The sequence below is a fragment of the Poecilia reticulata genome, chromosome 18, assembly GCF_904066995.2.
Source record: "Poecilia reticulata chromosome 18, P_reticulata-male-v2, whole genome shotgun sequence".
NCBI lineage: Eukaryota > Metazoa > Chordata > Actinopteri > Cyprinodontiformes > Poeciliidae > Poecilia > Poecilia reticulata.
This window is the reverse complement of record NC_088847.1, coordinates 22910973-22971920: the sequence shown is the minus strand read 5'-3', so window position 1 is coordinate 22971920 and position 60948 is coordinate 22910973. Positions and strand designations below refer to the sequence as shown.

At 36.9% G+C, this 60948-nt stretch overlaps 5 protein-coding genes and 1 long non-coding RNA gene across 8 annotated transcripts in view; all 6 read right to left on the bottom strand.

The window, feature by feature from the left end:
* Nucleotides 1-3249: 3249 nt before the first annotated feature.
* On the bottom strand, nt 3250-12523 carry LOC103480643 (integrin beta-like protein C). Of its 3 annotated transcripts, none has more exons than XM_081599922.1 (12): nt 11527-12523; nt 8845-9038; nt 8595-8755; nt 8286-8429; nt 7665-7806; nt 6204-6381; nt 5820-5961; nt 5443-5580; nt 4616-4674; nt 4500-4538; nt 4348-4424; nt 3250-4178 (listed from the first exon to the last, which is right to left on the bottom strand). In XM_081599922.1, exons 2-12 carry the CDS (start codon nt 8956-8958, stop codon nt 4080-4082), a joined length of 1293 nt encoding a protein of 430 aa, XP_081456048.1. In that variant the 5' UTR covers nt 8959-9038; nt 11527-12523; the 3' UTR covers nt 3250-4079. The 3 variants fall into 3 exon arrangements, with proteins under 3 accessions (XP_081456048.1, XP_081456050.1, XP_081456051.1); XM_081599924.1 differs by having other exon boundaries at nt 8845-8977; XM_081599925.1 differs by lacking the exon at nt 11527-12523 and having other exon boundaries at nt 8859-8974.
* Nucleotides 12524-20842: 8319 nt separating this feature from the next.
* Nucleotides 20843-25002, bottom strand: LOC145548866 (uncharacterized). Its single transcript, XM_081599931.1, has 6 exons — nt 24727-25002; nt 24296-24437; nt 23908-24051; nt 21418-21596; nt 21266-21342; nt 20843-21096 (listed from the first exon to the last, which is right to left on the bottom strand). Exons 1-4 carry the CDS (start codon nt 24839-24841, stop codon nt 21530-21532), a joined length of 468 nt encoding a protein of 155 aa, XP_081456057.1. The 5' UTR covers nt 24842-25002; the 3' UTR covers nt 20843-21096; nt 21266-21342; nt 21418-21529.
* Nucleotides 25003-37521: 12519 nt separating this feature from the next.
* Nucleotides 37522-44837, bottom strand: LOC145548863 (uncharacterized). The gene is made up of 9 exons (XM_081599927.1): nt 44576-44837; nt 44097-44238; nt 43300-43477; nt 42865-43006; nt 40515-40658; nt 38802-38860; nt 38677-38715; nt 38525-38601; nt 37522-38304 (listed from the first exon to the last, which is right to left on the bottom strand). The coding sequence occupies exons 1-9, from the start codon at nt 44641-44643 to the stop codon at nt 38206-38208; spliced, it is 948 nt and encodes a 315-aa protein (XP_081456053.1). The 5' UTR covers nt 44644-44837; the 3' UTR covers nt 37522-38205.
* A 2587-nt stretch (nt 44838-47424) lies between these two features.
* On the bottom strand, nt 47425-49067 carry LOC145548867 (uncharacterized). The gene is made up of 3 exons (XR_014084845.1): nt 49001-49067; nt 48852-48925; nt 47425-48757 (listed from the first exon to the last, which is right to left on the bottom strand). It is a non-coding gene; the product is annotated as an uncharacterized LOC145548867 (long non-coding RNA).
* Nucleotides 49068-49117: 50 nt separating this feature from the next.
* On the bottom strand, nt 49118-54057 carry LOC103480630 (uncharacterized). Its single transcript, XM_081599992.1, has 6 exons — nt 54053-54057; nt 53727-53868; nt 53319-53496; nt 52839-52980; nt 52547-52687; nt 49118-49184 (listed from the first exon to the last, which is right to left on the bottom strand). Exons 1-6 carry the CDS (start codon nt 54055-54057, stop codon nt 49118-49120), a joined length of 675 nt encoding a protein of 224 aa, XP_081456118.1.
* Nucleotides 54058-57050: 2993 nt separating this feature from the next.
* The window catches only part of LOC145548864 (uncharacterized), a 6090-nt gene continuing 2192 nt past the window's right edge, over nt 57051-60948 (bottom strand). The window contains exons 6-8 of the mRNA XM_081599928.1: nt 58566-58751; nt 58417-58490; nt 57051-58322 (exon numbers count right to left, since the gene is read on the bottom strand). Coding sequence (XP_081456054.1) covers nt 58685-58751 — 67 coding nt within the window. The 3' untranslated portion in view covers nt 57051-58322; nt 58417-58490; nt 58566-58684. The remainder of the gene's footprint in view (nt 58323-58416; nt 58491-58565; nt 58752-60948) is intronic.

Genomic DNA, 60948 nt, shown 5'->3' with positions numbered 1-60948 from the left:
GAGGTCTGAAAGCACTGCATCTTTTTCATTATTTTGACTATTGTAATATTTTGGTAATCCTATCTGGCTTTAAAAAGAAAATGTATTTGCTGACTTGCTGTCAGCTCATCTGTCCTCTGAAACTGTGGATCTAAACATCAGGTTTCCAGTGAAACCTTTTTTTAAAACGTGGGTCTAACAAACAGCTGTAGTGTGAACCATAATTTGTTTGGCTGCTATTTTAAATGTATTTTGCCTGTTCAGATGATTTGCTTCTGCTCTGATGGTGATTAAAATAGCCTGATTGATGCAGGTAGAACTGAGCTCTGTTGTTTAGTGTTGGAGGCAGGAATAGGAGGAGCTCTGTGCATGATCATCAGATAAGATCTACTGGAAAAACAGAAAAAGTGTTAAAATCATTTGATCAATTAAGTTTAATTGTAAAGCACATTTCAGGAACATCAAAATATTGGTCAGTTTATCATTATGTTTCAAAAGTCACTCTAAAATTTTGGGTTTTAGTCTAGATTTAAAGAAAGTCGGTGTTTTGGCTTTTTTGCAGTTTTCAGGAAGTTTGTTCCAGATTTGTGGTGCATAGAAGCTGAATGCTGCTTCTCCGTGTTTAGTTCCCCAGAAAGCACAGAATGATTGAAACAAAATTGAATCAATGTCAGCCAGAAACATTGAATCAACGTTGAACGCTGACATTGAAACAACATTGAAAGTGGTCGGTGACTTGAATGTTGAATCAACATTAGGGTTTCAACCATAACTGACATTATATCAATGTTGATTCAACCATCATCTGTATGTCAATTTACATGCATATTTGTGTTGATTCTACATTGAATCAGTCAGGAATCAACGTTGATTCAATAATCATCTGAACGTGCATCTGGACACATATTTCTGTTGATTTTACATTGAATCAGTTACGAGTCAATGTTGATTCAACCTTCATCTGAACAAGGATCTGCACACATTTCTGTTTATACTACATTGAATTAGTCAGGAATCAATGTTGATTTAACCATCATTTGTATGTCAATTGTCATGCATATTTCTGTTTTTACATTGAATCAGTTAGGAATCAACATTGATTCAACCTTCATCTGAATGTTGATCTACATGCAGATTTGGGTTGATTTCATATTGAATGAAAGATAAGGATTTATGTACATTTTTAGGTCAGATAGGTCTACATAACATACCACTAAAAGTTTCTTCACTGGTAAACACTATTATTGGCAGATCATGGGTAAACTGTGTACAAAAGTTTAAAAATGACAACATAGGTTTGATATAACATTTTATTTAAGAAAAGAGCGACAGATCTTTAAACATATTTGACTCCTTTTTGACTGACAGAATAACAGTCTATTGTCCACAGAAGAACAGAGTCCATGAGGTTAAGCTTTGTACTGTATGAACCAGGGAAACAGTACAAGTTGTGGTAACCCCAGTTAGACTCTGGTTGGCATCACTTTGATTCATTGTGATGTCTTCCTCTCATTCTGGTGTGTAATGAAGTCACTTCTTGACAGTTTTACTGCGGTCCTCAAGAGTCAGCTTTCGGTCAAACTGCAGAGCAATGGCTGAAAAACACAAAAATAAAAGTGAGGAAGGTGCCGATTAGAAATATGATAAACATTTGAAAAGTTCTGAAAGACATTGAAAGATTAAACAGTGTACTGATTACAGGTCTGAGAACAAATACAAACCATATAGTTCCCCATGTACACTCACTGTTAACATTTGTCTTAATTGTTCATTAAAATGTATCTTAATGTTTACGTATACAACTACATTTACCTATGAAGCTGCAGTCTAGTGTAGGATTTATGATGCTGCACTCATGTTAAAATGAGGGAATCAATATTTAAAATAAAGGCTGTTTATCAGAAAACCTAAAGATAAAACTCAGGGAGGATCAGGGTTTATTTAACACACCAAAGAGATAAAGAGCAAAAGGTGATTTATACTGTAGTTGGAAAAATTTATAATTTATACAGAATAAACTTCCATCAAATAGCTGGTTTAATCTTCAATCAACTACAAATATTTCCAAATAAGTTAATTCATTACAAAATGTCCACGTGCTGATAAAGATCCCACACCAGTAATAATAGACCAGTTCAGTTTAACAGGTTACCAATCCAGACACAACAGACAGAATCAGCCATTTGCAGGTTTAGTTCAGTGTTTCACCTGCCTTACATGTTTTAAGTGTTTCCTTTCTGCCTCACCTGGATTTAATCTGTGGATGATTAACAACCTTCTGCACTTTTTGATGGCTGCAGACGGTCATGCAATCATCTAACTCAGCTGTTCTGGAACAGAGACACATCTAAGCACGTCCCTAAGCACATCATAATAAAAAGTTAAAAACTAGTGATTATCATCACAACAATTTAAAGCCCACCTGGAGCAGCCAGCCTTACACTTCCTTGTCCACCACATGCTCTCCCAGACCAAACAATAGGCCCCGCCCTACATTTTAAAAACTCAAATCTCACAAAATCTCGCAGGATTTCATACTTAGGCCAGGAGCAGTGGGCAGGATGAAAATAATACAAAATGAGACATGACCTCAATTATTAAAAATATCCGTTTTGCCCCAAAATAACCAGGATTACTATGGGCACAAAACAATGCCCTTATTTTTCAATAAACACATTTAAGATCAAATAATATTGAAAAACTTACCATAAAACTGCTCAGAGGAAAATTCAATTCAGAAGCTGGTTGCAAACAAACCAGCAGCAAAATGGCTGTTTGGTTGGGACAAACCACTAGTGCAAAAAGGGGGAGTCGGACTGTACAACTCCTACTAGAGACTTGTAGATGTTTTTGTGTCAACACATTATGCACAGTCAGTAATAATATTTACAAACAAGGTTTTGGGATGACCTGTGAAGACACGGTTGCAGTGATCAATGCGACTAAAGATAAACACATGGATGAGTTTCTCAAAATCTTGCTTCCTCTAGCCTCTAATCCTGGAAATGTTTTTCATGTGATAGAAGGCCGACTTTGTAACCATTTTTACTGTGAATGTTTAGGTCAGAGTTATCCTTATGAAAGTATTTGTATTATATAAAGTTTTTCACACAGATATAAAAATCCACTGCACTATTTTAGTTTATTGCCATAACTAAGTTTAGTCTAACTACTATTGAGACGAGATATTTCTACCTGTTGCTCGTTGTCACTTCTTGTCTCTCCAGGTCTGTAGATGCCAAAAGTAAAAGTGAAACTCAGACAACCATCATAGATCAACCAATATTTTATTCAATCAATCAAATGCATGAAATCACACCAACATCCCAACATGATCATTGATCACCACAAACAAAAGGAAACATTAACCACCTTGATAAAGATACGTCTTCAGAGATCACCGTGTCTCACCCAGTGATTTGACTGACTGTTGTAGCTCACATACATTTATACCTCACTGTGTCCAGGTGGATTTTCTACCTGGGCCGTCATGCAGTGGCAGTCAGGAGATGGACGCTCTCCTTCATGATGATTTTCTACTCAGAGATAATCCAGGTGTTATTTTGAACAAAGTATTCTTCTCGAGAAAGTGAGTTTATCAGTACACTGGTACTGTCCACTAAGTTGTCTTCCCTATCATCCGAATCAGCCTCAGACTGGTTTCTGAGACCAAACAGCGCTCTCCTTGACCTCTCCTTGACCCCTTGATCACCCCACATGTGACAGAGTTAAACAGAAGTTTGATTACAAAGAATTAATGCACATTCTATATAATGTTTATAAAGAAATTTGAATAGCAATCAGTTTAAGATCAATACACATTTAAAAATTAAATATATAAGGTAATCCATATATCCTGCACACCTCTAAGAATTTAGTCTAATTCACAAAATCCTACTGATTTAATTACATCTTATTAACCCATAAATGAAAGACATTACTGTGTAATATTACTTAAAAATCACTCAAATCAAACTTGTATTTCCACACTACCTAAAACAACCATAAGTCCCCAGATTTATTAAAAAGCACAAGAAGTAAAAACAGATAAACCCAGTAATATTTACTGCAAGGATCAGATTCATTCTCATGTTTAGCCACTAGGGGGCAGCCTTTTCTTTAACCTGCACTGAACCGTCGCTCAGCAGGCGGACCTTTATGTCTGCAGGCAGCCCTCGTCTGATCAGCTCATCTTTAATCTGCAGAAGAAAACATGAGATGAATGTGAGAAACAGTCAGTGGTGAATTATAAAATATACTGAACAGAATCTGATCAACATTAAAAACAGAATTTGACATTTGAGTGAAATGTGTTTGGTTTAAACTCAGGCTGTGATGGTTTGTGTTAAAGTCCAGGACTTCACTGACCGCTTTCTCGATTTCATCCTTGTTGTCTTTCAGTGACAGCGTAGTCGAGATCTTCAGCTTCAGAACCGTAAGACGAGCTGGAAGAACAAGAGATCAACATGGTATAAAGAACTACTTCCTGTTACTTTCACTCCTGTTTTCATCCGACTTACATGTTTTAGGAGGAGGACTTGGAGGTGCTGTGGCGGGAACTGGGATAACAACAGCAGAAACATCATGAGTTTGGAAAATAATGAATAAAAATAAATTAAAGAAAGAATTGACTCACTTTTTCCAACCCTCACAATGACACATCGAAGTTCAGACTGGTAGACAGAACTGAAGGCACTGTGGAGATAATTTAACACCAAAACTTTAAGGTTAAACATTTTTAGAAATGGCCATTAAATAATGTTCAAAATAACCATAAAGGAGACATTTCATGCAAGATCCAGTTTTTTAGTCCTTAAATAATTTTGGGGAGTACTTTGAGTGTCTAATTTGCCAAAAAATAAATAAAATTGATTCTCTCCTGGTACTGCAAAGATATCTTTATATTTGTTATGGGTTTTATTTTTCAGTCTGTTCATTTTTCTCTATTCATTATAACATGATCTAAGTTATGACGTCACCACATTTTCTGTTGAACTGATAAATGAGGTCATGACTTCCTGCTAATCAGTTTTGTGAATCCACCATTTTTTCCCTCACAAGATTTTGTAGTTCAAGTTCAGTTTTGTCTAAGTTTCAAGTAAACAAGTCAAAATCTTTGGTTAGGGTGTATTAATGCAGAGAATTTCTTACATCGCCTCTCAGCATCAGATCCTCTTTGAAGGATCTGGTCAAATTAAAGTCTGTTTTTGGAGCCCTAACGGTTCACTGCTTCAGCAACCTGTGTCAGAATCAGGAGGGATTTTCCAACAGACATTTTGTATCACTGAAGGTGAAAATTATTATTTTACTTTTGTACTTAAGTACATTTCAGAACCTGTACCTTATACTTTTACTAAAGTAAACTAGTTATGTTTATCAGTCTTTATCAGACAAGTATCTGTATTTCTATTTATGTAGAGGATATGTGAATATTTGAATCTTCTGATCAGATCAGATACTGACTTTGCCTGGACAACAAAACAGATGGGATGGCTTTCTTCATCATCAATGGCAGACGGCGTCCATGTCAGGGTGAAATTTCCTGAACCAGATGAACTCTTGACCATGTTGACCGGTCCGCTGAACAGGAGCTCAGTGATCCTTTAACACACAGGAAACACATCAGTCTGGTTGGTTATATGTGCAAAATGCCCTGAAAACATATTTTTATGATGTAATTATCAAAATGCTCTGACAGATAAAAATATGTGTTTTATGTGTTTAGGATCAGTTGGAGTCACTGTGCTATTTTAACACAATAAAGATCAAATTTAAAATTTTTACCTTGAATTATGTCAAAACTTACCTCTGCTTATAAACAACATTTATTTTCTACTCACACAGACTGAGTCGCCTCTGCTCTGATGTTGATTTCTATCATCTCATTAACGTCTAAGAAGAACTGAGCTCCATGTTCAGGAGTTGGAGGCAGAAACCTGGGCAGATATTCACCTGCTGTGCAGGACGGAGCTGCAGGATCCACTGGAGCAACGCAGGGAAAAATTATTCTGATTAAATCATGAAACAGCAGAATTAAACTAACAACTGCTGTCAGTTTAAAGATAAATTCACTAAATTTACACAGTTGTCCATCTGAGTTGTTCTAATAATGTGGAATTTTCGTGTGTTACATTCTTTATGATCAACTTTCAACAGATAATTATTGAATACTAAATTTGTTTCTCTTTGCAGTGAAGCAACATAATTGAAACATGAAATCAAACCTTTGAAAGCAAACTGGACGGGGATTCTGCTCATAGAGCTGCTGGAGTTTGTCGTCGTTGTTCCACTAGTGTAATGAGTCATATTGATGGTCTGTGTGGGAAAATCCTCCATCACCAGCTGAACTGCATATAAACCCTCAACGCTGCTGTTGGTTGGACTGAATGATAGAGAACAAGACTGGAAGAGGACAGAGAGAGAAATCAAAGATTATGAATCAAGTTTAATAACATTTTATTTACTGGATTTCATTTGTGTTTGTCACAAATAAAACAAACACAAATAATATTAAATTAATATTTTAATAACTTAAAATATTAAGTTACTAAACTTAATATTCCTATTAACTTTAATGGAAATATTAATTTCTTTTTAACTTAATTTGCAGATTTATGGCTATTATCACATCAACTGAGAATTCATGCTGAGAAAACAACGCAGCTAATTTTCAATTTTATTATTTTGTTGAACCACAAATATAAAGAGTTGGACTTTTTCAAACCCCTGGGGTCGAGGACAAATATAAAAATAAAATCTGAGTATGAAATAAAATATGTTTATAGATTTTTGGCAGTGAGAAGAAGGTTGCTGAATGATTTTTAGCTTATAAATATAATAGTGTTATATGAATGTATCTACAGTGAAATGCAGTGAACTAATTTCAGATTAGTTTTTGAAACTATTTAAAGCTTCTTCCAAATATCCTGAGTCACAAGATGCTAAAAACTGTTTTTGCCAAATAAATTATATCACCAATAATTTACATTGAAATACTAGTAACTTCTTTTTGTAAATTGTTTGTGTTTTTGCACAAACTATTTTTTTATGAACTATTTACAAAATCAGAGACTCCAACAAACTACAAATCTCTGTATTTGTGTCTCTCCACCTTCAGACCGGATGGTTCTCACCTGTCAGGTTCTGTCCTGAAGCCTCCAGTGTTTGCTTTACCATTTTGTCCACCAGGGGGCAGTGTTCACACACCTGAGTTTCAATCAACCTTTTGCTAGTCTGTAGCTACAGTGTAGCTCATAATGTGTTTCATGCAGGGGTGAAAGTAACTTTGAATAACTAAAAACCATCACTGCCTCATTGTTCTCTGTCTCTCTGTTTGTATGTTTTACAAAATAAAGTTCAAACTCAAACAAAGATGTATCAATGTTTTACTTTACTGCACGCTGCACATTTCTGCTATTTCTAATTTCATTAATTTCAATAATGAAATTAGAAGACCTTGATGATATGAAAAAAAAAATTAATTGCTAAGGTAGGCAGCAGGCATTTATGAATCAGTGATATTAGCTTGCTGCAGTTAAATCATTATTTAAAAGTTAGCAAATGTTTTATTTTTATATGGTCACATAATATGTTGTTCTGAATACCCTGGAAATCCCCCTTAACCTGCCATGTGCACACACACACACGCACACACACGCAGACACACACACACACAGCATACTTACCGATGAGAGACTGAGGACAGACGGAGGTGTGCAGGTGTAGCACTCATATTTATCGGTACTGGATCCATGTCTGCATTGAACATTGTCTCCATCAGGGTCAAAGGTCAACAACCTGATATTTCTCTGACAGTTTGAGGGAACTCTGAGAGAACCAGAAAACAAACGTCACATTATATTCGAACCCCTGAGATCAAATAATCTGTTAAAATTATTTGATTTACATCGAGAAGCTTCGGGATATTGACTGATTTGTGCTTCAATACTTTTCTTCCATCATTTTTTAGGTACTTAAACTCTTGTTTGAAAATTGTTTCTTTGAGAAATTACAGAATGGTTCCTATGTTCAGTATGTCTAATTTGATCTGCATTTCACAGATTTGAAATTTTAACAGTAAATCTTATTTGTAAGTAATTCTTAATGAATTACAAAATCTGGTTTTGTTTCTATGTAACTCTTTGGTCTCTGTTACAGATAAAATTGATTTACAGGGTTTGGATCTCATTTTTCTTTACAAGAAAAAAGAAAAAAAAAACTTCAGAATCAAAATGCAGCTTATGCTCAATCAAAAATATCAAAGGTTTCAGGTATTTATTATTAACAACATATGAAAACTGTATTACCTCACAAGAGGAAGGATGCCGGTCAGTGGTGATGAATTAGGTCTGTTGATGTCGGATCGGTTTCTCTCTTCAATATACATCTGAGCGAAGCCAGATGAAACGCTGTTTCTGTTGTTTATCCAGGGTATTATTTTAATGTCCCATCTTCAATAGAAGATATTGGGAAGATTTCTGATGTTACTAAGTTTCTAAAACACAGAAAATCTTACAGAGCAGCAGACCAGAAAACTGACTAGAGGAATTTTGGACTTCTTGGAAAAAACAGAAAATTATTAGATACAATTTTGCATGATGTTGTGATTCAGTCACCCAGTGTAGTAATTGTTCAAATTCCTTCCGATCCAAAAGTTGTACTCTCTCAGACACCATTCACCGCTGCTTTCATCAATCTTCTTAGTACAGCCGATACCACACTGCCATGACTCTAGCTCTCCGCATGAGCTGTAGCTAAACTTATAGCGATGCACAGCCTGTAGATTTAAAGTGAAGAGGTGTTAGATACAAGATGATATTTTTTCAAAAGGGAAAATAAAAGAAACTTCAGAAAACCTGAACTTACTGTAAAACTGTCACCTTGTATATCTTTAGTGGTGTGAGAAAACACAGCACCAGTATAACCAGCTTTTGTCCAGCTGACCATCATCATCATCATCATCAGCGCAGAGAGCAACATGATGAACGAATTGGTTCTACTAAACAAAGATCATCAGAGACAGTCGGCTTTATACAGTCTCTCCTTATTCTCTCTGTTTACTGTTGGAAACATGGAAAACATTTTGTATGGACTGTATTTACATATTGAACCAGGAAATGTCGACACCTGATTCATAATAAGAAAAACATTTCCTAGGAGGTAAAATTTGCTCTTCAAACTGAAAAATATTAAATCTATTTCTGCTTCATCTCAATGTTTCCAAGTCCTGCAGCTCCACCAGGTTCATTATTTATCTCTCCTGGTCATTTTTTGTATCTCAGTGAATATTTAAGATGTTCACAGATCAGAGCTGATCACTACCAGTTCACCACTGGTTTCACCAGATACAAACTTTAATGGCTGCAGACCAGCAGTTTATCTCTGCAGGAACATGGATTATATCCAACATATAATCCATTTTTATGGTTTTTGATTGTTTTTATATTACATTTTTCCAGATGATTTTTAAACTGCTACTTGGTTTGGTGGAAATCCTTGTGCAGTCAGTGTTTAACTAGGAATCCGTAAATGATCAATATTATTTAAATATATTTATGTATTTAATTTGCTCTTCTGTCTGCTGAATATATAACAGTAATTTTAGTCCTTTTTTCTTTTTTGTCCAGAAAATTCTATGAACATGGTGTTTTTTACACTTCTACAAAAGATGGAAAGGTAGAACAACATCATGCAAAATGTTATTTTGCATTATGCTCATCAATATACACTTCATTGTTTGTTTACATGTTTTTGCAGGTGTGTGGAAATCACCTAACAGATGACCTTTACTTTCCTTTCTATGTCCTCAGTTGAACTTCTCCTTTTGCCCAACATTCACTATGTTCTAGTTTAAAATGTTATTTAGGTTAAAAGAGTTCAAATGTCTTTCATTCATCATCTCTGTAATATGAGAAAATCATTTTGTCTACCTGTTATGACTGGTTCAATGCAGTGGTTAAGGTGTAGAAAATGAGTATTTATTAAAAACTACAATGACTGTGATGTCAGTGGCGTAAAGCAAATGGTTGGATGTGTTGAGGTGCAAAAACAAAGACAAACTCAAATGTGCAAATATACTCAGAAAATCCAGACTTATTCCACAAAATAGAATTGAAAAGTTCCTTTGTTAGTAATTCCATCACCAAGTGAAAGACATTATAAATATTAATTAGATCTAATTAATATTTATATTTCGTAGTATGTTTAATACTTGCTGAAAGGTTATTTTCAAAAGGTACTGTTAATCTGACAAGCCTGATCAGGACATATGTCCTAATTTATTGAATAAAGCTGTCTGGCCTTCACATGCAAGTTTTGGCTTTATTCTTAGCACTAAAAAAGAAAAGATCTTCCAGTAACTGTGGGTACACCAGCGCCGTCCTCATTACTCGTTATTCCCCAGCCTCCCTGCCGACTTGCAACACAAAGTCACACTATTGTTTTAACCAAAACAACAGATATGATCACTTTCCAGGCACATTCAAATTTTTTTTTTTTTTTTTTAAACTGGTCCCACAAGGAAACGGACAGTACACTGGGGTTTTTTTTTTTGTTTTGTTTTGTTTTCTTCTGCTGATGTCACAAAACAGGGAGAGGTCAAGCCAATGTAAATATGGCATGAAAAATTTATTTCTGTAGGTTTAAAAGAAAGTAAAAAATGTGAGAATATTCTGAGAAGCAAATTCAAATGCACAAGGAAGAAAACAAATGAACCAAGAAACTAAACTAAAAGGAATTAACTATATGGCAACACCTTAGTAACAATAATGAAAACAAAGAAGTTAAGTAAACCTGGCAAGATATGGCAAAGAAAATCAAAACCCAAGCAGCAATAAATCATGACAGCTGTTGTTTCTGCATCTCAAACTAATGATGAAATGACATGTTTACATTTTATATACCATCTTAGGAAAAGTTCCGCCTGAAATCGTAGTCTTGAGTATCTATGTCCAACACATCAGGCTGCTTTTAGGAGACATCATCTTTCACCATAGCACAATAAATCTTACAACAGAACATAGATATTTTTTTAAATCTTGAGGCCCAGACAGTGTCTAGTTTTTGATGACTAAAACAGAAGTAGAAGACGAGTCCATTTCCGGGGAAATATTCATAATTCTTTAGAGATTCTTTCTAGATTTGACAGAGATTTCTGAATTTTGTCTGCAAATTTCTGTTAAATGGGCTCGTTTGAAATAAAATTATCCTTTGCTCGGATTAGTCAACATCAAAACTCCATGGAGCTTTGTGATGGCAGGATTTTAAAAGTGATAGAATCCAAATATGCAAAACATTTGCTTGGAAGAAAAAAATGTAAAACATAAATACATGTTCTTTGAACTTTGATGCATTAACGCATAACAGAAAAGTTCAACTTGTTAATTTTACATAAATTAACAAGTTGATTTATGTAACAAGTTGATTGTTAGATAAATTAACAAGTTTTAATTCATCTAACAATCAACTTGTTAGATTGTTACATAAATTACTTTTTTAAGCTTGAGCTCGCCATCTAGTGGAGCAAAAGAGTAATATAAATCACATTACCATATTTTGTCAAGAAAGGCGAAGAGGACTCAAATACAGAGAGGCAGAGGCGGGGAGTAGATTTGTTGTTTTAATTTTTAAGAAACCGATGAACAAAAACCGCATGAAAACCACAAGGAACACAGGAAGCCAGTTATAACGGGATTAAACGAGAGGAACCAGCCAGGAACAATGAGGAAGAGGTGATTAAATGCTGAACCAGTAGACACACTGATTGACTAACAGGTTGCAGCTGTGATGGGAAAAGGAAACTGCGAGAGAGAGAGAGAGAGAGAGAGAGAGAGAGAGAGAGAGAGAGAGAGAGAGAGAGGAAATGGCACAGGGAGCGAGGGAGAGTACTCAACTGGGAAAATTAATCTAACATTAAAAAAATAAGTGCCTGTACTGTATTTTATTAGTTGGTCTTTTGTGCTTCTCTGAAAGAATAATTCACTGTTGCAGTTATTAGGTACATGCTAGCCTGATTTTAATCAAAACATCTATCACAATGTTGATTTTAAGTGAAATTTGCTGCTCAGCACAACAGTCTCACTCTGGTTGTTGAACGCAGCACAAATACTGTGCAACGTGTTGCTGTGAACTGGCTGTCAGTGGGAGGAAAGGGTTTAGGTGAATATTGTTGTGTCCTGGGTTGTTTGAGTTGCTTTTGAGTTGGTTTATTCTATATCCTTAGTTCCATTTTATCAGATCAGTTTTGTTTCTATTTTACTTTAGTTCAGTCCTTCAATAATTCTAGTTTATTATGTTCCTTATTATATATTCTTTGTCACTGTAGTTTTTTTTCCTCTTTTTCTAACAACTAAAATAAAGTTTATTTTATTTAATATATGATGCCAAGTTGTTTTTTAACATATAGTATTTTTCTGAAATATACATCAAAATGAGGTAAGGATAGATGGAAAAAATATATATAATTAACCACTAGGTGTCAGTGTTATAATATTTGGTGATCAATTTTTTCTGATGTTCATTTGTCAAGATGTAATTCCTTGTCTAATGAGTTTATCTAATTTCTGCGCGAGTAAAACCAAAACAGTTTAAAGATAAATTCAAGGCTAAATTATATTTTTTAAACTAATCTGTGTCTGCATGATGGAAATCAGAGTTGCTCTGTCAAAGAATAGATGTTCATAGATGAACATAAACATTCAGGTAATAAAATCACAGTATATGCTACATTAAAGCTCTTCTGTGGGGCTTGATTGATCAGAATTATCTCAATAACAACTTTGATCAGTCAATATGTAGAAATTAAGTGACAGAAACATTTCTTTACACCTATTTTTATTCTGTATGTGAACTTTCTACTCAAACATCTTTAAGCATGTATATTCATACTGGATTGGTGATATTACCAGATAATTCTGTGGGAGTTTAATGTTTAATTTGTTACATATTTCTGGTGTTGCTGTGGGGTCAATACACCTTTCAATGGAAGCACATCTGAAATAGTTCAAACTAATTAACACAGACAAATCCCATATGAAATAAAAATGTTTTTTCCATGTTTAAAGATAATAATTAACATTCAACTATTTGGTTATTATTTTCCTGATAATCAGGTGGTGACCTGACTTAGTAATTTTGACCTAAATTACTAGTTCTATAAATAAATTGAATGGCACATTCAATAAAGTAAAATAAAGTAAAAAAAAAAAAAAAGTAAAAAATAACAGTTATTGGTAGCTGAGCATTTTATGCTCTAAGCTGTTTGAGATTTTACTGATTTCACTAAATCAAGAAATGTCAATACTTTACATAATTTTTTTATGAAATGTGAAATATTGCTTTAGCTGCACAATATAAAGCACACAAAGTACTTGGCTTTAGTAATGCTTTATTAATATTTTTATCTTAGTTTACTGTGAAACTAAGTTCGTCATTTTTAATTACTCCAAAATTATTTTTCCTGTTCAGTGTCAGTCCATTTAGTTAATCTTTTCCCGTAATTTTAGTTTTTTATTTGCAAATTCAATAATTTTGATGTCACTTTTTAGCCTTAATTGGCTTGTTTAATAAAAACAAACCAATTATTCAATTTATTCATGAGCAGAGCAAAAAACATAGTACAAATTCAACATTTGTAACTTAATTCATCCTTCATGTATAAAATAAATAATTTGGGTCTCAACACTCGACCTTGAGGGATTCCAGAAGTGATGCCAAATTATTATAAGCAGCTGTCATTCAGGTAAACACTTAACTCTTAATTATATAGCTCTCAACTAATGCATAACATTCCTTTTTTTAATCAACACATAATGATTTTTTATATCAAATTCTGATAAAATAATGCCAGAGATATGCTTGACCTGAAACCTAAACTTTTCTAGTTGGTTGACAGTTTATTACATTTGTCCTTTTCAGCTTCAGCTCGCCCTCTAGTGGAGCAGAAGTGTAACTGTTACCATTGATGCTTCACAGAAAGTTTTCTACTTCATAATCTCAGCTAGTAAATTTTTTGTTGGAGGATTTTGTATCAATATCTTTCTTTTCCAAAACATATTTCCTATGCAAACTAATCTAACATGCAATAACATCTGTTTATTCTGGAAAAAAAATACTAAAGAAATTTGGAAATACAAAAACAGAGAAAAAGAAATGACTTGAAACTTCAGAGAACGGTATATCGTTGTATTAGATATATATTTGGCCTTAGCTACTTGTTTTCACGGCCCTGAGGAGACGAACAATCATTGTTGGTGGCAGTCCTCGTCTGACCAGTTCATCTTTAATCTGCAGAGGAACACACAAGGCTTCGTTTAGAGGAAATCAGTGGCACGTTATGAATTGTTCTGGAATTGTTCTGAATTTGTGTTTGTCATTCTGACATAACTAAATTGTCTTTTTTTAATAAGTGAGATTTGACTTTGATTTGCTTCTGCTCTCAGATTTAAGGCAAGACATTCTTAGCGAGAGACAAAACAGGCATAAGGAAAGAAAAATATCAGAAACTGACAGAATCAACTTAACCAGGCAAATGACAGAAAATAGATTATGATCAGTATTAGAGTTCATTTGGTTACTGACCTGTTTCACAATTGTTTCATAATCCTCTTCCAGTGATACATTTGTAGAGATCTTACCATTCAGAGCCACGACATAATCTAGAAGGAAATAAATATTTTTATTCAGAAAATAAAAACATCATTTCTACTTTCAGCATGATGGTCGAGTAAACATCAACTGTAGTCAGACTTACACGGCCCTGAAGCAGGTGTTGAATTTGTAGGTAAGGATGTGGCTGTAATCATAGTTCAGAGGTGGGTAGTTGGCTTGTTGTAGTTGGGAATTAGGTTGTAGTAGTTGGGGGTTGGGTTGTAGTAGTTGGGGGTTGGGTTGTAGTAGTTGGGGGTTGGGTTGTAGTAGTTGGGTTGTTGTAGTTGGGGGTTGGGTTGTTGTAGTTGGGGGTTGGGTTGTAGTAGTTGGGTTGTTGTAGTTGGGGGTTGGGTTGTAGTAGTTGGGGGTTGGGTTGTAGTAGTTTGGGGTTGGGTTGTAGTTGGGGAACGGCTTGTAGTCGTTGGTGATTGGGTTGTGGCCTTTGGGGATTGGGTTGTGGTCTTTGGGGATTGGGTTGTTGTCATTGGGGATTGGGTTTTTGTAGTTGGGGATTGGGTTGTTGTAGTTTGGAATTTGATTGTTGTAGTTGGGGATTTGGTAGTTGGGGATTGGGTAGTTGCAGTTGGGGATTTGGTTGTAGTAGGTATAACTGCAATTGTTGGCTTACCTAAGAAAAGTGCATTAGTAAAAAATATCAAGTAATGAAAATAACTTGTTCAATTACACAATAAGGAAAAATTCAAGAATTATTCAACTCACTGTTTCCAACTGTTACAATGACGCAGCGAAGCTCAGACTGATACCGAGAACTGGAGACACTGTGGAAGTATATTCAAATGTAAATATGTTATTAATTCACTGGAAAAAACAAAAATTTGGCTGCAAACTCATACACAAAACCACTCCATAGATATATAAACAATAGATATCAATGCTTGACAATAAGGATGTCATTGTGATGTGATGTATTGTTTTATTTAGGTTTTTGTACATCTCAAGTTTGATGTTTATCAGACTAGATACTGACGTTGCCTGGATAACAAAACAGATGGGGTGACTTTCTTCACCTTCAGCCGCAGATGCTGTCCACATCAGAGAGAAGCTTCCTGATCCCAATGAACTGTTAGCTATGTTGTACGGCCCGCTGTACAGGAGCTCAGTTAATCTTTACCAAACAGGAAATGCAGAGAGTAGTTAGAAATATTTTCTAAGGTTTCAAGCAGCTGCTTTTCTTGATGTCATAATCTAAACATGTTGACAGACATCTGACTCAGGCACAAAAACCTTTCTCAAGCCTTTTCTCAACAAGAGATAAGATCAGATTCCCGACTGGAAAGTGTAACATACTTAGAGCTAAAATCATTTTACTATTACTTACGTGGCTTGAGCTGCCTCTGCTCTGATGGTGATCACCAGCGTCTGATTGACTGATGTGTAGAGCTGAGCTCTGTTGTTTGGAGTTGGACTCAGGAACCTGGGCAGATATTGACCTTCTGTGCAGGACGGTGCTGCAGCGTCCACTACAACAATACAGGGAAACCACAAACTCAGCCATGCTGAAGGAAATACTGACTCATCTGTTTATACAACAGTCCACCATCTAAATGTATTAGTTCAGATCATAAACCCTGATAAAATGTTATGCAAAGTGCCTCGAGATGATATTTGCTGTGTATTGGCACCAAAGTCAAAAAGCATGCCATCGTGCTTCTACCACTTCTTGTTGTCTTCTTTGTCTTTTCTGGTATAAAACTATAGCTTATTGCTAATATAAGTAGCAACTTGAAGTTAAAAAATCATAGCTGTAACTTTAAGTTACTTGTTAAGTTACTTTTAGTAACAACTTATTTTAACTGTAAATTGTTACTTTTAGTAGCAATAAGCTATAGTTTTATACTCTTAGTAACAACTTATTGTAACTAATCATGGTTGTTACTGTAGGTTTTTACTTGTTAAGTTTTTGTATTTATTGTTACTATAAGTTACTATATGCTGTAATATATAGTAACTTATAGTACTATTTGTTACAACAATATGTTCATACTGTAAGTTGCACTACATCTTATAGTAACACCTTATAGCTGTTACTATACGTTGTAGCTACAACGTATAGTAACTATAACTTATGGTAACAACTATATGTTTTGTTACTATAAGTTAAAGTTATAGAAGTTATAGTTATAAAGCATAGTAACAACTGTAACTTATTACTTATAGTAGTAGCTACCAGATGTTTCTACTGGCTGATGTTATTACTGCCAAATACAAAAATTTCAATATTTCTGAAAATCCATCCCATCATTAAAAACAGGTTAATGATGTTAATGATGATAATGATGACAGTTCTACCTTTTAAAATGAACTGGATGGGTATTTTGCTGATGGCATCACTGGTTGTTTTCTGCACCTGAGAACCACCAGTTTGGGTCAGAGTGATGGTCTGCAGGGGAAAGTCCTCCATCACCATCTGGACCACATATGAACCTTGGCTGCTGCTTGCAGATGAGCTGAACAATAAAGTACAAGAGGACTGCAAGAAGAAAAAAGGAAACGGTCAAAATAAACAAAATAGTTTGTGCCAAATAATATCTAACCCCATAATATGAATCCGACATGAGTTCAGCTGCTGATGCTTACAGATGAGATGCTGAGGACAGACGAAGTCGTGCAGGTGACACACTCTGACAAGGCACTGGAGGCAAATCTGCATCTAACATTGTCTCCATCAGGGTCAAAGGTCAACATGCTTATGTTTCTCTGACAGTTTTTAGGAACTCTGTGATAGAAAATATATTCAAACATATGTCATGAAGAGTCTTTAACAATCATGGTAAAATGTAAAAATGATCTTCTTTCTATTTTAAGGCTGTTTGATTTATTTATTTATTTATTTATTTATTTATTTATTTATTTATTTTTAATCTCACTGGACAGGAAACGTGATCTAGTTTTTACCAGGTTCTGAAATTTTTAAAGGTCTACTATTGTGCTTTCTTGAAAGAAATAGGATTGGTCTGTGGACTATATAAAACAAGTTTACTAAATTTAATACACAAAATCATTCTTAGATATTGATCAGCTCATTTAGAAATGCACTGTTTTAGAGCTATGTCACAATTATGCAAATGAGCTGCTGCTGGTCGAGCCCTCCTGTTTCCATCAGCCCCTGCTGTAAGCACTGCATTGGCTACAAACAAATGTACAGTGGTACAACCAAACATCTTCGACTCTGAAGCAGAAGAAGAGCCACAACTGCTGAAGGATTAAACACTGTGGATCTGACACACATTTACATCGTTATTTTTTTGGCAAAAATGAAATGAAGCAACACAACCCTATTCTGTTTCTGGGAGAAAATGGACAAAAGTTCTGTACTGCAGCAAACAGCAGCCATTGTACAGCATAACCAGAAGAATAAATTTGTTGTCTCTTGTAATGAAGTGGTTGGAGCTTCATTTGTGTGTAAAAATGGGTTCAGCATGGGCTTGCTAGCTAAAAAGCAAAAAATGTGATGCAACAATTTAGAAGTTTTTGAACCAAGCTGTTTGTTCAAAAACCAGCAGAACATTTATTCTCAAAGGAATGGCTGGGTGGTTTAGTTTAGTTTAGTTTAGTTTAGTTTAGTTTAGTTTAGTTTAGTTTAGTTTAGTTTAGTTTAGTACAATCAAATGATAAAAGATTAGATTTCAGAATCCCCAAAGATTTAACTTACAGAAGTAGATCCGTTTATGTAAGCGTCCTTTGGGTAGTAGGTCATCATGACGCCATAGAAATGTGAAGCGTAAGAATCGCTGACCAGCAGCAGCAGCAGAACCACAGAGAGGAACATGATGGCTGTGAAAGTGTCTCCACACAAAGTCAGAGTTTGTTAGGAACCAGGAGGTTTGATGGTTTGACAGCATGTGATTCACGCCCTCTCACTGCTTACTGTCTGTCCCGGAAATTTGACTTTACACAGAAACCTGGCATGAGGAACGCTTATTTGACTGAAAGATAATGATCAGAGATAAAGTGAGGGAAGTGAAAACAGGGATGTGCAGCAAGTATTATTTATGAATGTAGATCTCTAGAAAAAATTAAGAGCCCACTGCACTGAGTCCCATTGAAAACCTGATGATTATTCCACCAGATATTGATTTCTGAACGTTTCCTGAGTTAAAACATTAGTATTGTTGTTTCTAAGTGAATATAAACTTGTTTTGTTGCGTTATTTGAGGTCTGAAAGCACTGCATCTTTTTCATTATTTTGACTATTCTAATATTTTGGTAATCCTATCTGGCTTTAAAAAGAAAATGTATTTGCTGACTTGCTGTCAGCTCATCTGAAACAGTGGATTTAAATATCAGGTTTCCAGTGAATCCGTGTTTTGAATAAACTCTGAGGAAGGTCTTTCATGCAGCCAGATTCAAATGAAACCTTTATTTAAAATGTGGGTCTAACAAACAGCTGTAGTGTGAACCATAATTTGTTTGGCTGCTATTTTAAATGTATTTTGCCTGTTCAGATGATTTGCTTCTGCTCTGATGGTGATTAAAATAGCCTGATTGATGCAGGTAGAACTGAGCTCTGTTGTTTAGTGTTGGAGGCAGAAATAGGAGGAGCTCTGTGCATGATCATAAGATAAGATCTACTGGAAAAACAGAAAAAGTGTTAAATAAAATCATTCGATCAATTAAGTTTAATTGTATAGCACATTTCAGGAACAAGGCAGTTCAAAGAATTTTACATAATAAAAACAAGAAAATACAAAGTTATAGAAAACACAGTCAACAATTGTCAAGTGCCGTTGATACACATCAAAATGTTGGTCAGTTTATCATTATGTTTCAAAAGTCACTCTAAAATTTTGGGTTTTAGTCTAGATTTAAAGGAAGTCAGTGACATGTTCATGGGTACATGAATATGTCACTGACTTACAACCAACTGGTTGTAATTCTTGTTTTTGTCAGCATGTGGTGCTGTTGTTACAGAGGTCAAAAATTACCCGAAATAGAAAAAAAAAGCCTCTTGTTTATGTACTGTGGCTGTTTTTCAGTTTTCTGGATGTTTGTTCCAGATTTGTGGTGCATAGAAGCTGAATGCTGCTTCTCCATGTTTGGTTCTGGTTCTAGATGCAGAGCATAACCAGAACCAGAAGACCTGAGAGGCCTAGATGGTTGCTATGACAACAGCAGATATTTATTGTATTCTGGCGCAAAACCGTTTAGTGATTTATAAACTAACAACAGTATTTTAAAGTCTATTCTCTGAGCTACAAGGAGCCAGTGTAGGGACTGTAGAACTGGATGATGTTCTCTAACTTCCTGGTTTTATTTATAACACCAGCAGCATCTGGTTCTGATTGATTTTTTTAGGATGACTTGTGAAGATGCCGTTTCCGTGATCAATGTAACTAAAGATAAATGCTCGATCTCGTTGAGACATTAGTCCTCTAATCCTGGAGATGTTCTTCAGGTGATAGAACGCCAACTTTGTAACTGGCTTTATGTGGCTTTATGTGGCATACAGATACTTTCATGAGATATTTCAACCTGTTGCTCGTTGTCACTTCTCGTCTCTCCAGGTCTGTAGATGCCAAACGTAAAAGTGAAACCCAGACAAGACAGATCAATCAATATTTTATTCAGTCAATAAAAAGCATGAAATCACACCAACATCCCAACATGATCATTGACCACCACAAACAAAAGGAAACATTAACCACCTTGATAAAGATATGTCTTCAGAGATCACCGTGTCTCACCCAGTGATCTGACTGACTGTTGTAGCTCACATACATTTATACTTCACTGTGTCCAGGTGGATTTTCTACCTGGGCCGTCATGCAGTGGCAGTAAGGAGATGGACGCTCTCCTTCATGATGATTTTCTACCCAGAGATAATCCAGGTGTTATTTTGAACAAAGTATTCTTCTCAAGGACACGAGTTAATCAGTATACTGGTGATTTCCACTAAATTGTCTTCCCTATCGTCCTAATCAGCCTCAAACTGGTTTCTGAAACTACACAGCGCTCTCCTTGACCCCTCGATGATCCCAAATGTCACAGAGTAAAACAGATGTTTGATTGCAAATAATTAATGCACACACCATATAAATTTTATAAAGAAAATTGAATAACAATCAGTTTAGCATTAATACACATTTTAAAATTAAATGAATATATATATATATATATATATATATATATATATATATATATATATATATATATATATATATATATATAAATGAAATAAATGAAAGACATTACTGTGTAATGCTATTTAAAAATCACTCAAATCAAACTTGTATTTCCACACTAACTAAAACAACCATAAGTCCCCAGATTTATTAAAAAGTACAAGAAGTAAAAACAGATAAACCCAGTAATATTTACTGCAGGGATCAGATTCATTCTCATGTTTAGCCACTAGAGGGCAGCCTTTTCCTTAACCTGCACTGAACCGTCGCTCAGCAGGCGGACCTTTATGTCTGCAGGCAGCCCTCGTCTGATCAGCTCATCTTTAATCTGCAGAAGAAAACATGAGATGAATGTGAGAAACAGTCAGTGGTGAATTATAAAATATACTGAACAGAATCTGATTAACATTAAAAACAGAATTTGACATTTGAGTGAAATGTGTTTGGTTTAAACTCAGGTTGTGATGGTTTGTGTTAAAGTCCAGGACTTCACTGACCGCTTTCTCGATTTCATCCTTGTTGTCTTTCAGTGACAGCGTAGTCGAGATCTTCAGCTTCAGAACCGTAAGACGAGCTGGAAGAACAAGAGATCAACATGGTATAAAGAACTACTTCCTGTTACTTTCACTCCTGTTTTCATCCGACTTACATGTTTTGGGAGGAGGACTTGGAGTTGCTGTGGCGGGTACTGGTATAACAACAGCAGAAACATCATGAGTTCACGAAATAAAAAGTAAGATAAATCATCAAAATGAAAGAATTCACTCACTGTTTGAAACCGTCACAATGACACATCGAAGCTCAGACTGGTAGACAGAACTTGAGGCACTGGGGATATAATTTACCACAAAAACATTAATATTAAACTCTTTTTCAAAATAACTTTTTTAGTCCTTAAATATGTGTTTTTTGTGTATTGAGAGTTCAAAATGTCTTTTCATAATTGTACCCACATGAATGGGGGAAGTCTGTTTTGGAGCCCTTATGGATCACAGATTCAGCAACCTCTGTCAATATCAAGAGGGATTCTCCAAAAAACATTTTGTATCACTGAAGGTGAAAATTATTTTGTTACTTTTGTACTTAAGTACATTCCAAAACCTGTACCTTATAACCAGGTGAAAAATGGGTACATGTCAAATGTATTTTGTAAACCATGTTTTGCTTTTATTTCACCGACTGGTTGTAATTCTTGTTTTTGTCAGCATGTGGTGCTGTTGTTACAGAGGTCTAAAATTACCGGAAATAGAAAAAAACCCTCTTGTTTATGTACTGTGGCACTCATAGACATAATATAAGAGTAGACCCCGCATTGGCTGCTCCGGAGCAGGAAATACGGCGGCCATCTTGGAGCAGTCCTCCTTCCTACTTTGTTCAATCAAAACAGCATAAGATGCCTCAGCACTGCGGGATATTGTTGTTCGGATCGATGGACTGTTGATGTGAGGGCTCGACAGACAACATTTCACAAGTAAGATGGACATATTATTGTGTATATATTGTGATTGGAATATTACTTTACTGTATTTATGTCCACTGGCGAGATACCAGCTAATATTAGCTACAGTCTTTGGTGTAATATGGGGTTCAGCCCCGCTAAGAAGGCTAACTGAGATTCTGTAAATCTAAAGAAATTAATTATTCTCTAACATTGACTTAGATTATCTGACACAAGAGCCTACATTAGAAATGAAACAATGTAACACATATTATAAAACTTATATTATGTGTTATAACATTCACCAGCAAAGTTTACACAGGTGGCAAAGACTATTATGTATAATAGTCTTATTTATAATAGTCTTATTTATAATAGTCTTTGCCACCTGTGTAATGTAATTCTTTCACTAGTAATTCTTTCACTAGTAATTCTTTAACTAGTAAGATACATCCTAAATCTTTCGTTTTTGTTTTGAAAGTTTCATAAAGACACGATGTGAGGAAGAGGGAGATATCTATAAAGAGAGAGGGATTCACTGCAGCACGGATGAATCTCACATCGGATTTTGGACTCAATCTCAGCTGCTGAATCTCTGACGCTAGAACTCATCGGCTGAAAAACATATATATTTACATACACATAAACATGTATCCAATATATATTATTCAGTCTTAATCATTATTTATTTGTGCCATTATTAATCATTATTTATCTCTGTTTGTATAGTTATATAAATATGTATTGATATTACTAAATAATGTATTAAATAAATTATGAACGGCTGTGGGCTTTGTAATATGCTCATCATTCATCAATATCAGAATATTCCATTCCTATTCTATTGTTATAGCCACTAAGCATATTTAAATATGCTGAACTATGTATTAAAAACATACTTAAATAATACAATTGTTTATTAATGTAGCTTTGATAGATGTTTGAATATGGTTTCCAGTAACAAAAAAGCGTGTTACGATCGATTAAATGCGCTGATACGTCATTGTGCTGCTAAACACATAACGCTGAGTGGAGTGGTGGACCACTCCAAGATGGCCGCCCTAAATCTTGTCAGCGACAATAGGCGAGAGCGGTCCATGAGGCATCTATTCTATTATGTCTATGGTGGCACTAACTGATAAAACGGAAGAGAAGGACATTTTTTGGATCCGAGTCCTGGAGGAGAAAACGACTCTATAATGGCCACATGACAGAGGAATACAAGTGTTCGGTAATTAATGTTTGAACTGAATTATCTTCCTTGGACAAAGCTACAGAGATGATGCTAATGTCATGTTTTTCTGTTTGTCCTCTTTTAGAGGTGCCACTGCCGCTTGTTATATGCAGTTAGATGTCAGCTTTTATGTGAAGCTCTACTCTGTTGAGTCCTAACCGAATTGTTAGAATGCCATTTCACTGAAGCTAAGGCTTTCTACTGTTCAAAATACGGGCCATTTATTTCTCAATATATTGAATCTTATTCTTTTTATTTTTTTCAACTCAGAGGGAACATTGTCTTTTTGAAAATAAAGTACCCCTTCTATTTGAAGCTCCGTATGCTGTATTAATCCCGGCTTCACGTATACTTTTACTAAACTAAACTAGTTACGTTTATCAATCTTTTTCAGATAAGTATCTGTATTTCTATTCAAGTAGAGAATATGAGAACGTCTGAATCTTCTGATCAGATCAGATACTGACTTTGCCTGGACAGCAAAACAGATGGGATGAGTTTCTTCATCATCATTTTGACTGAAAGACGGCGTCCATGTCAGGGTGAAATATCCTGAACCAGATGAACTCTTGACCATGTTGACCGGTCCGCTGAACAGGAGCTCAGTGATCCTTTAACACACAGGAAACACATCAGTCTCTTTGGTTAGATGTGCTAAATGTACTGAAAAGATATTTTTATGAAGTAATTATGATCTGACAGCTAAAGGGAAAACTATGCCCAGGTTTTTATATGTTTTGTATCATTTGGAGTCATTGTGTTATTTTAACACAATAAAGATCAGATTTCAGATTTTCACCTTGAATTATTTAGAAGCTTACCTCTGATTAGAAACAATATTTATTTTCTACTCACACAGACTGAGTCGCCTCTGCTCTGATGTTGATTTCTATCATCTCATTAATGTTTATGAAGATCTGAGCTCCATGTTCAGGAGTTGGAGGCAGAAACCTGGGCAGATATTCACCTGCTGTGCAGGACGGAGCTGCAGGATCCACTGGAGCAACGCAGGGAAAAATAATGCAGATTAAATCATGAAACAGCAGAATTAAACTAACAACTGCTGTCAGTTTAAAGATTCATTCAGTGAAGTTACACAGTTGTCCATCTGAGCTGTTAAAAATAATATTGGATTTTCTTGTTGTGTTACATTATTGTATTAAGAAACGTAAATGCCATTTCTCATTATTGATCAAATTTCAACAAATAATTATTGAATGCTAAATTTATTTACACCAGTGTTTCACTTTGCAGTGAAGCAACACGATTGAAACATGAAATCAAACCTTTGAAAACAAACTGGACAGGGATTCTGCTCATAGAGCTGCTGGAGCTTATTGATGTGTTTGAACCACCATAATAAGTCAGACTGATGGTCTGTGTGGGAAAATCCTCCAACATCAGCTGAACTGCATATAAACCCTCAACGCTGCTGCTGGTTGGACTGAATGACAGAGAACAAGACTGGAAGAGGACAGAGAGAGAAATCACAGATTATAAATCAAGTTTAATAACATTATATTTACTGGATTTCATTATGGATTTTATTTGTGTTTGTTCAAACTGACAATATTAATTTCAATATAACTTAAGTTGCAAATGTATTGCTCTCTGCACATCAATTAAGAGTTCATGCTGAGAACACAGCACAGTTAATTGCAATTTAAAATATTTAGTGGAACCACTCATATTCTTCCAAAGAACTGGACTCTTTTCAAACCCCTGGGATCGAGGGTTAACGTAAATATAAAATCTGAGTATAAAAACAGTTTTTTGTTTGTTTTTTAGATTTGTTACAGTGAGAAACAGGTTACTGAATAATTTTATAACTTAAACATTTAAACTTGCAATGGCCCCCTGCTGGGTTGCATTGTGGCCTGTTAACTATGTTTCGCTTAAGGTCTTGGAGGTGGGAGGCGTTTATGGTCACGTATATAAGGAGCGCCCATTCCATTCATGGCTGATGAGATCCAGAGGCGGAGCCGGAGGTGTGGGAGCCAAGTCGTGGTTCAGATGGACCACATTTGACCAGACCTGGGAGCAGACGCCAAGACCTGTGGGGGCCAACCAGTCCATGACTGAGGGAGATCTGCACCAGTCGGACGACCAGACAGAGGGAGCACACTCCAGTGCCCACCACCCCTAGACAATCATTTTAATAATAGATGCCTCTAAAGGGCTTAAAATGGTTCTTCTTGTCATGTCCACTCTGTTTATTGTTGTGGTCATCTGAGCCAGGCGGTAACACTTGTATTTACAATGAAATACAGTGAACTAATTTCAGATTTGATGTTGAAACTATTTAAAACTACTTCCAAAAAATCCTGGGTCACGAGATACAAAAAAGTATTATTGCCAAATAAATTATGTCACCAATAAAACAGGATTTACATTAAAACACTGGTAAGTCCTTATCTATTTTTGCACAAACTATTGTCAGAGATTCCAACAAACTAAAAATGTCTGTATTTCTGCCACTTCACCTTCAGACAGGATGGTTCTCAGGTTCACACAGTCCTGAAGCTTACAGTGTTTGCTTTATCTTTTTCACACACCTGACTTTCAATCAACCTTTTGCTGTAGCTACAGGAGACATGTCTAACATTTGCAAGACGCTCTTAAGGTCTAATTGGCTTTTTGTTCTCTGTCTCTCTCTCTTTATGTATATTTTTTCTGCCGATTCGAAGGGCAGAACTTCGACTCGGCAGGAAATTTAATGTTTTGATTGTTTATTCAATGTTGTATGACTTTGTATTTTTGTGTTTAAAGATGTAAAGCACTTTGAAATGCCTTGCTACTCAAATGTGCTATACAAATAAAATCTGATTGATTTGATTGATTTACAAAGGAAAGTCCAAACCCAAACAAAAATGTATCAATGTTTTACTTTACTGCATGCTATGCATTTCTGCTATTTCTAAGGCAGAAATTAGAAGACCTTGATGATATGAAAGAAAGTAATTGTTAATGTAGGCAACTGGCATGTATGAATCAATGATGTGACCTTGCTGCAGTTAATAATATAATTGTCAGCAATTTGCTTATTTTTATATGGCTACATAATGTGCTGTTACGAAAACCCTGGCAACCCCCATTACCTTCCCATGTGCGCGCGCACGCACACACACACACACCTACACACACACATTTATTTCTTCCTCTCTGTATCAAACCCTAAACTAAACCAAAACTCAACTCAACTCACACATCAGTCTTAAATTTGACCCCTAACCATAAACTGCATTTCTCCTTGTTGTTCAGACCTTCTGCTTTTTCTCCCTCCAGTCAAACTGTCACTCAGTTTGACTGAAGCATATTTACCTCGTCTCTTCTACCTGTGAACCTCAGTTTCCCTTCCTGTAACTTGACACCAACAGTTATTACTTACCGATGAGAGACTGAGGACAGACGGATGTGTGCAGGTGTAGCACTCTGAGGAACCAGATGCATATCTGCATTGAACCTTGTCTCCATCGGGGTCAAAGGTCAACAACCTGATATTTCTCTGACAGTTTGAGGGAACTCTGAGAGAACCAGAAAACAAAACGCCACATAATTATATCCGAACCCCTGAGATCAAATAATCTGTTAAAATGATTTGATTTACACAGAGGAGCTTCAGTGTACTGAATGATTTGTGCTTCAATACTTTTCTTCCATCATTTTTTAGGCTCACATTGTTTCTTTGAGAAATTACTAAATGGTCTCTATATTCAATATGTCTAATTTAAGCTGCATTTTACAGATTCAAATTTGTATAGAGGAGAAATTGTGTATGTATCTTATTTGTAAATAATTTTAAATTAATTACAAAATGAATGTGACTCTTTGGTCTCTGTTACAGATCAAATTGATTACAGATCTAATTTTTCTTTAAAACAACAAAATAACATCAGAATCAAAATGCAGCTTATGCTCAATCAAAGACATCGACTATTTCAGGTATTTATTATTAACAACATATAAAAACTGAATTACCTCATAACAGGAAGGATGCCGGTCTGTGGTGATGAGTTCGGTCTGTTGATGTCGGATCGTTTTCTACCTTCAACATACATCTTAGCGAGGCCAGATGAAACGCTGTTTCTGTTATTTATCCAGTTGCTAGTATACCACCTTCAATAGAAAATATTGGGAAGATTCCTGATGTTACTAAGTTTCTAAAACATAGAAAACCTTACAGAACAGAACAGAAAACTGACGGGAGGAATTTTAGATTTCTTGGAAAAAACTGAAATTATTAGATATATTTTTGCATTATGATGAGATTCAGTCACCGAGAGAAGTAATTGTAGTAATTCTTGAAATTCCTACTGTCCCATGAGGTATACTCTCTCAGACACCATTCACCGCTGCTTTCATCAATCTTCTTACAGCCAGAACAAGGCCATGACTGAAGCTCCTCACATGAGTTGTTGCCAAACTTAAAGCGATGCACAGTCTAGATTTAAAGTAGAGAGATGTTGGATAAAAGACAATATTTTTTACAAGGTAAAATAAAAGAAACTTTAGAAAATCTCATCTTACTGTATAAGTGTCTCCTTGTACGTCTTTAGTGGTGTATGAAAACACAGCACCAGTATAAGCAGCTTCTGTCCAATTGATCACCATTATCATCATCATCATCACAGAGAGCAACATGATGAACGAATCGGTTCTGCTAACTAAGATCAGATCATCAGAGACAGTCGACTTTATACAGTCTCTCCTTATTCTCTCTGTTTACTGTTGGGAACATAGAAACATCTTTTTATAGACTGTATTTACATAATGAACCAGGAAATGTCGACACCTGATTCATAACAATCAGAAAAACATTTCCAGGGAGGTCAAATTTGCTTTGCAAACTGAAAGATATTAAATCTATTTCTGCTTCATCTCAATGTTTCTAAGTCCTGCAGCTCCACCAGGTTCATTATTTATCTCAGCTTTTGTATCTCAGTGAATATTTAAGATGTTCACAGATCAGAGCTGATCACTACCAGTTCACCACTGGTTTCACCAAATACAAACTGTAATGGCTGCAGACCAGCAGTTTATCTCTGCAGGAACATGGATTATATCCAATATATAATCATATAATTATGGTTTTTGTTAGATTGTTTTTATATTAAATTTCCTGATGATTTTTAAACTGCTAGTTTAAAAAACTGCTAGTTTAAAAATCACTAGAAAATATTCTAGTGAGTCAGTGTTTAACTAGGAATCTGTCAATGATCAGATTATTTAAAGATATTTATGTATTTAATTTGCTCTGTCTGCTAACTATATAACTTATTAATTGTAATTATTTTTCCATTTTTTCAATAGACAATTCAATGAACATAAAACGTTTTAGCTGTCTTGCTGCCAGCTCATCTGTCATCTGAAACAGTGGATTTAAATATCAGGTTTCCAGTGAATCTGTGCTTTAAATAAACTCAGAGGAAGGTCTTTCATGGAGCCAGATTCAAATGAAACCTTTTTTTAAAACGTGAGTCTAACAAACAGCTGTAGTGTGAACCATAATTTGTTTGGCTGCTATTTTAAATGTGTTATTCCTATTCAGTTGATTTGCTTCTGCTCTGATGGTGATTAAAATAGTCTGATTGATGCAGGTAGAACTGAGCTCTGTTGTGTTGGAGGCAGAAATAGGAGGAGCTCTGTGCATGATCATAAAATTTACTGGAAAATCAGAAAAAAATGTTAAATTAAAACAATCAATCTAGTTCAATTGCATAGTACATTTTAGCAACAAGACAGTTCAAAGAGCTTTACGTCATAACTTCTGGTTTGAGTCATGAAGGAGTAGGCCGCGAGTGTGAAGAGCTTCGACCCAACTTGTAACTTATGTGACCAAACCTAATACCTTAACCACAGGATTGGTGTATCTTGGGCGCGTTACGGTGTTGGGCGACGTTGGGCTGTTAATGGCTACCTCCAAGCAAAAACAAACCTCCTCGATGACCACGCGGAACACCATTGCTAGTAAGCTAGCCACTATGGCCTCCGATGCTAGCCCATCCAAAAGTGACGGAATAACCATGAGCCAGCTAGTGCAAGAATTAGTCAAGCAACGAGAAAATTTAAAAGAAGACATCTCTACCCTCATTCAAGAATCACTGGTGCCGTTACAAGCTTCGGTGAGTGCTCTGACAGAAACGGTGGGTTTTATGCAACAACGCCTAACCGCGCCAGAATCACTCGCGGGTAATAATTTTGAGAAGATTTGTGCAGCCGAATCTGCTTTTGAAGCTCTAAAAGCCCAAAATGTGCCACTCTTGGATCGCATTGAGGATCTAGAAAACAGGTCACGCCACAACAACTTGAGGACAATGACAGCGAGACCTGGAGAGGCGTGGTTGGGAGGAACGGCCCCCCCGATCTGAACTCGAGTCATGTTCTGTTGTTGGACTTCTGTGCTCGTCACGGATTGTCCATCACGAACACCATGTTCAGGCATAAGAGCATCCATATGTGCACTTGGCACCAGGATGCCCTAGGCTGCAGTTCGATGATTGACTCTGTCATCGTCTCATTGGATTTGCGGCTGTATGTCTTGGACACTCGGGTGAAGAGAGGTGCGGAGCTGTCCACTGACCACTACCTGGTGGTGAGTTGGCTCCGGTGGTGGGGGAGGAAGCCGGTCAGACCTGGCAGGCCCAAACGTGTAGTGAGGGTCTGCTGGGAACGTCTGGCGGAGACCCCTGTGAGAGGGAGCTTCAACTCTCATCTCCGGCAGAACTTCGACCACGTCCCGGGAGAGGTGGGGAACATTGAGTCTGAGTGGACCATGTTCCGTACCTCCATTGCCGAGGCGGCCTATCGGAGTCATTATCATACTTTAAATTTTTAACTAAAACATGTTTGGAGATAATTGCCTTGTTGCTCAAGTTTCAACCATCCTTTATTGACCAAGTGAGCTCTGGCAAGAGAAGGAAGGCAGTTAAGTGTCCTGTGTGAAGCTGTGTGCCAACGTAGGGAGATGAAAACAGCTCTGTTTCTATAGATTTTCAGGCGAATGCATGTTGACTTAAGCATTGAAAAGTTCAACAATCCCTTTTACAGTCTCAGAGAGGCCAGCCACTCCTCTAGACTCTTTCCCTTTGCTGCAAGGTTGTTGGTGCCTGCCGCGGCGGCAACCCTCGAACCCGTTGGTGGACACCTTCGGTGAGGGATGCTGTCAAGCTGAAGAAGGAGTCCTATCGGGCCTTTTTGGCCTGTGGGACTCCAGAAGCAGCTGATGGGTACCGGCGGGCGAAACGGCATGCGGCTCGGGTTGTCGCTGAGGCAAAAACTCGGGCGTGGGAGGAGTTTGGAGAGGCCATGGAGACAGACTTCCGTACAGCTTCGAGGCGATTCTGGTCCACCATCCGGCGTCTCAGGAGGGGGAAGCAGTGCAGCACCAACACTGTTTGTAGTGGGGATGGTGTGCTGCTGACCTCAACTCGGGACGTTGTGGGCCGGTGGGCGGAATACTTCGAAGACCTCCTCAATCCCACCAACATGCCTTCTGTTGAGGAAGCTGAGCCTGGGGACTCTGGGCTGGGCTCTCCAATCTCTGGGGACGAGGTCACCGAGGTGGTCAAAAAGCTCCTCGGTGGCAGGGCCCCGGGGGTGGATGAGATCCGCCCGGAGTTCCTTAAGGCTCTGGATGTTGCAGGGTTGTGTTGGCTCACGCGACTCTGCAATATCGCATGGACATCGGCAGTGGTGGAGAAAGTACTCAAAAAATGTACTTAAGTAAAAGTACAAATACACAGTCAAAAATGTACTCAAGTAAAAGTAAAATTACCACATTAACATTTTACTTAAGTAAAAGTAAAAAAGTACTGACTTTTAAAAATACTTAAGTATTAAAAGTAAAAGTACTTGCTGAATACATAACCTAATCGCTAATAGGTTAGCGATTAGTGTGCCAATCGTATTTAATTTTAATACATCAGAGAGGTGCCATTGTAATAAACAATGCCACAGATTAAACATGTTCTTATTGTGTTTATTCTCTGTAACAGTTTAGACTTAGATATGTGATTCTATGAATCATAATTTCAGGGATGGAAACATTTTGTCTCCTGTCCTAACATAACATGAGCTTCATTAGTGACATTTATTTAGAAACAAATCCAACTGAAAGGGGATGTAAAGAAGGTGTGCGGAGGGAGGACATGCAACCAAGGAGACATGTAGAAGAGTTGTAGTCAAGACCACCGAACCCAAGACCAGCGCCCCGTGCTAAATGACACAATAAAATTAAGTTTACTTATCAAAATTGGTTCTCAGATTGATCTGAAAGATCTACATTCCCATAAAAACACCTAGATATTAAATACTTAGAGCTGAAATATATTTAACCAGTATCAATTAAAACTCATTTCATTCTGTTTTGCTTTCATCGCTGTGCTACAATCCGCAGAGGTCTCCTGCCATCCCTATAAAAATAACGCCCTGGGCGGTTGCCCATATTGCTCATGTCAGAAACCACAACTGTCTGCACCATTAAACCATGAAACAGCAATTAACGGTAAGCAACATTCAACTATGAACACTGTCCAATGGCGCAACAAGCAAGAAGTAACCAAGCAGAAGGAGGTGACTGTTCTCATCCTCCCTCCTGCTGCCATCTTTGCCACCATGACATGAGATGAAATCAATCAATGAGCAATGAGCATGCTCTGCATTCATACATTCAACTTTTACTTATTCCGCGATTAAATAAATGTGTGTATGTACACACACACGTATATATATAGCGACTGCAGTATACACAATAACAAAGAACGGCTCTCAGTGAGGCTTCAGTCCTTTAGGACTTGGTCAAGATCCGTCCAGAAGAATCGGATCGTTCCTGAATGTCATATCACTATATTGCAGACTTTGATCACAGAGTTGTCCCATATTTGCGACACCTCAGTCAACACCTCCACACAATAATTCAGCGCATGAGTGACAATTTTTTTTCATCGCAGATGCAGCATGTGTCTCTGTACAGCTAGCTTTGCTAGCATCAGTCCACAGATCTTACCTTTCTTTAAGCTTTCCTTCCAAGTGACGCTAAAAGTTGGACGAAGTCTCCACCGTCTGTGAAAGCGAAGCGCTGCTGATTTTACATGTCGCCATATCTTATGATTTATGCAGCGCTATTATATTACTGGCGATTAGACAGACATCTCAGAGGAAACCACTGCGCATGTCTGGAGCTCCGCGTGCAAGTAAAAGTGGAGGCGATGGGTGACAGCAGACACTAAGTCACGTTATTGCTTGGATTTTACGGCGCCACCATAAGTCCCTGAACTTCACATTTTAACGGAAAAAAAGAGCAACACGACTTGGATGTAACGAGTAACGCGACAGTTTTGTAGAAATGTAGTGAAGTAGAAAGTACAGATACTTACTGTAAAATGTGGTGGAGTAAAAGTAGAAAGTATCCATTATTAAATCTACTTAAGTAAAGTACAGATACACGAAAATTGTACTTAAGTACAGTAACGAAGTACTTGTACTTCATTACTTCCCACTACTGGACATCGGGGGCAGTTCCCCTGGATTGGCAGACTGGGGTGGTGGTACCCCTGTTCAAAAGGGGGACTGGAGGGTGTGCTCCAATTACAGGGGGGGTCACACTCTTAAGCCTCCCTGGTAAGGTCTATTCAGGGGTCCTGGAGAGGAGGGTCTGTTGGATAGTCGAACCTCGGATTCAGGAAGAGCAGTGTGGTTTTCGTCCTGGTCATGACCGAAAGAACGAGATCACGGATACAAGCTGCCGAAATGGGTTTCCTCCGCAGGGTGGCTGGGCTCTCCCTTAGAGATAGGGTGAGAACCTCAGTCATCCGGGAGGGACTCAAAGTAGAGCTGCTGCTCCTCCACGTCGAGAGGAGCCAGTTGAGGTGGCTCGGGCATCTGGCAAGGATGCCTCCTGGACGCCTGCCTGGTGAGGTGTTCCGGGCACGTCCCACCGGGAGGAGGCCTCGGGGAAGACCCAGGACACGCTGGAGGGACTATGTCTCTCGGCTGGCCTGGGAACGCCTTGGGATTCCTCTGGAGGAGCTGGAAGAAGTGGCTGGGGAGAGGGAAGTCTGGGCCTCCCTTCTGAAGCTGCTGCCCCCGCGACCCGACCCCGGATAAGCGGAAGAAAATGGATGGATGGATGAATCTACGGCAGAGCGACGGATCTCATCAAACGAGCCTTCGGTCGGGTTCTGCTGCCTCTGGCCACAGTTTTTTTTTTCCAGCAGACATTGAAAGTTTCAGTTTCCATCTCCTGAGTGGCCAATGTGTATTAAACACCGTAACGTTATTGGCACTCAGGTAGCGTGGAGACTGTTTTTACCAATCATATGGTCAATTAGGACGAAGAACGCTGTGGGGAAAAAAACTACACAAAAAAATCTGCGAAGCAGCGATACCGTGGGAAGTGAACCGCGTTACAGCAAGGGTTCACTGTATATGAAATCACTACTCACCACCCTCGGCGTCCATTTGTGGTGTGCTTTCTAAAGCGCCAGGAGAAAGATCGGCTACTGCAATGGGCAAGGCAGCACACAATCACCTACCACGGCGCTACACTGAGAATATACCCTGACTACAGCACCCCCCTGTCGAGGAAGCGTGCTGAATTCAACGGCGTTAAACAAGCATTCTACAAGAACGGTATACAATTTTGCTTGCGCTACCCAGCTATCCTACGAGTCTTCCATAAGGGAAAATCCCTCAACTTCAATACACCGTTGACTGCATGCTTTTCACTTTAATTTTAATATCGAAATGGTTTCAACTAATACAAGCCATCACTGTTAAAAGGTCATTGGCTCTTCACAGGTTAAAAGGAGAGGGTGTATCGGAAGGCTCAGGAGTTAGAAGAGAACCTGCGTTTTGCCGATATTCCGGGGGCAGGCATACGACATGTTCTGTTTGGGGTTAAAGGGAGATTTATTTTTATAAAGGTGTTATTGTTTCTTTTGCTTTCTATTGAACTGAGATTTTATACTGCTGTCTTATATTATTTAGGTTGTTTTTATTTGCTATCGAGAGACGCTTGGGGGTGGTCAACCTGCTTTTCATTTCTAAACATGTCATATGTTGCACGACATTTATAATGTCAGAGCAGATATAGGTGTAACTCTAACATGTTTCATTACCTGGAATGTGAAAGGAATGAATGGGCCTAACAAGAGAACAAAGATTTTTTCTCACTTAAAGATGCTAAACGCAGAAATAATATTTTTACAAGAAACCCATTTGAAAATAGCAGATCATATCAGGCTTAGGAGGAACTGGATTGATTGGACAGAGTTTCCATTCTAACTTTAATAATAAGGCACAAGGGGCAGTAATCCTGATCCACAAAAAAATATTGCTTACACCATCTCAGGCGTAAGCAATACTAGATTGCACCAACTTTGATCCTCGGAGCTAAAAGAAAATGATAAAATACTGTAAATAAATAAAAGGCAAATTGTTATTTAAAACACAAGTAGAAAAAGAGACAAGAAATGAAAACTGTTTAAGCATCCGTTCTCAGCCAGCACTGCACAAGTCTTTCTACTGGAGAGAACTGGTATGCTGAATGTATATTCATCCAAACAAAACAAACTGGTAAAAAAATAAATAAATAAAAAATTCTTTATATCCTTTCTATAAATTCATCTTCTTAAGGTATTTCATCAAAGAACAAAAAATGTTCAAAAGTGGAAAGTTTGTCTACAGTATCTTGCATATTTAACTGTAATTTATTGTCTTGTACTCCACTAATTCTCAGCAGGACATTTGGAACAAAACATCATGTTTTACTGTCTCTTCTTGAAAACAAAGCTCATATTTTCCTGTTGGATTTTTCCCATTTTAAATAAAGTCCTATTTTACCCTGTAGGACCAAAACATAATCTGGATTTAATGGTTTCCTCCTTTCTATTTCTTCCGGTTCTCCTCTAAACACCAACTTTTCTTTGGATTCTGTGAAGCCGCCTATCGGTTCTTTCTTCATTCCACTGTTTCTGCCATCTTTCCTCAACCTTTTGTTCAATAGTTTATTTGATTTCTCCTTTACTGAAAGGTGAGTGTCAGTCTACAGTTGGCCTCAGCGTTTATAATGAGCTCCCCCTAGTGTTATTGGCTCGCCAGTATTTACCTGCCAGCAGGTGAAGTATCCACCTACTTCCTGCCACAAAAGCATTTAGAAATTTTTCTATTTTTTGTTTTTACGGTTCTGTCACTGCTTCCTGCTGTACTTTAGAGTTTTGTTTTTTTATTATTTCTGTTAGTCTGTCCAGCTTCTGGATTGTGTTGGTTTTCCTTAGTATAAGTGAGGTCAGACTAACTATTTTCATTTTTTTGTTGTGTTTGCATTTCCTGTGTCTCGTTTTCTGGTCACTTCCCAGCATATAATCATTCCATGTTGCTGTTAATCTTAAATATCTGAGACCCGATCCTGCTTGGAGTGATAGTTTGGGTTTATGTTGCTTGTGATTATTCTGCAGTGAATCAAGACAGTGGTAGTGTTTTATGTGGGTTTGTCCACCTGAACTGGTGTTTGAGTTCAAGTCCAAAATGTTATAGGATTAACAGAATGGATGAAGACAAAGGGAAACTTCCTTATATGTGTAATAATAAATATTAATCAAATTTATTCTCATTGTTACCTTTCAGCTTGGTGGAGCCAAAACAAAAGACATTAAATTCCAAAGTAAATTCTGCCTTCATTCATTCATCACAACATGGCTTCTCTATTAACCCTTTAACAATGTTTTTACCACAGTAGAACTGAGAAGTAGCTCGCCATCTAGTGGAGCAGTAGTGTAACTGTTACTATTAATGAAAAAGATTTCTACTTCATAAACTCGGCAAGTCCTTCTTTTTCTTAGCTGTTATGCTTTTCATGTGCTTATCTGTTTGTTTTCTACATAAACTAAAATCAGGTCAAATAAAAGTTTATTTCTATAGCACATTTCAGCAAAAAAGCAGTTCAAAGAGCATTATATGAGAAAAACACAGAACTACAAAGTCATAAAACACAGTAAACTTCTAACCGTCTTCATGTGGCTCTGAATGTTCAGGTCAGAGTTCATCACTTCTCCCAGGTTTCGGACCTGATCTCTAGTTTCCAGCTGTAATAACTGAAGCTGTGTGTTGACTATAGATCTTTCCTCTTTAGTTCAAAAGTTGCTACATTTTTCCTCCTTGACTCTACAATAAAACACAACTTTTCATCCATGTGTGGATGGAAAATGAGAGTAAAAACAAATGTCATTTTCAGATCACAAACACCAAACATTAATAAATCTTCAGCAGACGATGCAACAATCTCAGCAGCCTAATGGAAACAAACATTCAGCATTTCACAAACACAAAACAGGATTTTAGCCGATTTTCTCCACATTATGGAAAATCTGTAGTTCTCAGAACAACATCCAATTATGAAAGTTATTTTTAGACAGAAGTTAGTGGTTCATTTTGAATCATTTATTTATTTAAAGAGCTTTTTTCAAAGAGTCTAAATATGATTCAATTTATTTAATTCTCCACTGTTGCCCAGTTTATAGATTCTCTATATATGAATCACGCAAAGTAAAATGGCCACATTAAAATCATGAAATCACAGAAATATTGTAACATCTTCAAACTCAACCAGGATTAAGAAGTTTCTGTTTTCTTTACCAAGTTTAGAGATAAAAAACAACTAATGCAAAAAATGTCCTTCTACATAATCAATACACATGTTAATTACTTGTCAATAAGTGCAGAACATGACACGATATTAGTCAATAAAAACCTCACAGCCATAAATGTTACACATGGAAAACGGTAATAAATAAATACCAAACCCTCAGTAAATACCCGACTTAATAAATAGTTCAGGTGACACCAAATATTGATTTTATTTACATTTTCTTCTGTTTGTCCGTTTATCCTTATGAAAGTATTTGTATTGTATAAAGTTTTTCACACAGATATAAAAATCCACTGCACTATTTTAGTTTATTGTCATAACTAAGTTTAGTCTAACTACTATTGAGACGAGATATTTCTACCTGTTGCTCGTTGTCACTTCTCGTCTCTCCAGGTCTGTAGATGCCGAAAGTTAAAGTGAAACTCAGACAACCATCACAGATCAACCAATAATTTATTCAACCAATCAAAAGCATGAAATCACACCAACATCCCAACATGATCATTGATCATCACAAACAAAAGGAAACATTAACCACCTTGATAAAGATACGTCTTCAGAGATCACCGTGTCTCACCCAGTTATCTGACTGACTGTTGTAGCTCACATACATTTATACCTCACTGTGTCCAGGTGGTTTCCACTAAGTTGTCTTCCCTATCATCCTAATCAGCCTCAGACTGGTTTCTGAGACCAAACAGTGCTCTCCTTGACCTCTCCTTGACCCCTTGATCACCCCACATGTGACAGAGTTAAACAGAAGTTTGATTACAAAGAATTAATGCACATTCTATATAATGCTTATAAAGAAATTTGAATAGCAATCAGTTTAAGATCAATACACATTTAAAAATTAAATATATAAGGTAATCCATATATCCTGCACACCTCTAAGAATTTAGTCTAATTCATAAAATCCTACTGATTTAATTACATCTTAAAAATCACTCAAATCAAACTTGTATTCCCACACTAACTAAAACAACCATAAGTCCCCAGATTTATTAAAAAGCACAAGAAGTAAAAACAGATAAACCCAGTAATATTTACTGCAAGGATCAGATTCATTCTCATGTTTAGCCACTAGGGGGCAGCTCAGATTCATTCTCATGTTTAGCCACTAGGGGGCAGCCTTTTCTTTAACCTGCACTGAACCGTCGCTCAGCAGGCGGACCTTTATGTCTGCAGGCAGCCCTCGTCTGATCAGCTCATCTTTAATCTGCAGAAGAAAACATGAGATGAATGTGAGATACAGTCAGTGGAGAATTATAAAATATACTGAACAGAATCTGATCAACATTAAAAAGAAAACAGCAGAGCTGAACTGCATTCATCACTGCAGGTGATCACTTTGGGTTATGATTTGACATTTGAGTGAAATGTGTTTGGTTTAAACTCAGGTTGTGATGGTTTGTGTTAAAGTCCAGGACTTCACTGACCGCTTTCTCGATTTCATCCTTGTTGTCTTTCAGTGACAGCGTAGTCGAGATCTTCAGCTTCAGAACCGTAAGACGAGCTGGAAGAACAAGAGATCAACATGGTATAAAGAACTACTTCCTGTTACTTTCACTCCTGTTTTCATCCTACTTACATGTTTTGGGAGGAGGACTTGGAGTTGCTGTGGCGGTAACTGGGATAACAACAGCAGAAACATCATGAGTTTGGAAAATAACAAATAAGAATAAATTAAAGATGTAAAAGAAAGAAATTACTCACTGTTTGAAACCGTCACAATGACACATCGAAGTTCAGACTGGTAGACAGAACTGGAGGCACTATGGAGATAATTTAACACCAAAACATTAACATTAAACAATGTTTGTAATGGCCATTAAATACTGTTCTAAATAACTATAACGGAGACATATCATGCAAAATCTACTTTTTTAGTTCTTAAGTACATGTTTTTTGTGTACTTTGAGTGTCTCGGAGTGCAAAATATTAAAATTCATTCTCTCCTGGTGCTGCATAGATATCTTTATATTCGTTTTGGGTTTTATTTTTTACTCTCGTTATTTTCATTATAACATTGTCTCGATTGTGACGTCACCACATTTGCTGTGGAACTGCTGAAGACGGTCATGACTTTCATTAGTTTTGTGAATCCTCCCTTTTTTTTCCCTGACAATGATTTTGTAGTCCAACTTCAGTTTTGCTGAAGTTGGAGGTAAACAAGTCAAAATGTTTGGTTCTAGGGTGTATTAACCAACACAATTCCTTACATCACTAATCAGAATCCGAACCTCTTCAAAGTGTCTGGTTACTCTCTATTTTTCTCAGTAATGTTCCCACATCAGATGGGAAAGTCCGTTTGTTGGGAGCAGAGTCCTTCTGCATCCTCTGCCACTGTGGAGGGATTTTCAGGAAGACCTTTCTGATTGAGGGTCAGTTCCTTCTCTACAGAAATTAGGGACACAGCAAAGCGGTGAGCTCCAAATAACGCTAAAACGACAACAAAACTTACTTTAGACATGAATCTTATGTTTTGATATTGACGTCCTGCCATTGCTTTGCTAGTAGCATCGAGCCTTTAGCTTCTGTTAGCGCTGTGTGCTAGCTTTTAGCTTCCTCTTTGAGAATATAACTGTTCTGCATGTTTAGGATGTAATTATTTGGCTTGTTTTGTCTTGGGGAACAAATGATGCAAATGCATTCAGTGATGTTAGCTAACTCATGAATTATCTCAAGGCTTTGTTTACTTCATTAATATTGTAGCAATAATCATCTGATTTGTATGGACAGTAGTTAAACTACGCTTCATTTTGTAGGTAGTTGGTATGAATGGAGAGGATGTAAGATACATTCATTTAAATGTGTGGTTCTGCAGGCTTGTTCTCTGGATCAGATTCTGACTCCAACATGTATGGATGCTGGATGATTGTTGACATTTTTAATAAACTTTGAAGAAGAAAGTTTCTCTGCCGGTATATAATGTGTTATCGCTGTCAAACTACAGAAATGGCTGAATGAGGTGGAGAGGAGCCCTCTGTGACCTGTAGGGGGCGGGGCTTGAAATGTCTCATTTACATTTAAAACGCAGCAAAACGAGTTGATGTAAAACCTCAGAACAGGAATGAACAAGGGATCTGTGAAGCTACAATAACCAGGAATTCAAACCAAAATATTGCAGTTCACCTTTATACAGACCATTAGTGAAAGGTTTATGTAAAAGCATGATATATCCACTATAATCTAATGTATTTTGAATTATATTTTTAGTTATTTAGCCATATCGCAAGTCATTTTGTATCAATGAATATCAAAATAATTTTTAACTTTTGTACTTGTACATTTCAAAACCTGTACTTTGTACTTTTACTTAATTTTTACTTTGCACTTTGTTACTTTTATCAGTCACAAGTATCTGTGTTTCTACTTAAGTAGAGGATATGAGAACTTTTGAAACTTCTGATCAGATCAGATACTGACTTTGCCTGGACAGCAAAACAGATGGGATGAGTTTCATTATCATCATATTGACTGAAAGACGGCGTCCATGTCAGGGTGAAATATCCTGAACCAGATGAACTCTTGGTCATGTTGAACGGTCCGCTGAACAGGAGCTCAGTGATCCTTTAACACACAGGAAACACATCAGTCTGTTTGGTTATATGTGCAAAATGCCCTCAAACCAGCCTTAAAAATTATCTTTAAAATATGATTTTCACCATGAATTATCAATCAATCAATCAATCAATCAATCAATCAATCAATCAATCAATCAATCAAAATTTTATTTGTATAGCACATTTCAGCAGCAAGCCATTTCAAAGTGCTTCACATAATTAAAATAAAAACAGCATGTGACATTGAATAAACAGTGAGAAAGAGAAAAAAGATTACAACAAATAAAAACAAAAAAAATAAAAACATTAAAACCTCAGCGTTTTAGTTAGAATGCCATCTAACAAGGGTACTCACACCTAGGTTTTTAGTTGCAACTGGGACTCTAAACCCCGTAGGACTTTAGTTAAACGTCGTTTATCTAGGATATTTTCTGGGGGGCTTTACATCATTAAAACGTAAACAGTGAGAATAAATAAATAAAAAGTAAAGATAAAAACATGGAAGACATCAAAACTGGCACTCTAATCCTAATTTAGCCATAAGCAACTCTAAACAAGTGGGTTTTAAGTTGAGATTTAAAGGCACCCCACAGATTTGGAACAAACTTTCTGGAAGTTTGTTCCAAATTTGTGGTGCATAGAAACTGAATGCTGCTTCTCCTCGTTTGGTTCTGGTTCTGGGGATGCAGAGCAGAACCAGAACCAGAAGATCTGAGGATTTCTAGACGATTGGTACAGCAATAACAGATCTTTAAGGTATTGTGGTGCTAAACCGTTCAGAGATTTATAAACTAACATCAGTATTTTAAAGTCTATTCATTGAGCTACAGGGAGCCAGTGTAGGGACTTTAAAACTGGTGTTATGTCTCTATCTTCCTGGTTTTAGTGAGAACACGAGCAGCAGCATCTGGATCAGCTGCAGCTGTTTGATTGATTTATTAGTCAGACCTGTGAACACGCTGTTGCAGTAATCAATGCGGCTAAAGATAAACGCATGGATGAGCTTCTCTAGCATGGAGATTTCTTCCAACCAGTCACAACCTTCACTTTAATGGGGGCAATGTAATCAATGATATCTGAAAGTTTGCACTGGAAATCATCTACCAACTTATCTACGTCATTATAGCTTAAGGGTGAGGAAGAAGAGTAGATTTGATTAAATGTTTCTGCTGTGTTTTCTGGGAAAGTACGTTTTGTGATAGTAGCTTTTTGTCCAAGTGGGTTAACGGATAAAGAACTGTCAAAGAAAACAGCAAAGTGATCCGACAGGGTGACATCAGTTACAGAGACATTGGAAATATTCACCCCCTTACTGATAACCAGGTCCAGTGTGTGTCCATGGGTGTGTGTTGCTTGTTTGACATGTTGTGTTAAACCAAAACTCTCTAATATATTACAGAGCTTTTTAGCCCCTTGGTCTTTGGGGTTGTCAACATGAATGTTGAAATCACCGACAATTATCAAAGAATCGTAATCAATACATATGAGAGATAGAAGCTCATTCAAGTCCGCAAAGAAATTTTTCACATATGTTGGTGTTTTGTATAGAGTTAGCGTCAAAGTTCGTTTGTGGCCTTTTACCTCGATTCCAAGATATTCAAAAGACGTAAAATTATCCAGAAAGATTTTACTACAGTTCATTCTTAAATATTGAAGCCACGCCTCCTCCTTTTTTGTGTTTTCTATTCTCACTTAAAAAATTGTACGTAGGAGGCGTTGATTCAATTAGTACGATTGCTTCATTATTGTCATTCAGCCATGTTTCTGTCAGAAATAAAGCATCAATATTATGCTCAGTGATTAAATCATTAATTAATAGAGCTTTAGCACAGAGAGATCTGGCGTTTAAAAGAGCCAGTTTAAGTGACTTGGAGGCTGGAAATTTTTAAATTTTCCCATAGTGTCCAGAAGAATATTAAAGTCCCCTTTTAGAATCTCCTATTTTTGCTTTGCCAGATCGTTGGCTCCAACATGCACAACTAAAGTCTCCATGTTTGGCTGATCAGTGGTTAGAGAGAGCAACTTATGAGTCAAATCAGATACAGTGTCACCAAGAAAAGAAACCACTCTCGTTTTCTTGGGATTGCAAACATGACTGATTCCATTTACTGCCTCATCTCCAACAATAAGCACTCTTGGCATACCTTTCGTTATGCCTTCAGAGTACGTGAAAACTTACCTCGGATTAGAAGCAATACTTATTTTCTACTCACACAGACTGAGTCGCCTCTGCTGTGATGTTGATTTCTATCGTCTCATTAACGTCTATGAAGAACTGAGCTCCATGTTCAGGAGTTGGAGGCAGAAACCTGGGCAGATATTCACCTGCTGTGCAGGACGGAGCTGCAGGATCCACTGGAGCAACGCAGGGAAAAATAATGCAGATGAACTAATGAAACACATTAAAAATGATTTGTCTAGACAAATAAGTAGACAGTTTGTTTAAAAGATAAATTCAGTGAAGTCACACATTGGTCATATAATCCGTCTTCTTGTGTTACATTTCTGTATCTGGAATTTAAAAGCCTGATGTCTTGTAATAGTCTTTAGTTATCATCTTTAAACAGACACTTATTGAATATTAAATGTATTAATACCAGTGTTGCTGTCTGACTATAAAAGAAGTTGATTGAAACATGAAATCAAACCTTTGAAAACAAACTGGACAGAGATTCTGCTCATGAAGCTGCTGGGGCTAAATGAAAATGTTGAACCATCAGATTGAGTCAGACTGATGGTCTGTGTGGGAAAATCCTCCATCATCAGCTGAACTGCATATGAACCTTCAACGCTGCTGTTAGTTGGACTGAATGATAGAGAACAAGGCTGGAAGAGGACAGAGAGAGAAAGATAAACTATGTTATATTTAATGTTCTCTGCTATGGATTCATATTATTTTTGTTCGTACCAACAATATTTGTTTTTATTTAAAAAATCTCAGAGCAATGTTTCATCATTAGTCCATTCATCCATCCACTTTCTTGCACCCTATCCCTTAATGTGGTTGGTGCTGGTGCCCGTCTCCAGCCAATGTTTCGGGCGAGAGGCGGGGTCACCCTGGACAGGTCGCCAGTCTGTCGCAGGGCAACACAGAGACACACAGGACACACAACCATGCACACACACACACACTCTCACACCTAGGGGCAATTTGGAGAGGCTAATTAACCTGACACTCATGTTTTTGGACTGTGGGAGGAAACCGGAGTACCAGGAGAAAACCCACCATGCACAGGGAGAACATGCAAACTCCATGCAGAAAGACCGGGGCCGGGAATCGAACCCAGAACCTTCTTGCTGCAAGACAACAGCTCTACCAACTGCGCCACTGTGCAGCCCCTCATCATTAGTCATTTATAGTTAAATAATCAGTAAAGTTTGTTTCATTAACTGTAAACATTTTCTGTTGCATTGCTGCAACCTGACACCAACATTTATTACTCACTGATGACAGACTGAGGACAGACGGAGGTGTACAGGTGATGCACTCAGAGTTACTGGAACTGGATCCATATCTGCATTTAACATTATCTCCATCAGGGTCAAAGGTCAACAAGCTGATAGTCCTCTGACAGTTTGAAGGAACTCTGAGAGAAACAGAAACAAACATCACAAAAAACAAACAATCTGCTCAAATTATTTTATTTACATCAGGAATCTTCAGTAACTCGCCTGATTTGTATTTCAGTGTTTTTATTTCATTATGTTTTAGTTTATTTTGCTCCATGAATCTATTTAATCTCTTTTAAAGATAAAATCAATTCACATATAATTTGTAAACTTTTTCTAATTATTAAAGCTTCATGGTTAGGCTTTACAATAAATAATTTTAAAATATTAACAGAATCAAACTATTCTTCATGTTCAACTAGAGACACCAACTGTTTCTGATTAGTTATTAACATGATGTAAAAACTGAATTACCTCATAACAGGGATGATGGTGGTCTGTGGTGATGAGTTCGGTCTGTTGATGTCGGATCGTTTTCTCATCTCGGATGTTAACTGATATCCTGGTGTTGTAATGTCGTTTCTGTTGTTTATCCAGGTGGGAGGTTGCCACCTTTAACAGAAGATGTTAGTAAGATTTCTGATGTTACTCAGAGTTTCTGAAACACATAAAACTTTACAGAGCAGCAGACCAGAAAACTGACAGGAGATTTAATTCAGTAGAAATTTTAGATTTAGTCACTTTTTGGCAACAACTGAGAAATTCTAGATATTGTTTTTGAGATTCAGTTACCCGCTCCAATAACGGTCAAAATTCCAACCAGTGTACTTCTCAGTGGCCTCTCTCAGACACCATTCACCGCTGCTTTCATCAATCTTGTTAGTCATGGATTTCCTCCATGACTGAAGCTCTGCACATGAGCTGAAGCTCCACTTGAAGCGATACACAAACTGCAAATTTAAAGTGAAGAAATGTTAAATACAATACTTGAAAAAGGACATGAAAGAAACTTCAGAAAATCTGAACTTACTGTAAAACTGCTTCCTTGTACATCTTTAGTGGTGTGGGTAATCACAACACCATAATAACCAGCTTCTGTCCGGCTGACCATCATCATCAGCAGCAGCAGCAGCACAGAGAGCAACATGGTGAACGAATCGGTTCTGCTAACTAAGATCGGATCATCAGAGACAGTCGACTTTATACAGTCTCTCCTTATTCTCTCTGTTTCCTGTTGGAAACATGGAAACATCTTTTTATAGACTGTATTTACATAATGAACCAGGAAATGTCGACACCTGATTCATAATAAGAAAAACATTTCCTAGGAGGTAAAATTTGCTCTTCAAACTGAAAAATATTAAATCTATTTCTGCTTCATCTCAATGTTTCCAAGTCCTGCAGCTCCACCAGGTTCATTATTTATCTCAGTTTTTGTATCTCAGTGAATATTTAAGATGTTCACAGATCAGAGCTGATCACTACCAGTTCACCACTGGTTTCACCAGATACAAACTTTAATGGCTGCAGACCAGCAGTTTATCTCTGCAGGAACACCAACAATATCCAACATATAATCCATGTTATGGTTTTTGTTTGTTTTTATATACATTTTTCTTGATGAATTTTAAACTGCTATTTAGTTTAGTAGAAAACCTTGTTCTGTAGGCAAAATATAACTAATCTGTAAATGATCAGATTATTTAAAAATATTTATGTATTTAATTTACTCTTCTGCCTGCTGACTGTATAACTCAGTAATTTTTGTTCTTTTTCTTTTCTTCTCCAGACAATTCAATGAATATAAAATGTTTTGGCTGACGTGCTGTCAGCTCATCTGAAACAGTGGATTTAAATATCAGGTTTCCAGTGAATCCGTGTTTTGAATGAACTCAGAGGAAGGTCTCTCATGCAGCCAGATTCAAATGAAACCTTTTTTTAAAACGTGGGTTTAACAAACAGCTGTAGTGTGAACCATAATTTGTTTAGCTGCTATTTTAACCGTGTTTTGCCTGTTCAGTTGATTTGCTTCTGCTCTGATGGTGATTAAAATAGCCTGATTGATGCAGGTAGAACTGAGCTCTGTTGTGTTGGAGGCAGGAATAGGAGGAGCTCTGTGCATGATCACACAACAAGATCTACCAGACACAGACACACACCTGCAGTTTATGTTGAAGTTTCATTAGTTTTTTATTCAAATAAACTGGTTTGGAAACATTTTCTCTTGTCCTATTTTGCTATTTGTTTTGTTACTTAAATGAATTAACTTTATATTTTGATCTGTTTATGTAATTTTCAAATATTAAATGATTGATAATTTGATCAGTTACTCAGTACTTGAGTAAACTTTTTACCAAACACTTTTCTACTTTTACTTGAAGAGTTGCCTCAATTCTTTCGTGTATGTTTGAGAAAGTCTTTAATCTCCATGGCAACCATTCAGCTGTGCAAAACGCCTGGTTGGACTTAGCTCCGCCTTTGAGATGCAGCTTCTTCTCAGAGCTTCAGTTTCCAAACTTCCACCTCACAGAGAATCCCTCTCCCTTAACTCCCCTCTCAGTCCCTTCAGACTAGCCAGCAGCAATTAGCAAACACTAACTTCTCAGTGCAACACTGGGAAAAATGTTGAAGTATCAATAGAGGAATCCTGCTGAGAAGACTTCCTGGAGGCGGAGTTTCAGGAAGAGGAGGAGTTCTTAAAGAGACAGAGGCCCAGTTTCAAGGCGCAGTAGGTGCCTCCACAAGATGTTGACCATCCTTATGGCCAAAGCCTCCATACGTTTCATTGTTTGACGATTGTGGTTGATTTGGAGGAAAACCATTTTAAACTGATTGTTTCAATAATTTAACATGTTCTGATGTTTTTATGTAGGGTCCACAATATTAGTGATGTTCCAGTAGCAGCAGCATTATCTGGGCATGTGGCTATTTGACGCTGCAGGTGTAACAAGCGTTATATACTTGTCAATAAGTGCAGAACATGACATGATATTAAGGTCAATAAAAACCTCACAGCCATAAATGTTACACATGGAAAACCGTAATAAAATAATACCAAACCCTCAGTAAACACCTGACAGGTGAAACTAAATATTGATTTTATTTACATTTTCTTCTGTTTTTCTGCTTATCCTGGTGAAAATATTCATATTGTATAAAGTTTTTCACACAGATATAAAAATCCACTGCACTATTTTAGTTTATTGTCACAACTAAGTTTAGTCTAACTACTATTGAGACGAGATATTTCTACCTGTTGCTCGTTGTCACTTCTCGTCTCTCCAGGTCTGTAGATGCCAAAAGTTAAAGTAAAACTCAGACAATCACAGATCAACCAATAATTTATTCAACCAATCAAAAGCATGAAATCACACCAACATCCCAACATGATCATTGATCACCACGAACAAAAGGAAACATTAACCACCTTGATGAAGATACGTCTTCAGAGAGCATCGTGTTTCACCCAGTTATCTTCTTAACCTGGGGTTCGATCAAACCCCAGGTTAAGAACCACTGTCACAAGCAAACGGTCCACTCAACATTTAATCTGACTAATTTTATTTGTATTTTTACCTTCTAGTTATTTTTCACTAATCTGTCTTGAGCTCATCTGTTTGTAAAACAACAGATAAGATCAAATTTTAGAGTCGATGCCCTGAAGAAAAAACCAAACCGGTCCAACCAGATTCAGTTCTGGATGTCACTTCCTGTTTAAAGATCAAACCTTTGGAACGGCTTTCATCAGAACATGTGGACTGGGCCGAACCGCTGAAGGTGTTTTCCACTGTTTGACTGACAGCTGAGCAGGATGTTTCATTTTTAAAAGCATTTATTCAAATTTTATTTGCAGAAAATCAATATTCACTCAACAGCGCTGTAAAACATTTGAAGGTGGTTTTTATCCTCAAGCTTTAAAATAAACATTTGGGTTCATAAAACACAAGAGTCAGATCAACATAATGCACTTCCATCTCAGGATACAGAAACATGCTGCTAAGCATTCTGGGAAATAGTTCCCTCTCCTGTCTTTTTCTTCTTTCAGTTTTTTAATTGTTAACCTAAAAACTCAGTTTATTCAACTCTATGACAAAATGAATAAAAAGTTAACACAACTTATACTGCTGTAAGTTTATCTTTCACAAACTCACATTTAGGTTCAAAATTTAAAACTGGCTAAATATTTGACTTAAAGAGTGAAGACAGTAGACACAACTCAATATGGCTCAAATGTTTTACAGTGGATTTAAAATATTAAGATGAATTAAAATCCCAGAGATACAAATGCTACACATGAACACAGATTAGTAATCCCTCAGTAAATATCCACTTTAATAAAAATGTGATGCCAAATATTTACCTTATTTACATTGGTTTACTTTATATTGATAACCTGTAATGATAATTTGTGAAAGTTTCCCTATTTTATAAAAAGAAAATCTATTGACACAGACTAAATGTACTGAAAACAACCATAAGTCCCTGAAGTAATTAAAATAAACAAGTAAAAACAGATTAAATCATATTTCCAGCAGAGATTAGATTCATTCTCATATTTGGCCACTAGGGGGCAGCAGTTTTATTAGCTGGACCGACTCTGAGCAGACGGACCTTTATGTCTGCAGGCAGCCCTCCTCCAACCAGTTTAACTTTAATCTGCAGAGGAAAACATGACATCTATGTTAGATAGAGTCATTTAAAATCTTAGAATTAAAAATTGGTTTGTGTTAAAGTCCAGGACTTCACTGACCGCGTTCTCAATTTCATTCTTGTCTTTCAGTGACAGCGTAGTCGAGATCTTCAGCTTCAGAACCGTAAGATGAGCTGGAAGAACAAGAGATCAACATGGTATAAATAACTACTTCCTGTTACTTTCAGGCCTGTTTTCATCCTACTTACATGTTTTAGGAGGAGGACTTGGAGTCGCTATGGAGGGAACTGGGATAACAACAGCAGAAACATCATGAGCTCAGGAAATAAAACGTAAGATAAAGCCAAGATAAAAAAAGAAAGAAATTACTCACCGTTTCCAACCGTCACAATGACACATCGAAGCTCAGACTGGTAGACAGAACTGGAGGCACTATGGGCATAATTTAACACAAAAACTTTAATATTAAACTCTTTTTGAAATGGCCATTAAATACTGTTCAAAATAACTATAAAGGACACATATTATGCAAAATCTACTTTTTTGGTTCTTAAGTACATGTTTTTGTGTACTTTCAGTGTCCATCCATCCATCCATTTTCTTACACCCTTGTCCCTCAGTGGGGTCAGGAGGTGCTGGTGCCTCTCCAGCTAGCATACCGGGCGAGAGGCGGGGTCACCCTGGACAGGTCACCAGTCTGTCGCAGGGCAACACAGAGACACACAACCATGCACACACACACTCACACCTAGGGACAATTTAGAGAGGCCAATTAACCTGACAGTCATGTTTTTGGACTGTGGGAGGAAACTGGAGTACCCGGAGAAAACCCACCATGCACAGGGAGAACATGCAAACTCCATGCAGAAAGACCGGGGCCGGGAATCGAACCCAGAACCTTCTTGTTGCAAGGCAACAGCTCTACCAAGCTCTATCAAGGACTGTGCAGTCCTTGATAGAGCTAAAAAATATTTTTGCCAAATAAGTCACCAATAATAAGTATTTGCATTAAAATACTAGTAAGCTCTTTTTGTAAATGGTTTGTATTTTTGCAGAAACTATTTTTCCATGAACTATTTACAAAATCTGAGATTCCAACAAACTACAAATCTCTGTATTTGTGTCTCTCCACCTTCAGACCGGATGGTTCTCACCTGTCAGGTTCTGTTCTGAAGCCTCCACTGTTTGCTTTACCATTTTGTCCACCAGGGGGCAGTGTTCACACACCTGAGTTTCAACCTTTTGCTAGTCTGTAGCTACAATGAAGCTCATAATCTGTTTCATTCAGTGGTGAAAGTAGCTTTGAATTCTTGGGTTTACAATAACTAAAACTCATCACTGCCTCATTTTGCTCTGTCTCTCTATTCGTGTGTTTTACAAAGGAAAGTCCAAACCTAAACGAACAAAAATGTATTCATGTTTTACTTTACTGCACGCTGCGCATTTCTGCTATTTTCTAAGGCAGAAATTAGACCTTGATGTGAAAAACAATTAATTCTTCAAATAGGCAGCTGGCATGTATGAATCAATGACATTAGCTTGCTGTAGTTAAATCTTTAAAAGTCAGCAAAGGTTTTATTTTTATATGGTCACATAATATGTTGTTCTGAATACCCTGGAAATTCCCCTTAACCTCCCATGTACACACACACACATGAATTAGACATGAATGTTATGTTTTGATATTGATATCCTGCTATTGCTTTGCTAGTAGCATCGAGCCTTTTGCTTCTGTTAGCGCTGTGTGCTACCTTTTAGCTTCCTCTTTGAGAATATAACTGTTCTGCATGTTTTGGATGTAATTATTTCGCTTGTTTTTGTCTTGGGGAACAAATGATGCAAAAGCATTCAGTGGTGTTAGTGTTGAGGAAAATAAATATTTTTTGTGTTTAATACAGTTAAATCTTACGACATGTGAAAATAGTGGCTTAACCAAGAATCCTTTGGATAAAATCTTAGAGGGCCTGCAGAAAAGAATGTCTGTTATCAGGGAGGAACCACGTCATGAATTAACTTTGGCACACAGGCAGCGAAGAGACACCTCAAGTCATCTCTCTCAGTGAAAACACTAACACTTAAGAACAAACAAAACTAACAACACAATACTAAAAATAATTGCAATTTAGTTAGTAGAATACCATTTAGTAAAAAATAATCATGACAAATGCTAGTTAGTGTCTAACTCATATGAATATATGTTAGGTTATTATAATCAAAAGGATTAGAAAACTGATGTTTTAGTAATAAATATTTCAGGTATATTGTAAAAGAGTCTTGGGAAGATAATCGTGTCAGTTCTATATATCCAAAGTCACGGCTGTGTTCTACCCGCTGGAAACCACCAGGTCACTTTAGGGTTAAAAAAAGATTCTGTTTTTTGATGAATCGCTCAGGCAAGAAAACAAGCACGGTTTAAGTGAAAGATACATTTCTTTCTGACAACTATGGTCTTTGTTCAAATGTTTATCAAGAGAGCAACTCAGAGATCCCAGATGTGATCGCCGTGAGAACATCCTGCTTGAAAATGACCTTTTGCTCTTTCTCTCTTTAATCTTTGGTTTTGAATAAGGTCTAAAACCAGGGGACAAAATCACTTAGACCATCCCATCTTGGTAATTTAAAAACTGGGTCTATCCATACAAGGAGAACAACACGCCTTAATTGCATAATTGCATAAATTAAAACAAAGGAAACACCTTTTTGAACAAAAGTAAGGGCCCCAGAGGAACGAATCAGATTTGCTTTTGCAACTCTCCAAAGACGTCTTTGCCTTTCTTTCTTTCTTTCTTCTTCTTTTCTATGTTTTTCAGGTAAACGAATGTCTGTTTTAGTGTGTTTTGAAATGTATGTGTTGGCAATGTGATTTTATACTTTTAAATGTTAGAATAAACTCTGAAAATGCATGACGTGGAGCTCTGATTGTTAACTGTGGCTTTTTCTTCCACGGGAGGATAAGAGATTACAACGAGCCAGAACTTGATTATTTTTATTCTTTACATTAGCTAACTCATGAATTATCTCAAGGCTTTGTTTACTTCATTCATATTGTAGCATTAATATTTGAATAATCATCTGATTTGTATGGACACTGTAGCTAAACTACGCTCCATTTTGTAGGTAGTTGGTATGGATGGAGATGGTTTAAATACAGTAATAACAACATTGAGATGCATTGATTTAAATGTGTGGTTCTGCAGGCTTGTTCTCTGGATCAGATTCTGACTCCAACATGTATGGATGCTGGATGATTGTTGACATTTTTAATAAACTTTGAAGAAGAAAGTTTCTCTGCCGGTATATAATGTGTTATCGCTGTCAAACTACAGAAATGGCTGAATGGGGTGGAGAGGAGCCCTCTGTGACCTGTAGGGGGCGGGGCTTGAAATGTCTCATTTACATTTAAAACGCAGCTAAACGAGTTGATGTAAAACCTCAGAACAGGAATAAACAAGGGATCTGTGAAGCTACAATAACCAGGAATTCAGAATAAAACATTGCAGTTCACCTTTATACAGACCATAAGTAAATGGTTTATGTAAATGCATGATATATCCACTTTAAATCTAATGTATTTTGAGTTGTATTTTAGTTATTTAGCCATATCAAAAGTCATTTTGTATCAATGAATATCAAAATAATTTTTAACTTTAGTACTTGTACATTTCAAAACCTGTACTTTGTACTTTTACTTTTTATTTTTACTTTACACTTTGTTACTTTTATAAGTATCTGTATTTCTACTTAAGTAGAGAATATGAGGATTTTTTAAACTTCTGATCAGATCAAATACTGACTTTGCCTGGACAGCAAAACATATGGGATGGGTTTCTTCATCATCATCAATGGCAGACGGCGTCCATCTCAGGGTGAAATATCCTGAACCAGATGAACTCTTGGTCATGTTGAACGGTCCGCTGAACAGGAGCTCAGTGATCCTTTAACACACAGGAAACACATCAGTCTATTTGGTTAAATGTGCAAAATGCCCTCAAACCAGCCTTAAAAATTATCTTTAAAATGTGATTTTCTCCATGAATTATGTCAAAACTTACCTCTGATTAGAAACAATATTTATTTTCTACTCACACAGACTGAGTCGCCTCTGCTGTGATGTTGATTTCTATCATCTCATTAACGTCTATGAAGAACTGAGCTCCATGTTCAGGAGTTGGAGGCAGAAACCTGGGCAGATATTCACCTGCTGTGCAGGACGGAGCTGCAGGATCCACTGGAGCAACGCAGGGAAAAATTATTCAGATTAAATCATGAAACACATTAAAAAACACATTAAAAAACACATTAATGTGCTTTTTAATGTGTTTCATTAGTTGGTATGAACAAAAACTACGTTCATACCAACGTTTTAAACGTTTGTTTAAAAGATAAATTCAGTGAAGTCACACATTGGTTCATCTGATCCATCTTTAACATTTTAAAAGCTTGATGTCCTTAAATAATCTTTAGTTATTGATCAGCTTTAAACAGATAATTATTAAATATTACATTTATTGACATCAGTGCTGCTGTTTGGCAGTAAAACAAGCTGATTGAAACATGAAATCAAACCTTTGAAAACAAACTGAACAGAGATTTGGCTCATGAAGCTGCTGGGGCTCCATGAATACGTTGAACCATCGTTTTGAGTCAGACTGATGGTCTGTGTGGGAAAATCCTCCATCACCAGCTGAACTGCATATGAACCTTCAAAGCTGCTGCTGGTTGGACTGAATGACAGAGAACAAGACTGGAAGAGGACAGAGAGAGAGAAAGATAAACTATGTTATATTTGATGTTCTCCGTTATGGATTTATGTTGTTTTTATTCATATAACAATATTTGTTTTTATTTAAAAAGTTTCATAGTAATGTTTCATCATTAGTCATTTATAGTTAAATAATCAGTAAAGTTTGTTTCATTAACTGTAAACATTTTCTGTTGCATTGCTGTAACCTGACACCAACATTTATTACTCACTGATGACAGACTGAGGACAGACGGAGGTGTGCAGGTGATGCACTCATAGTTACTGGAACTGGATCCATATCTGCATTGAACATTGTCTCCATCAGGGTCAAAGGTCAACAAGCTGATATTCCTCTGACAGTTTGAGGGAACTCTGAGAGAAACAGAAAAAAACATCACAAAGTCACCTGAGCATAATCTGTTCAAATTATTTTATTTACATCAGGAATCTTCAGTATCTCGCCTGATTTGTATTTCAGTGTTTTTATTTCATTATGTTTTAGTTTATTTTGCTCCATGAATCTATTTGATCTCTTTTAAAGATAAAATCAATTCACAGCATTTGGATGTCATTTCCAAACTATTTCTAATTATTAAAGCTTCATGATTAGGATTTTAAAGAAATAATTAAAACTATTAACTGAACTATTATTCATATTCAACTAGAGACACCAACTGTTTCTGAATAGTTATTAACATGATGTAAAAACTGAATTACCTCATAACAGGGATGATGGTGGTCTGTGGTGATGAGTTCGGTCTGTTGATGTCGGATCGTTTTCTCAGCTCCCATTTTACCCAAAATTGTGGTGTTGTAATGTTGTTTCTGTTAATTATCCAGGTGGGAGGTTGCCACCTTTAACAGAAGATGTTAGTAAGATTTCTGATGTTACTCAGAGTTTCTGAAACACATAAAACTTTACAGAGCAGCAGACCAGAAAACTAACAGGAGATTTAATTCAGTAGGAATTTTAGATTTAGTCACTTTATGGGAACATCTGAGAAATGTTAGATATTTTTGTTGAGATTCAGTTACCAGCTCCAATGATAGTCAAACTTCCAACCAGTGACCTTATCGGTGTAATCTGTCAGACACCATTCACCGCTGCTTTCATCAATCTTGTTAGAACCCCACCATGACTGAAGCTCTGCACATGAGCTGGAGCTCACCTTAAAGCGACGCACAGTCTGCACATTTAAAGTGAAGAAATGTTAAATACAATACTTGAAAAAGGACATGAAAGAAACTTCAGAAAATCTGAACTTACTGTAAAACTGCTTCCTTGTACATCTTTAGTGGTGTGGGAAAACACAGCACCAGTATAACCAGCTTCTGTACGGCTGAGCATCATCATCATCATCAGTACAGAGAGCAACATGGTGAACGAATCGGTTCTGCTAACTAATGTCGGATCATCAGAGACAGTCGGCTTTATACAGTCACTCCTTATTCTCTCTGTTTCCTGTTGGAAACATGGAAACATCTTTTTATAGACTGTATTTACATAATGAACCAGGAAATGTCGACACCTGATTCATAATAAGAAAAACATTTCCTAGGAGGTAAAATTTGCTCTTCAAACTGAAAAATATTAAATCTATTTCTGCTTCATCTCAATGTTTCCAAGTCCTGCAGCTCCACCAGGTTCATTATTTATCTCAGTTTTTGTATCTCAGTGAATATTTAAGATGTTCACAGATCAGAGCTGATCACTACCAGTTCACCACTGGTTTCACCAGATACAAACTTTAATGGCTGCAGACCAGCAGTTTATCTCTGCAGGAACATGGATTATATCCAATATATAATCCATGTTATGGCTTTTGTTTGTTTTTATATACATTTTTCTTGATGAATTTTAAACTGCTATTTAGTTTAGTAGAAAACCTTGTTCTGTAGGCAAAATATAACTAATCTGTAAATGATCAGATTATTTAAAAATATTTATGTATTTAATTTACTCTTCTGCCTGCTGACTGTATAACTCAGTAATTTTTGTTCTTTTTCTTTTCTTCTCCAGACAATTCAATGAATATAAAATGTTTTGGCTGACGTGCTGTCAGCTCATCTGAAACAGTGGATTTAAATATCAGGTTTCCAGTGAATCCGTGTTTTGAATGAACTCAGAGGAAGGTCTCTCATGCAGCCAGATTCAAATGAAACCTTTTTTTAAAACGTGGGTTTAACAAACAGCTGTAGTGTGAACCATAATTTGTTTAGCTGCTATTTTAACCGTGTTTTGCCTGTTCAGTTGATTTGCTTCTGCTCTGATGGTGATTAAAATAGCCTGATTGATGCAGGTAGAACTGAGCTCTGTTGTGTTGGAGGCAGGAATAGGAGAAGCTCTGTGCATGATCACACAACAAGATCTACCAGACACAGACACACACCTGCAGTTTATGTTGAAGTTTCATTAGTTTTTTATTCAAATAAACTGGTTTGGAAACATTTTCTCTTGTCCTATTTTGCTATTTGTTTTGTTACTTAAATGAATTAACTTTATATTTTGATCTGTTTATGTAATTTTCAAATATTAAATGATTGATAATTTGATCAGTTACTCAGTACTTGAGTAAACTTTTTACCAAACACTTTTCTACTGTTACTTGAAGAGTTGCCTCAATTTTTTCGTGTATGTTTGAGAAAGTCTTTAATCTCCATGGCAACCATTCAGCTGTGCAAAACGCCTGGTTGGACTTAGCTCCGCCTTTGAGATGCAGCTTCTCCTCAGAGCTTCAGTTTCCAAACTTCCACCTCACAGAGGATCCCTCTCCCTTAACTCCCCTCTCAGTCCCTTCAGACTAGCCAGCAGCAATTAGCAAACACCAACTTCTCAGTGAAACACTGGGAAAAATGTTGAAGTATTAATAGAGGAATCCTGCTGAGAAGACTTCCTGGAGGCGGAGTTTCAGGAAGAGGAGGAGTTCTTAAAGAGACAGAGGCCCAGTTTCAAGGCGCAGTAGGTGCCTCCACAAGATGTTGACCATCCTTATGGCCAAAGCCTCCATACGTTTCATTGTTTGACGATTGTGGTTGATTTGGAGGAAAACCATTTTAAACTGATTGTTTCAATAATTTAACATGTTCTGATGTTTTTATGTAGGGTCCACAATATTAGTGATGTTCCAGTAGCAGCAGCATTATCTGGGCATGTGGCTATTTGACGCTGCAGGTGTAACAAGCGTTATATACTTGTCAATAAGTGCAGAACATGACATGATATTAAGGTCAATAAAAACCTCACAGCCATAAATGTTACACATGGAAAACCGTAATAAAATAATACCAAACCCTCAGTAAACACCTGACAGGTGAAACTAAATATTGATTTTATTTACATTTTCTTCTGTTTTTCTGCTTATCCTGGTGAAAATATTCATATTGTATAAAGTTTTTCACACAGATATAAAAATCCACTGCACTATTTTAGTTTATTGTCACAACTAAGTTTAGTCTAACTACTATTGAGACGAGATATTTCTACCTGTTGCTCGTTGTCACTTCTCGTCTCTCCAGGTCTGTAGATGCCAAAAGTTAAAGTAAAACTCAGACAATCACAGATCAACCAATAATTTATTCAACCAATCAAAAGCATGAAATCACACCAACATCCCAACATGATCATTGATCACCACGAACAAAAGGAAACATTAACCACCTTGATGAAGATACGTCTTCAGAGAGCATCGTGTTTCACCCAGTTATCTTCTTAACCTGGGGTTCGATCAAACCCCAGGTTAAGAACCACTGTCACAAGCAAACGGTCCACTCAACATTTAATCTGACTAATTTTATTTGTATTTTTACCTTCTAATTATTTTTCACTAATCTGTCTTGAGCTCATCAGTTTGTAAAACAACAGATAAGATCAAATTTTAGAGTCGATGCCCTGAAGAAAAAACCAAACCGGTCCAACCAGATTCAGTTCTGGATGTCACTTCCTGTTTAAAGATCAAACCTTTGGAACGGCTTTGATCAGAACATGTGGACTGGGCCGAACCGCTGAAGGTGTTTTCCACTGTTTGACTGACAGCTGAAAAGGATGTTTCATTTTTAAAAGCATTTATTCAAATTTTATTAGCAGAAAATCAATATTCACTCAACAGCGCTGTAAAACATTTGAAGGTAGTAACGCACTTCCATCTCAGGATACAGAAACATGCCGCTAAGCATTCTGGGAAATAGTTCCCTCTCCTGTCTTTTTCTTCTTTCAGTTTTTTAATTGTTAACCTAAAAACTCAGTTTATTCAACTCTCTGACAAAATGAATAAAAAGTTAACACAATTTATACTGCTGTAAGTTTATCTTTCACAACTCACATTTAGGTTCAAAATTTAAAACTGGCTAAATTTATTTGACTTAAAGAGTGAAGACAGTAGACACAACTCAATATGGCTCAAATGTTTTACAGTGGATTTAAAATATTAAGATGAATTAAAATCCCAGAGATACAAATGCTACACATGAACACAGATTAGTAATCCCTCAGTAAATATCCACTTTAATAAAAATGTGATGCCAAATATTTACCTTATTTACATTGGTTTACTTTATATTGATAACCTGTAATGATAATTTGTGAAAGTTTCCCTATTTTATAAAAAGAAAATCTATTGACACAGACTAAATGTACTGAAAACAACCATAAGTCCCTGAAGTAATTAAAATAAACAAGTAAAAACAGATTAAATCATATTTCCAGCAGAGATTAGATTCATTCTCATATTTGGCCACTAGGGGGCAGCAGTTTTATTAGCTGGACCGACTCTGAGCAGACGGACCTTTATGTCTGCAGGCAGCCCTCCTCCAACCAGTTTAACTTTAATCTGCAGAGGAAAACATGACATCTATGTTAGATAGAGTCATTTAAAATCTTAGAATTAAAAATTGGTTTGTGTTAAAGTCCAGGACTTCACTGACCGCGTTCTCAATTTCATTCTTGTCTTTCAGTGACAGCGTAGTCGAGATCTTCAGCTTCAGAACCGTAAGATGAGCTGGAAGAACAAGAGATCAACATGGTATAAATAACTACTTCCTGTTACTTTCAGGCCTGTTTTCATCCTACTTACATGTTTTAGGAGGAGGACTTGGAGTCGCTATGGAGGGAACTGGGATAACAACAGCAGAAACATCATGAGCTCAGGAAATAAAACGTAAGATAAATCCAAGATAAAAAAAGAAAAATAAACTACTCACTGTTTGAAACCCTCACAAGGACACATCGAAGTTCAGACTGGTAGACAGAACTGGAGGCACTATGGAGATAATTTAACACAAAACTTTAATATTAAACTCTTTTTGAAATGGCCATTAAATAATGTTCAAAATAACTATAAAGGACACATATTATGCAAAATCTACTTTTTTGGTTCTTAAGTACATGTTTTTGTGTACTTTGAGTGTCCATCCATCCATTTTCTTACACCCTTGTCCCTCAGTGGGGTCAGGAGGTGCTGGTGCCTCTCCAGCTAACGTACCGGGCGAGAGGCGGGGTCACCCTGGACAGGTCGCCAGTCTGTCGCAGGGCAACACAGAGACAAACAACCATGCACACACACACTCACACCTAGGGACAATTTAGAGAGGCCAATTAACCTGACAGTCATGTTTTTGGACTGTGGGAGGAAACTGGAGTACCCGGAGAAAACCCACCATGCACAGGGAGAACATGCAAACTCCATGCAGAAAGACCGGGGCCGGGAATCGAACCCAGAACCTTCTTGCTGCAAGGCAACAGCTCTACCAAGCTCTATCAAGGACTGTGCAGTCCTTGATAGAGCTAAAAAATATTTTTGCCAAATAAATTATGTCACCAATAATAAGTATTTGCATTATGGAGGGCATAATGGTTTGTATTTTTGCAGAAACTATTTTTCCATGAACTATTTACAAAATCTGAGATTCCAACAAACTACAAATCTCTGTATTTGTGTCTCTCCACCTTCAGACCGGATGGTTCTCACCTGTCAGGTTCTGTTCTGAAGCCTCCACTGTTTGCTTTACCATTTTGTCCACCAGGGGGCAGTGTTCACACACCTGAGTTTCAACCTTTTGCTAGTCTGTAGCTACAATGAAGCTCATAATCTGTTTCATTCAGTGGTGAAAGTAGCTTTGAATTCTTGGGTTTACAATAACTAAAACTCATCACTGCCTCATTTTGCTCTGTCTCTCTATTCGTGTGTTTTACAAAGGAAAGTCCAAACCTAAACGAACAAAAATGTATTCATGTTTTACTTTACTGCACGCTGCGCATTTCTGCTATTTTCTAAGGCAGAAATTAGACCTTGATGTGAAAAACAATTAATTGTTCAAATAGGCAGCTGGCATGTATGAATCAATGACATTAGCTTGCTGTAGTTAAATCTTTAAAAGTCAGCAAAGGTTTTATTTTTATATGGTCACATAATATGTTGTTCTGAATACCCTGGAAATTCCCCTTAACCTCCCATGTACACACACACACATGAATTAGACATGAATGTTATGTTTTGATATTGATATCCTGCTATTGCTTTGCTAGTAGCATCGAGCCTTTTGCTTCTGTTAGCGCTGTGTGCTACCTTTTAGCTTCCTCTTTGAGAATATAACTGTTCTGCATGTTTTGGATGTAATTATTTCGCTTGTTTTTGTCTTGGGGAACAAATGATGCAAAAGCATTCAGTGGTGTTAGTGTTGAGGAAAATAAATATTTTTTGTGTTTAATACAGTTAAATCTTACGACATGTGAAAATAGTGGCTTAACCAAGAATCCTTTGGATAAAATCTTAGAGGGCCTGCAGAAAAGAATGTCTGTTATCAGGGAGGAACCACGTCATGAATTAACTTTGGCACACAGGCAGCGAAGAGACACCTCAAGTCATCTCTCTCAGTGAAAACACTAACACTTAAGAACAAACAAAACTAACAACACAATACTAAAAATAATTGCAATTTAGTTAGGTAAACGAATGTCTGTTTTAGTGTGTTTTGAAATGTATGTGTTGGCAATGTGATTTTATACTTTTAAATGTTAGAATAAACTCTGAAAATGCATGACGTGGAGCTCTGATTGTTAACTGTGGCTTTTTCTTCCACGGGAGGATAAGAGATTACAACGAGCCAGAACTTGATTATTTTTATTCTTTACATTAGCTAACTCATGAATTATCTCAAGGCTTTGTTTACTTCATTCATATTGTAGCATTGATATTTGAATAATCATCTGATTTGTATGGACAGTAGTTAAACTACGCTCCATTTTGTAGGTAGTTGGTATGGATGGAGATGGTTTAAATACAGTAATAACAGCATTGAGATGCATTAATTTAAATGTGTGGTTCTGCAGGCTTGTTCTCTGGATCAGATTCTGACTCCAACATGTCAGAATCTAATAAACTTTGAAGAAGAAAGTTTCTCTGCCAGTATATAATGTGTTATCGCTGTCAAACTACAGAAATGGCTGAATGGGGTGGA

What these genes read in the sequence shown, in the direction of transcription:
- LOC103480643 (XM_081599922.1), bottom strand. Translation starts at nt 8,958, where the DNA reads ATGTTGCTCTCTGCGCTGATGATGATGATGATGATGGTCAGCTGGACA. An exon ending in TACAAGGTGACAGTTTTACA is followed by an intron (nt 8,756 to 8,844) that starts GTAAGTTCAGGT and finishes TTAAATCTACAG; the next exon opens with GCTGTGCATCGCTATAAGTT. An exon ending in CGTCCAGTTTGCTTTCAAAG is followed by an intron (nt 5,962 to 6,203) that starts GTTTGATTTCAT and finishes GCGTTGCTCCAG; the next exon opens with TGGATCCTGCAGCTCCGTCC.
- LOC145548863 (XM_081599927.1), bottom strand. Translation starts at nt 44,643, where the DNA reads ATGAGAAAACGATCCGACATCAACAGACCGAACTCATCACCACAGACC. An exon ending in TGTTTTGCTGTCCAGGCAAA is followed by an intron (nt 38,861 to 40,514) that starts GTCAGTATCTGA and finishes TTATCTCCATAG; the next exon opens with TGCCTCCAGTTCTGTCTACC. An exon ending in CATTGTGACGGTTTCAAACA is followed by an intron (nt 38,716 to 38,801) that starts GTGAGTAATTTC and finishes TTGTTATCCCAG; the next exon opens with TTACCGCCACAGCAACTCCA.
- LOC145548866 (XM_081599931.1), bottom strand. Translation starts at nt 24,841, where the DNA reads ATGTTGGAGGATTTTCCCACACAGACCATCAGTCTGACTTATTATGGT. An exon ending in TGTCCAGTTTGTTTTCAAAG is followed by an intron (nt 24,438 to 24,726) that starts GTTTGATTTCAT and finishes GCGTTGCTCCAG; the next exon opens with TGGATCCTGCAGCTCCGTCC. An exon ending in TGTTTTGCTGTCCAGGCAAA is followed by an intron (nt 21,597 to 23,907) that starts GTCAGTATCTGA and finishes TTATATCCCCAG; the next exon opens with TGCCTCAAGTTCTGTCTACC.
- LOC103480630 (XM_081599992.1), bottom strand. An exon ending in CTGTCCTCAGTCTGTCATCA is followed by an intron (nt 53,497 to 53,726) that starts GTGAGTAATAAA and finishes GTCCTCTTCCAG; the next exon opens with TCTTGTTCTCTGTCATTCAG. An exon ending in GCAGAGGCGACTCAGTCTGT is followed by an intron (nt 52,688 to 52,838) that starts GTGAGTAGAAAA and finishes TGTGTGTTAAAG; the next exon opens with GATCACTGAGCTCCTGTTCA.